This window comes from Prinia subflava, chromosome 1, assembly GCF_021018805.1.
Source record: "Prinia subflava isolate CZ2003 ecotype Zambia chromosome 1, Cam_Psub_1.2, whole genome shotgun sequence".
NCBI lineage: Eukaryota > Metazoa > Chordata > Aves > Passeriformes > Cisticolidae > Prinia > Prinia subflava.
In genome coordinates, this window is record NC_086247.1 from 93,536,870 (window position 1) to 93,608,958 (window position 72,089).

The following is a 72,089-nucleotide window of genomic DNA, read 5'->3' on the forward strand; positions in this document are numbered from 1 at the left end:
TTGTAGTATGTTTAGCCAATCAGAATAGTCCTAATACTGCAATAAAAATAAATATGGTTGATCCCAATTCCCTGTGACACCTAGAGGCTATGAGTGTGATAATAAAACAGTTTCCTAGTAATATGTAAGTCCACAAGAAATAATAAAGTCCAAAAACAATACTGAAATTTACAATTTTATCAGAATTAATATTGCAAAGAGACTTTTGCAATAGATATTATTGCAAAGACTCGAAGTCTTTAATAGAATAAAACCAAGATATTAGTACTTCCATGTCTGAAAAGTCATGGTCTGATTTGGGATTTTAATTTCTTCAGCTTACTGCCAATTCTTCTACAGCTACCAAAACTTTACTACCAAAACTTCTACAGCTTTCAAAAATTATTTAGAGGTGAGATGAAGAGGCAACACAACAAGTACATATTTTACTTTTAACTCCAAGGCCATCCACAGCTGTCAAAAACATCTTAGAAAGAACAAAAATGGATAATATATGGAATGGTCACACCAGTAGCTGCTGACAGTCCCAACTGAAACATTAGTTTGTTCCCATGGGCTGACCAGCCAACTCAAACTGAAAATATCCCCCAAACACAGGCAGAGAGATTATTCATGTAGGGGAGAGTTAGAAGGGTATATATGCAGAAAGGACCAGCAGCAGTCAAGTCATTGACTCAGACGTGCCTATGTGTCTGCTACCTGAGGTGCAGCTAAATGATCCAAAGAAGTAGTTCCAGTTTAAGAGCAGAGCCTAACAAAGATAAGAGACTAGTGTCTACAAGCCAGGAGCAGAAACCAAGTGCAATGGGACTTTTCTCTTCCTCCAACCACTGCAGGCAAGTGAATGTCAGCAGAGTGCACAGCAGTCACCTGAAGCTCTTGCATTCAACACTATTGTGCTGAAATGTCAAACAGGATCTTTGCCACTGGCATAAACAATTTAGAGAAGGTTCAGGGAATACATTACAGTGCTTACATCTCTGCTAGTTCTCATCTTGCAACACAAGAAAGATCCCTCAGAAACAAACACAGACTGTGACTTGTAGCAAAGACTAAGATTTTAGCTGTGAACAGATGAGGTTTGGGAAGGAGGGGAAGAAAGTCAAGGTTTGAGAAATTATAGAAAGGTCAATCAGATGCTTACCTGACACATGCAGTTCTTTCAAAAGAAACCAAGGCCACATGGCACTTTTGAATATATAAATAACAACGTTCCCTCAGCATTTACAGTCTCATATCCAAAGCTGTCAGGGAGTAACAGAAGTTAGATGTATGTAGAAGGGTGTGACACCAAGGCCCAACCCATTTTTAAAAAAGAAGTACTTCTCTGTTGTCTTTGTGCTTATCAGAGTGGTGATCACATTAAATGGCAGAAGACAGCAAAAGGGCACTCCAGGCAAATCCTGTTTCATAGCTTCATGGTCTGTGAGATACTGCTCCCCAAGAAAGCATTCTTTAAAGAACCAGTGCTCTCCCTCCTAACCAAACCCAGTAAACGTTGAGGCACTGTACAATGTCTCATGAAACCTTTGCAGAAGATACAGGTTCCCACAAGTGTGAACAGTAAGAAATTATCAAAGTAATAAATGAACATTCAACACTCATAACCAAGAGGATATCAAAGGGAAAATACCGCAGTAATGATCAGTATTTTTTCCCACTAGGTGAAGCAGTCTTTGATTTAAAAATACTGTGATGTGCAGCTTTATATAGAGACTCTATTCCCACTCCAGCACTTTTCTTAGACAAGCTTTACCAAGAGGGCAAGAGATTACATATATGCAAGCACATGTTTAGAAGGCAGTGTGATGTCCTGAAAAGTTAGCCAGCCTTGTTACTTTTTCATCCCTTGTAAAGAATGCATATAACTGTGGTAGGATTGCAGAGTGTTGTGAGTTATATGGGGCTATATATAAAGCTAATACAAGTTGTGCTCTCACAATTTAAATTAAGTAGAATGGAGTGCACAATGTGGCTAATTGCATTTATTCTTTGCTTTATACTCACAATTTCATTTCATCTTAAGAGCTGTGTTGGAAAAATATAGAGACTATGCTAGTTTGTAATTTGTTGGCATTTATTTTATGAACTGCATTCTCAGAGTACATTTTACTGCTGTCAAGAACCACAAAACCTTAGAGAGAAGCTGCACAGATTTTTTCCCTTATTTTATACTATTGTGGCACTGTAACAAAAAATATTCTAATGGACAAACATTGCTTCTCCATTTAAGGCTTTGTACAATTGTTGCACAGTGAATGACACCCAAATAAATTCCTTTTTCCCCCCTTTAATTCTGGCAGATATAACAGACTGAGACATTGCTAGACAACTACTAGACTGAAGTAATTAAACAGTGTCATGTGCAAACAACACTTTAGAGTCAGCAATTAAATCACTCAAATTAGATGTTTTATTTGCCCAAACATGTCTGTAAATCTCATCGAACAAAAGGCTTCATTTACAAACAATACAGCAGCAGACTTTCAAAGCACAGTGCTAGAGCACTGCAGATCACTGCCTGTAGTCAGTGCCCAAAGAGATCCATCACGCTGATGCACGGGTGAGACTCATCCCAGGGGCAGCCCAGCTCCCCGCATTTAGAGTGGGCACTCAAATGGTGTGTATGGGCTGTGCCGCTACCGGATGGCAACAGAGTTCTGAGGGAGGAAAAGAGAACCCTCAGAAGTACAGGATGATCTGATCAAATGTGTCCACTTATCTTTCGAAACTTGTTTGAATTTTAAATTAGTCTAGTATTTCTGAAACATTCCTGTTCATGGCCTTGAAAGCTGAAATCTTCAAACCTATTCAGAGGCAACACAGAGAAAAAGCAGTGTCCACAATGTGTTTTCTTAATTTTGTGGTTGTTGTTGCAATATACTTGAGAGAACAGCATCATAATGAAAATAACATTACACTGCCTGCTGAGCTTCAGACCTCCTGCAGTGTACTAAAAAGAGGAAAACTGATATTCCTATGAGTCCTCTCTGTAGTCCAGGTCCACTTATTATCTAAAAAATGGTGTAAGTCAATCCACTCATAACACACGGACCTTATAAAAACTGCCACATGACAGACTATAATATCCATTATTTAACACTGAAAAATCCACAGGATTAAATTGTCTGTACAACAGCACAGGAGACACATCTTTTATATTCCACGTGTCTTCAAAGACTTTGTTTCTCTTTCTCTCTCCACAAGTTAAATCTTATGGGATGTATTTTTGATATTTTTGTCATTATGGTTTCTGTGGAGGAGTGGCCACTTTCCAGAGAAAGCCAAAATATTATCTGCGATATCACATAAAAACTTTCAATCCACTCTTTGACGATGCAACAGGAGCAATGCACACCCTGTATCTCAGATGGGTAATCTTTCCCTTAATTAAATAATGTTAAAATCCATTCAGATATATTGTAAATAGTTTATACTAACGCTGACATTAACTACCCAACACACTGTCCATGTAAAACAAACTGAACCTGTGTATTGGTGTAAACACAAGTACCCAGCCAAACAAAAGGGCACAACCCATTCAGAAACAGAATATTGCAGTCTACCACAAAACAACATAAAAAAGTAAATTCTGTGTTGGCCATAAAAATTTTTTATGAAACATTGTCAGAGCATTAACTCGATTACGATATCTCACTATTTACAATTTAACTCCATTCTCCAGTCCCTCCAAATCACTAGTAGTTTTTACACTGATTTCAGTGGGTTTGGAGCTAGATGTTAAAATCCTTGTATTTCAATTTAAATTTATTTTGAATGACCCAAGCTTCTAGGAACCGCAGCAAGAAAAACAGCAGGAATAAATAATGGGACCATTTAGAAATAAGAGTGTTGGAACTGTCTGTAGAAAGAAGTCTGCCTTTATTCTTTCTTTCCTGGGACAGGTAATAGCACTTGCCAAAACAAAGCTTCAAAGAACATCCTTGTAGCAGAGGGCCAGGGGTTTTTTGTGGGAATACTAAATCTGGGAACACCATTGCTAAACCGTAACACACATCCACTAATAAGATCAAGGGCTGTAACATCCTTGCCTGTAACTAGCACAGTCCCAGGCTATTGTGATAATACATTTTATTCAGTGTTCCTATCAAATGACTCTTATATCTCCCAGTGGCTGGAAAATGAGAGGTAGATTCCCTTTTCTGAAGGAAAAGAAACCCACTCACTGAAATCACCAGAGAATTCTCAAAAGATGAACAGAAGGGAGAAGCCAAACTGAAGACAATGGCAGCAAAACCAAAGGAGAAGTCAAGGACCCACCCAGGTCCGAGGAGTGGCCCTGAGTCCTGGGGCCCCAGAAGGCCCTGTGGTCCCTCGGAGGTGCTCGATGGTAAAGGGAGCTGCTGTTCCTCCTGTGGCACAGATCTGCAGTCACTCTGGCACAAATCACAGCCGGCCCTCACTGCTGTTTCTCTCTCCCGCTGCAGCTCGTTTGCTCGTGAGAGGCACTGCCAGTGGCATGATGGTGAGCACATCTGGCCTCTCCAGAAAACCTAGGAAAGAAAACTCTGAAACAGGCATATGACACATGCTCCCAGTTACCACCTTCTCCAGGCTGGTGCAGGAATGTCAATATGATCTCAGCTATATGGGCAGTCAGACTACAGACTGCCAGCATTGGATTGCAGCCCTTGATGCAGAGAGTTTCCATCTTGTGCCATAGGCCTGTACACGGAGACCAGCATCCATTTAACATTTAGCATTTCAGCAATACAAAAGCTCAGCAAAATATAAAGAACTTTCCCCCCCTTTTTTTTTTTTTTTTGTATACATATGCTCTGTTTACTTTTGCTGTCATGCAAATGTCATTAGAGCGAGGGGAGATTGAAGGCATCATTGCATATTATTATCACTTACTGTATCACCTTGCTGCTGATGCTTCCATTTCAGATTCAAGTAAAGAAAATCAAAACTATTAGAAGCAGCTAATAAAAACAAACCAAAGCTACTGGAGTGTGATGAAAGCAAAGGAAGATTATTAATGTGTTGCAGGTACAGGAGAGAGATGCAATTATAAGATTCAAGGGGGAAAAGGCAGACAAAAACATCTACAGTGAAAGTCTAATCCTTTGAAATGAATTCATTTCATAAATACTCCTATCTTTTGAAGTTTAAGATTCACAGCAAATATCACTGCTTGTCAGAAAAGCCTTGACAGAACACACTTTGAAACACTCATCATGCAACTCCAAGGATAAGGTAGGGATTAGAAAGATTGTGTTTTCTTTTTACTTTCTTTTTAAGGTAGCTATATGCATTAAGATCATTATCACCCTTTTAAGGGCACATTTCAAGGAAATAAAAAAAAAATAGTTGTGAGGTTACTTTGTTTCTTTCTTTTTTTTTTCTCTGTTTACAAAAGAATCCTATGATCTTGACCACTAAAGTGCACTGAGCTGTTCGCACTGTGTAAAACGTGTACACTGGGTCTCCTTCTAAATCAGACACAGATCAAATAGCTCCACAAGTGAATGAGAAAAATCAACAGTATCTGCAAAAAATACTGACATGGAGAAATTAACAGGTATGCCAGAAAATGGGAAGGTAAAGTAGCAAGGAGGGCAGATGATCCAGAGCCTGACTGTAGACTCCTGTCTGACATGTGGAATCCCCATCACTGGGCAGCTTTATGAACTGGTTAGTGAGGGATGGGCTAGACTAATGTCTGAAACACATCCAGTCTGGCTTGTCTCTGATTAATATCTCTTGTTTGCATTACAGCAGACTGAGCCAGGAATGAGGACCCCCTCCTATAGCCCTGCACACACAGACCTTTATTCCAATAAGTTTAGAAAGGCTGGAGACCACTCACAAAGTCCACATAATTTATTTTAAATGCTAAAGTTCCATGAACCTCTGCAGTAAGGCTTGATCACAATTGCTTCTAGGTCCTTCCTTTTCCATGTCTGATTTAGCAGGACCTACCCAATTTAGCCTCAAAGCCATGAAAGTAGAGGGCAGCAAGCAGGAGATGGGGCACTGCATACCCAACCTGAGACGTTCACAGGGGGATCAGTGAGCCCCAGCTGCCACGGGATGTGGAGACAACAGCCCCTTCAGCCTCACCTAAAGCCTAGCAAGCTTCTGTAAGTTGCTACCACCTCCTGACCATGAATTCAAGAGCTGGTTTACAGCAACAGCGCTTCCCCACACAGTATGCCTCAGCAGAGCTAGTTCCTGCACAAGAAAAAGACTCACCTATGTGCTGTACAGTCCTCTGAATTAAGTATCATGCCTCAAACTTCATTCAGTTTTTATCTGCTACATAGCAGCAGCAATAATGAAGTCAGAATTTACACCCACAATTCCCTCAGACAAGGAGCCATTTGGGATAATATTCCTCTTAAAATCACAGATAGCTTAAGAGGGTAAAAGAATATTTCCAGAAAGCAAGCTTCAGAAACTATCCTGAATAAATACAGCAACACTGATATTTGCAAGTGATCCTATCTAGATGACAAAACTAATGCATGACCAAATCCCTGTCCAAGCTGCTGTTCAAAGGGCAAAGGCAGTGCACACACATACTCCTATAAAGCTGTGTATGGTTCTCTACAATCCAGCTCACAGGTGTGCATACACCAACTCCCACCTATCCTACTCCCTTAAAACAGGCTGGATCACATCAAAGGAGCCTGTCATCAGGGAGTCAAGGAGCTGCAAAGACTTCCTGTCAGACGGTAAGGAGGACAAGACGGTGACAAGTGTACCATCTGGCAATTTACTTTTCTTCCCAGACTTCAGCATACAGCCCAGATTGAAAAACCTGCAGGAAATCCTTCCTGCACCCACTGCCTCTCAGCTTCTGTCACTCTCCTCCTCAACACAAACAGGGCAAGGTACAGAGACCACAGGACGGCGCAGAGCTGTTGGTATCGCTGCAGCACACCCAGAACTGCCTGTCCAATTTCAGCTTAACTGTGGTGTGCTGTGGCATTCCAGGCTCCAGAGCCTCAGGCAGGCAGGTGGTGCTCTTGGAGGCTGCACAAAAAGCACGTCACCAACAGTGTCATCCCACTGGATTGCAGAAAGAAAAATCTGCTTTGTTCTGCATGCAGTCACTTTAGAAATCAGGTTGTTGTTGTTCTAGGTAAGGCACACACCTCAATGCAAGAAAAAGGAGAGAGAATTAGGCTTCATTCATGAACTGGAGACAAGGACCACAAACATTACCTTCGGCTTCATGGTTGTGAAGCCACAGCCTGTAAACAGCCTAAATCAATGTTTGAAGATTCAGCTTGACAAAATCCACACCTAGAGTCCTAATGATTTCAAGTGTCTAAGCTCCATCTACTTAAAACCTCCACTCATATTAGAAAGACAAGGGAATTGTTTCTGTTTGTGAAACAAATAGATACAGATAGTAGCATATAAAAATATATATTACAAGTCTAGTTAAAGGAGAAGTTTCTGGTATAGGACATGAGAGGTTTATTTAAGAAATGGCTTAAAATATGATAAGAGGTAAAGAACCCAAAAATCAAAACCAAACCAGTTAATGAATAGTATACAATAACTCTCAAAAGATCTTTATTCTGCAAAATTTTCTAAGCACTTTACATTTTTAAAAAAGTTTCAGTGGCCAATAAGAGTTGATATTAGCCAGCTGCATTATTCAGTCACAAGCATTATACAAACAGAAAGAAATGTTACAATTCCAGCAGAATCCAAACATGCAAAAAAATCTTTTGCAGTGAAGCTTCCCCATTCCCCTGTCTTTGTCACAAATAATTAACTGTCCTTTTAATTAAGGCATCATTGCTCAGATATCAGCTTCTTTTTTAAAATACTGTGAGAGAGAAGAGTACCAAAACTCTGACAAATTTGATGTATTACACAATGGTGTGAGTTGCATAGGACTTGGATGATGCACACATCACAATATCCAGCTCAGTTCTATTTGGTAGTTGCATCAAATTAAATACAGAGATTTGTCAGATTTCACTGAAGTTTCTGCTGCTGTAAATATTAAAAAAACTAGAAGAGAGATAGTCATGTAACAAGAACATGTATTAAACCCAATATGATTTCAAGGAAAAGTGGTTGGTGATAGCACTCAGAAAACCCAGCTGATTGCTTAACAAAAAATTATATTTATGGGACAATAAATGCATTCACCCAGCTATCACATAGTAGCACTTTTTGATGGGCTTTAAGCTGTGTCTTTATAAAAAACTTCATTAGGCTACTAAGATCTTTTCACATTATCTTCAGCTGGAAGAGCAGCAATAAATCAGCTCATTGTTTATGATCCTGCTCTGATCCATGACAGCTGAAATTATATATTTAATTAAAAAAAAAAAAAAAAGTAAGTAGTGAATCAAATACAAGCTTTTTCAGCTGTGGAATTACCTCAGAGAATTAAGCTGGTTTGGAATAAGACCATCCTTTTAGCAAATTAGTAAAGAACACAGAAAATATTTAAACTACAGGCCAATCCGAACTCACCTCCCTATATAGAAAACACATTTACATCCCAATACAAATAAATAAGTATAAGGGAGAATTTTACTTCAGTTTTACGATATAATATGCTAATCTCATTACAGTAGATTTTTGACAGGATTTAATAAGTTTGGGGTTTTTTTAACTTAAAAGAGACACAAACTTCCTGCACAGCTTCCATAGATCTTCCCTTGTAATTTGCTCTCAGAATTATCTAGATAAATAGAGGTACATTTATCCATACAGTATTTGCAGACTGTACATTTAGACTAAGTGTACTCTGTGCCAGGTTCATACTGCCTCCAGTACAGAAGCCCCACATCTGTGTTGGATTTATGTTAGGGCAGCACTGTTCTCCAGCTATGTCCCTCTAGTTCTTAGCACAATGTTAACAACATTTAGGCTTGTTTTCTTTCATTAATTCTTTCATTTCCACTTTCTGCAGCTTCATGTGCCTTTCCCAGGTTCACTGAAATGGAAAGGCATTCTTCTGTCTTTTGACTTCTCTACCAAACTACATGGAGAACACTAAACCTATGGGAACCTTCTTTCATATTTATCAGTTTGGACAGATCATGTTTTCTTTTCCATGTTTTGTTTTGTTTTGTTTTTAGAACCCCCAGACCATCTTCAGTAATATCAAGAGGTGGTATACTCCCTTAAAGCATAATTCTGTTTGTTTTTTGAACAAGCAGATGAATTATCTTCCCCACAATAGTATTGGTAGATCTTTCTGTTTTAGAGTTTATCTTGCTTTATTTATTCATTGAAGTATTTTCCCTGTTCACCTCTCTAGTTCTCACTGTACACTCCTTAGATGTAGAAAAGAAGATTTTTGTTACCCTCATTTAAAAGAACTTTTGAGTAATATCTTTTTTGTTTGTTCATTCAGTCTACTTCTCTGCATGTAGTAACTAGATTTCCTGGTTTTGCTTCATTGTTCTTTACAATTCCCTGACTCCTATTTTCAGTTTGCTGTCATATATGATTTGATTTTCAATCTTCAGATGCTCCTTTTTTGTGATACCATTCCCCATCCCAGATGGCCAAAAAATATGTTCATTTGCAATAACTTTGTTGCTTTATTTTTCTTTTCCCTACCTTCACAAACTTTCTAGCACCATTCTCTTTTTTCAGGGTGAAACATGATCAGAAATACTATTATTACCAAACTTCCAAGGTCCTTAGATTTTCCTCTACACAAAGAGCATAAATCTTCTTAGTCAACCAAAATGCAATCATTTAACTTTTATGGGGTCTTGTTTAAAGAGTGTGTCATGATCAGATTTTCCCATCTTCCTCCCCATCTCAAAAATGGAAAGTTTAATTTTTGCCTCTCTTCTTTGTCATTCATAAGTCAAACATTAGTTTAAGATATGGCTTAGAAGGGTGTGCAGGAACCACCAGGAACTGCTTGCAGTGTGCAGGAGGAATTCTGGAGGACATTTGGGAAGGTGACTGTGTCACAGCTTTAGCTGTAACGCAGGCAGCTAACCAGCAATTCTACGTGTTAAAAGGGGTCATGGCACACATGAGTAATGGACATCTGATCTCTAGTCACAGGACATATCAACTGTAAACGGGATTTTGACGTGGTGAAGGGGAATAAATCTAAACAGAAGAAGCATATCTTCATTTACTGGATGGAATCCCACAGTATCTCAGTAAATAATTGAAGCACATGTTAACATGAAAACTTAAACGAGATAAAATTTTAAAAACAGAACCCTAAAAGGAAAGCCTGGATACGAAAAGCTAAATGCTTCCATAATAAATGTGCATTTATTGCCCAAGGGGCACATATAAACTAGCCTAAAAGGGGCCTCCAAGATGTGGGAGATGAATCAACTCTACTAAATTAAGAGGCAGCATCAACAATACTAAATTAAGAGGCAGCATCAACTCTACTAAATTAAGAGGCAGCACCTTACCTTGTTTGCTTCAGTAATATCAAAGTACTGTGTAAATACCAGACATAGTCACTTGTAGCTTCTCTTAATCCTTTGCTAATTGATAACTCTGTTGCTCTTGCTCTACTTTGAGAGAGCAGATATCTGCAAAAACAGTTTATCTAGAACATCTCCTCCTGGCACTACCCTGCAGCCTGAACCTTAGCTAGCCTGCAGTATCCCAGCTGGATAGTGTAGGACAGGGACTGTTGCAATGGACAGCAAGATGAGATAACCCTGGCTGGTTGCAGAAGGGTTTCCCTGCACAGATAAAAAATTATTTAATATGTCACTTTCAGGAAAAGAGTGCAAAATCTAAGCTACTTTATCTATTAACATAGAGTAGCCTGCAATAGCCTGCCATGACAAAGAAGCTATTACCTCTCATCTTTTTCTAAAATCATCACTGATTTTGGTTGCCCTAGTTGCTCTACAATGGTAGGACATTAGGAAAACTAGGAGTATTGACTGGAAACAATTCCCTGACATTTACTCCATTCAGATGAGCTATTCTTTCCTTCTGCTGTCTGGTTAAATCAGAAAGCCTTATACCAAAAACACTCCTGCTCATGGTGTGGGCCATTTCTGAAACCCTGTGCAACAGAAAAGATGAAGGGAAGAGGACAAACAATGGAAAGCAAGCATTTCCATGAATCCAGCCTCTCATTTTGATTCTGTTTTTTTGTTCCTTTTTCCACTCCCCTTCACATGTATGAGTTTGCATTTGCATAAATGCTGAGAAGAAGGGTCCATAAAAATACTCATTCATATGCAAACAAGGGTATTCACTCTTGTTCCAGAAGTGTTTGCCCTCTGTTTACAAGGCTTCAGTAGCAAAATCACACAGCAGAAAAATATCATGAATTCCAGCTGGTCAGTGATATCCCACCAATAATGCTCACTAGCCCAGAGACAATAAAAACAAGAAAACAAAACCACAATGATGTTCACATTGCCTTAATACAACTAGGTAGTGAGAATAAATATACACAAATCAGACTCTGCACACACCATGCCTGTAAAAATACTGCATTTCCTGATAAGCTGGCTGTTTCATACAGACAGAGTCACATCTACCACAGTGGAAAATTCCTGAACACCTAGCTCTGCTTTCTGCTACCACATAGGCAGGCAGATATCAGCTTCAGGGTTTTGTCATTTGTTTCATTCCATGCTCAAGAGCTCAGAAAGAAAGAAGAAACTCCCTAGGGGATGGTTGGGATGCTCACTTGGGAATGGAAGCAGCAGATTTAAGTTACTAGCACCAATGTATATAAAACAAGTATTCAAACTCATTTTTCTATGCTCCTCATAAATTAGTTCACTGTTCTCTTCTGTGGCTGATAGGTCTCACTCACACTCAGCTACTGAAACTGTTAAACTTCTTCCCTCCTTCTCTCCCTTTGGCCAGAAGTGAACCGAGTGCACTTATCGTAGATCCACAGAGTTTAGGATCTACCTCCTCTTCCAGGTCTCTTGGCTTTCTGAAGGGTGTTGAGCATTGCTCTTTATTTCTGAAGTGCGTTCTTACAAACACAGGGTCATGTCCTACACAGGGAGCTCATCCCTCCTTCCTCTGTTGCTCAGATCTCCCCCTGTGGGAGGTATTGGTTTGGGGATGTATCAGCACTTTCTGACAGTAGTTTCAGTCAAAAAAGAAATAATTTTGTCTTACCATCCACATTCTTTAAGAGGAAAAGACCAAATCTGAAGTATGAGATATTCAACCCCCCACAACAAAATGAGAAGCTTTAAGTACAAAATGTTAGTTGCTATGGATATTAATCATAAACTGTGAAGGCAAAGCGTTGTTGCAGGACATTTTTCCCAGTTAATTCTTTGCTCGTAATAATTCTACCAGTGATTTCAGATGTGCCTTTCCTGCTTTCACTTTCATCCTTGAGAAACATTCTGAGAAAAGTAATTTTATTAGATAAGAGGCTATTTTAGAACCATCTTAAATAAACTTATTTTCAAAGAAACAAAGAAAGAAATGCTGGATCACATCTTGGCAGCATTCATGACAGAGCAAACATATTGACACAGATTTTACTACCAAAATTTATATTTTGCATCTGTTGTCTACAAAAAAAAAAAAAAAGAAAAAAAAAAAAAAAAAAGAGGAAAAAGAAAACAAAAGAAAGTCACAATATTATCAAAATTTTTTTTTAAATCTCTTTACAAGAAAAGCTCCATTTAGGAACCAGGATTCCACACCTGGCGTGGTGACCAGGCTGTACCTGCACCTCCCAGGAGCTCTGGCAGCCATGAGCCTGCTCCTCCACCGGTGTCAGAGTGCCAGGAAAATCTGAAAATAGCCCAGGGAATGACTTCAATTTATAACAAAAATGATAGAACACACATTCTCACAGGGACAAACCAATGGTGAATCTAACCAAGAAGGGAAAGTTAAAGTAATCAGCATTCAGAACACGGTTGCAAGTTTTCTTCATAAAGTTGAGTAAGTTCCTTTGATCAAATCAGTAGCGTTAAAGTTTTAAAAATTAAATTTTTTTTTTATTTTTCCTACAAGATTTTCTGTTTACTGGAATCCTGTTTGGTTAAAGTAAACCATTTACTCCCAAGTTTTTTTCTCATTTTCCACAGATTTGCAAAAGGCTACAGCAAGGAGCAGGAAACAGAAAAGCCTTCTATTCTGGTATGGATTTAGAGAGAGACTTGTTTTTCATTCTCTTAATTTACAGTTTGTATTTGTATGGAGTATAAGCTGTGTGAAGAAAGCAATTGATTTACAAAACAGACTACATGCAGCACATACAAACTGACTCCTCTTATCAAATAGGAAAGATATTCTCAATGCAACAGCTTGGTGCAGAAGAGCATGCTGAGCTGAAAAGCAAATACAGCTATCTGATTAATTGATTCTGACCTCATAAATATTATACTTTGGGGGCTCTAATGGAACTTCCTGAGGGTAAATTGCATGGTTCACCTCATTCATTTATATCTCTGGCTGACAGATGTACATTATGAAATGTCACTGAATATGCTGGCAATAAATGAGGTATAACATTAGCATCTTGGTTCTGTTTTCCTGAAGGAACACTTTTGTTAAATGAATCCCACACCAGTAAAAATATTATTCTCCACTATGTACACTTCTTTCTATTTTAATCAGTCTCACAGAAATATATACAGGCCTTCCAAAAACACAGATCCCCAGTAAATTAACAAAACAAGCAGCTCTTTTGTTGTGCATGTTTCCATTGTGAAGCTATATTGTTGGAGAATATTAGGCTGTGACAAGCATTTGATAGTGCAGTAGTTGCACTAATGTTATGGTTATTATCTTTACTACTGCGCAGTGAAACACAGTTAATTAAAATACAGTGAAGAAATTGCTCCCTTCGCCTGCCCACACATAAATGAGATGATAAATTTGTTGTTGTAGTCAGCATAGAGGGTCCCTTGACCTCTCTGCATGTATTTAGGCATTATTCTATTTTATTTCATTTTTTATTCTGTTGCCATTTGAGACTGATAAAACATAAAGGGCTTGGGAATAATGGCAAATAACCATGACATGTGCAGCTTAATGAAATTATATACTGTGGTGCATTGCAATAAAATTCATAGGAATATGTGCCCCACTAGTGTAAGGCATGCAAATTCCAATAAAACATTAATCCTTGCCATGAGCAGGCCATGACTGCAAAGGTAACTTTGCCAAGGAATGGGGTGAGGGGAAAGGGAGAGGAGGAGGGAGGGAGGCTGAGGGAAGGAGAACAGAGCTACTGGCAAGTGTGGTAGTTAGAAGAAATGAACCATCCCTTTGGGATTAAGCCTACCTCCAACTATCCCCTTTCCTCCCACTGTTAAAGCATAATTGTTATAAAGGACAGCACTGGAAAAACATGTAATTTGTCTCTCACTAGTTGCCGACAGCTATTGCCAGCTTAGGAGCCCAAGTGAGGCTGGAAGATATTTCATCTTGTGGTGTTAGCTCCAGGACAGCTCCTGAAGAGCAGCACAGTGGCTACTGCTGCTGCATCTCTGCACAGAGAGCAGTACGAGGGGCAGCCCCTACTTGTACTTGCTTCCCAGACACTGGCCACAGACATGGTCCCCTCTGACAAATCTTTCTCAGCAAGCTCCAAACCCGTCTCTTCAGTTTTTCAGAGAGTAGATGAAGGAGGAAGGCCAATAGGGTTGGGAAAGTGGACCATTACAGGAATTTTCTGCAAACAGAAATTGAAAATAAGTGACAGAATTTGTGCCTGCTCTGCCACTACATGTGTGCTACTACATCTTTATTGATTTACTCTCCAGCACAGACTACAGCTGGACTGTAAAAGGGCCACACAAAATACCTCTGCCTTTGCATAAAACCACAGAAGTCAGCTGTCACTTCAGTACTTTTTTGGCTGAGTTTATGCTTTCAAAAAGGCTAGAAAAACGTGTTAGATACAAAGAGCACCATCTAGCACTAAGAGCAGGAACACAAGGCATTGTTTTTGGAAAATCACCTCTGCTGCACACTGTGAAGGCTCTGCAATTCGGCTCAAGGTGAGAGCAAGGGGAGAGCAGTGTCCTTGGCAAACAAAGATACCTGGGCTCCAGGAACATGGATGCTATGAGAAGAACTCCTTGCTCCAGTGTAGTTTACTTTGCCCAGTCAAAGTCATCAGTCAGGCCTTATCAGAATCATCAGGATTTTTTAAAATTTATTTTGCTGTGCTTTGGATTTTTTGTTTTCTTTGTAATTTAAAATACAACAGTGAGGGTGAGGGTAAGCAAGTTGTAAATTCTGTGACACTGGCTTCTTGTTCAGATTTGTTCTCATCTCTGTTCTGTTAATGACTCTGTGGTTCCTAGTTGCAATGTTTGTGTGTTAGGATGTTTGCTAACATACCTGTATATTAAAACAGGAATGGAGATATGTTAAAGATCAGTAAATAGGACTTCTACACCAGAAAATCTTTAGAAGGTGTATACACTAAGATGTAGACAACTAAATATTTATATGGAAAAACAGAAACACAAATAAGAAGTACAATTATGGTTATATTGAGTTTCTTTCCTGTTTACATTTTTCTATCATTTAAGAATACTTGTGTCTTCTGCTTCTATCTTGCACACAACTGAGAAAAACAAAACACAGAAAAATAAAAATAAAGAAAATAAAAGCATTTTACCAGTTTCTGCCTAAATACCAACACACACACACACCTTGAGTGATACTTAATGTGGAAAAGACAAGAGAACTACCCCACACTGCCTCATAACAGGGGACATTATCCTGTGTATGATTTCCTGGCTGATAAACCGGGGTCCAAATTACACAGTATCCAGTGCCATGAACCTAAACTTTCCAAGGCATTACACTGGTCAGCTCCGAGGTTGCTCAGTGCCTCCCTCTCACAAGGGGCACAGACAGAGTTTTGGCCTGCTCCAAGGTGTTGTACACAATCAGGCTAGTGAATATGACACCAAGCTGAAAACTGATAATCCAGTGCAGCAGGGAGCACTCAGGTGAACCAAGAACACTATCTTAACCGTGGCATGGGGAGCAGATCACTAGCAGCAGAGAAGTCTGCTTCAAAAATATTAACCATATCACACTTGTACTTAATGTACAGTGTCTAGACAGTATTGACTGCTTATGCAGACCACCCTCCCAGGGACAGCTCTCTGAGACCTGAAGCTGTGCTGCTATGATTAAAGCCTAGAGTCTTTTGGAAGTCACTTGGTTTTACACTTAGCAAGGCAGCTCCATGCACTTCCCTAACATAACAGGTGGAAGATGAGGAGAGGGTGAGCCATCTCTAAACAACTCTGAGCAAATTTACCTGTTTTATAAGGCATCATAGCTGATAGAAATTATGCTCTATTCATCTACACAGAGCATAATTTCTTTTTCTCTTAAAGTGTCAAGTATACTGGTTTATAATTTTGGTCCCTAAACATCAACAGTAACCTTTAAGACAAGGACATATCAGTACTTTTTATTTTCATGTCACAGACCATGTTTGCACTATACAGACAAGCAGAGATTTTTCACTCTATAGCTTTACTTTTCATACTGATTTGGTGTTTTATTTTCACCACAAACCACACTTCTATAAATGGCCCAGCCAAAACATCATTAAATTTGCCTCCAGCAACCCACCCTGCTCTAAGATATAAAAGGCAAGGAGCCATTAAGCTGTCTTACTGCCCCAGATTTGTCAGCTTCTCTTTGTTTCCCTCAGAAATCAGCTAGTTGGTGTATCAGGAAGCAAGTCAAGCTGTGCAATAGTTGGTGCCTATTGTGGCACAGGAGGAATAGCCTCACATATGGTATCAGTTTGGCCAGCGGTGCTTCAGGAGCTGAGGGCCACCAACAGTGTCATCCACCTCTTAGTATTGTTGTTGGGCAGCACAGCAGACATATCATTCAAAGGGTGCCCTATTCTCAAGGGACACTTATATTAAAAATAAATTTTAAAAAATCCCCAGGCTGTTCTTTACTTTTAAAATACCTGAAATGTACTGCAGTGTTCTTCCTTTTAGAGCTGGTACCCATACTCTTATGTTACCCTTTCCTCCTTTCATGCTAAGGACCAAGAGGCACTGAGTAGAGGGTATTTGCAGTGTGATCTCTCTCTGCTGTTTGTGATTCTAGAGATGCCCAGATAAGGTCAGAGCACAACAACATCTGGGCAGCTCAACATGAATACCTTTGGAGGGAAGGTCAAGGAGAGCAGAAAAAAAAAAATGAGACCAAATACTTTCCAGAAGATGAGAAGAAGAAAACAAAAATAGTTTGAGAATCTAAGCTGACAGTCTAAAATGCTCAGCAATAATGCTAGCAGTGGTCCCCTCACAAGAGACAAAATAGCATAACCTGGAAACCAGCAATAGGTGTAAACATTGTTTAAAATTAGGGTAAGTATCTATGATGAAGAAACAGAGCCTTTCTGAGATGGTGAAGGAGTGAGCATTTGGCAGACACCAGTCAGTGGTGTACTCCTGTGGTAGCAGAGATTGGCCATGCAAAGCTAACTTACAGGAGCACAGTAAAATTAATAAAAATCAAATTAAAATCTTTGCATGGAAGAACAATTTATTTCCCCTCTCTGACCTTCCAATACCCCTTGAAGAAGTAAACAACAGCATTCCTCTAAACCTCTAATCTTTCCCAAATGAAACCCCATTATCTAGCATCAGTTTTTTTTCAAGAGTAAACCATGGTGAGGCATAGGGTAGTTACAGCAAAAGCAAAACAACAAACCTTAAAAGAATGTAAGAGCCTTTTCTGTAATACTGACTATGAGCTCCAGCTCTCCAAAGAGACTCAAGTGAATTCTACTCAAGCATCTTTGAGCAAGTTAGCCTGGGTTTAAGCTAGAGAAGATCATGTATACTGAAATACCCATAATTAGGCACAGCCATTTCCACTTCGTGTCATGGTCAGCAGAACTGGTCTGACTGTTGCCTTTTCTTCCCCTCTGGACTAGTACAAATGCCATCTTCCTAACCACAAGAAGATAAAGAGAAAAAAATTAAATTGATATATATGCACACACACATATATATATATAACCTCTAAAGCATGAATCTTTGTTAACTCCTTGTGAGGCTACTTATTTTCCCATTGCCTGGGTCAGCATTTGTGATCCGTTATTTTTGAGTAAGACAGACAGACAGACAGATAGATAGATAGATACATAGATGTGTATGTGTATATATATATATATATAAATATATATCTATTTATATAAAACACACACCTATGACAGTAGGTTACATATATCTCTCTCAATAAATCTTCAGTGGAATATAATGCCACAGAGGTTATGACAAGCTATTTTCCTGATCCGGTGTTAAGCTTACTAGCTTGAGCTCTGTCCTAGTTTGTATGCCACCTTCCAACTCATAACCTGATGGGGAGCTTACAGCAAAGCTAAACACAGCTGGGCAGAAGCTGGGTCAGCTTTGGAAGGCAATCAGCCACAAAGCAACTGGATCCAAGGTCAGGGGTTTGGGCCATCTTTGGTAACAGCTTGTAATATACCCAAGGGGATGCTGGAAGCAGAACATAGTGAAGATATTTGTTCCCAAAGCACAGAGAAAGAAAGAAGAGGATCGTCATGCATTCCATATGTGCCAAGAGTGGGAGAGAAGATATCAGTCATTCACATCATTCACAAGGTAAGCCCAAGAGCTGATGGAAATGAACTCAGTTGTTTGTTTGGAGGTCGTGCATAGAGGTGCCTAGGCAAACCACAAAACAAATAAGTTCACTTGCCTTCTGAAGCACGAGCCTAAATACCCAAAAAAAGTATTGGCTCTAATAATAAAGAAAGAGAATGGAGAAAACTCACAAACATTGCTCATCTTCTCAGAGACAGGAGCCAGCTTTCCACTTTAGAATTGATCCCTATAAGTAGAAAAGTACCAAAGGAGGGGAAAAAAAAAAGTCATATCCTTCCTTTGAATACCTCATTTCAATGTATGTATCCTATCTGCCAGGGAATTAAAAGAAGAGAGGCAAATACTGGAGATTTGCATAAGTTACACTGAAGCAGAGATGCATGCTGGTCTTCAAAGTAGCAACCTTCAACGTGACTTCTTCTTCCTTCCCGGCTCACTCTTTTTTTTTTTTTTTTTTTTTTTTTTTTTTTTTTTTTTTTTTTTTTTTTTTTTTCCCCTTTCATGATCCCCTCCCCGCCTGCCTCTCTGCAGAGTTGCACGGAAAAATGCTGCCATCCAGCGGCATTCCCAGAAAGAATTCCAGAGACTGGGAGTTAGGAGGGTCTGGAGAGCAAGACCACAATTTATCTTCCCAGAGCAGAGAAGCAGCAAAGCTGGTTCAGAAGATGCAGTTTTAAGACCTACTGGCACTCTCACTGCCAAACATCATTATCTCAAATCAAAGATATGATGTCTCTAAGGATCCTGCAAAGCACATTGATTATTCATTACTGAATCCAGTTTGCTTACAGGCAAACAGACTTTCTGTAGCTGATGAACTTGAAAAACCCTGATTTTATTTCCCTAAAATATATATTTATATATGTATAAAAAATTGACCAAAAATTCAAATATCTAATTTTATAAATGTAATGAGAAAGAAAAAGCTCTCAAACTATCAAATTTTTAATGAAAAATACTTCATTTTCTTTAATTTAGAGTTATTTTCCCAGTACTCAAAAATTACAAGTTTCTCAGACCGAAAAACTTGCAGTTTGCTCACAAGTTGTAGCAGACTGATTTTTTTTTTCCTTAGGAATATTTAACATTATTCAATAATTTACTTGATGACAAATGTCCACAGTCTATGAATTATAATTTGAGTTATCTAGGTTTTTACAATCCATTAAGGCTTTGGACACCTTTCCATCACTTTGTTAAAAGCTTGAAAATACCTGCTCCATGTCAAGAAACTGTGTGTATAAACAAGTAGTTCCATAGCCAATGTCGCTGCCTGTGGAATGGAAAGAGCAAAACCAATCCAAGCAAAACTTGCAGAGAGGGTCAGCAATATGCAAATTTTAGACAAAAAAGGTGGTTGTTTATTTATCTTAGGGTGAAGGGATTTTGTATAACACTGCAATAACACTCAAAAACACACCTGTGCAAGATGAATGCACCAAGCTGTTTGTGAAAATTTAGCCTGTTTGTGGGCCTTTGTTTTGACTGTGCCCTTAGGAGTACATGCTCATATAGCACATCCTGGTTGTGTCTGCAGCTTGAGTTTTTGTGACCTTCTTGCTCCGTTAATCTCCTCTGCCAGAAATTCCAAACTTGGCATGAATGTCAGTCTGTCATTCAAGACAGGGTTTTAAACTTAAACATCTGCTTCCAGAGATAGGCACAGCTCTCTCTCCCTGCCCTCTGCCCCAAGGAGTGAATTTGGAACACTTTCCATGGCACTCCCAGAGGATAGTGCCTCCCAATGCCCAACACCTAACATCCTGCCCTTGGATTGTCTCCCATGGAACAGTGGAACGGTGACCCTCCCTTTTCTCCCTCCTTTGATTGACAATGCAATCTATCAGGAATAAAACTGGGGCGGGCAGGGGGAGGTGTTTTGGTTACAATCAGTTATTTATATTAATATTCACCATTTTGCAAAGTCTTCTCTCACAAGCTCAACTTTTCAGTCTCTTTATAGACTGAGTGCATAACTGCTCACTGCAGCCCCAGTGCTACACTAATGAACAGCCCCACCACAGGAAGCAAAAGGCTGACTGGATCATCCACACAATTCTCCAGTGCGAGTAGATGCAGTCAGACTGAGGGGCTGGCTGGGTTTCTGTCTGCCATAAAGACTTCTTTCTTAGACTGTCAGCTATGGGGTAAAGCACCAAGTCTAGATTTCCAGGCCACGGAAATCCATTGGTATTCCAACCTTTCATACCATACTGAAGTCCAAAAGCTCCACTGAACCATAGAAAAGACATTTACTTCCACATGTACCCATAAAAAAAGCAAAGATAGAAAACTACTTACCTCACTGTAAATATGCATCTTGGTTTCTGCTTCATGTATTTCATTCCCAGTATAAACCATTTTCCGTAGTCCCATTAAATTAAGCAGCAGGCCTGCGTGTAAATTCAAGATTTTTTTTATTACCGAAGCCTACATTTTCCATTCATGTAAAGCCTATATAAATACTTCCATTTTAAATCAACCATATCACCAACCAAAAGGCTCAGCTTTAAAAGCAAGGTCAATATATCTACATACACAGACCTATGGACCTACATGGACATGCTCACAATAAGTGGTAAAGGAATGTGTATTCCATACATGACAGAAAATGGAATAAAATGGGGTTAAATCTACCGCTGACCACTCCCTATGCCTGTTTGTTCAAATAGTCTCTCTATCATTTTCCCCTCAAAAAAAAATATTCCATCCTTGTCAACAGCTGGCTCCCTGCTGGCTAGATATTTTGCAAAATCCTTTATCATTCCTGTTTACTGTGTGTCTATTCTTTGATTAGACATAACTGTACTCTTCCTAGAGGTGATGTTGTGGTATGTTTTAAAAGAGTGAAGAATTATCAAAATATGAGAAGGCTGTCCTTTGGGCCTATCCAAAGCCATAAAAATCCAGCACAGCTCAAGAAAAGAGAGATTTATATTTCATGAGAGACTCTTTGCCCCTATTTTTACACATCCCTTTACTCATGAGGGTTGCATGAGCCAGTTTCTGCTAATTTAGCAAGAGCTGAGAGACCCAGACTGTTAAAACATTCTGTTTACTGGCCTGCAAAAGGTCATCTCTTTCAATGGCTGTCATTAAGCCCATTACTGCACAATTTAATCATAGATGCTTAGAGAAAACTCTTGAAGCAAAATATCACAATCAACATGTCTAAGTGTATTACATAATAGATAAATAGAATGGAGGCTTCCAATTTTCCGTCAATACTACTGAGTAAATTATTTTCTTGAGTAGACTAATTACTGTGAAATATCTCAACCAAAACCTCTCCTACACTCCATCTATCAGTCATTTACTACATGCATCCTTGTCAGAAGAAATATGCACTTATCTGCTCCATTTAGAATAATGAGACTAATGAGTTTATAATTGTTATTTACCAAAATCCTTTATAAAAAGTAATGAGGGAAATGTAACTGTCACATCAAGTAACCAGAAAAAGACATTCCCATGGGATAGCCTTTGGGAATTGCACTGCCAGCAGTGGAAATCTCACATTTTGGACACAGTCACAGCCAGTAGAAGGAGCATTTTACAGTCTTTCTAACTGATGGAGTAAGAAAGATGTGGGCTCCCTCCTTCCCAGGATGCTTTTGCTGAGTTATGCAGAAACATGCAAAGGCAAATCACCATGAGACTCAGAGCCATTCTGACACCACTAAATCATACCACACATGTAAGCACTCCTGTCACAGGTAGCAGAGCATTTGCACACCACCAACAGTGCCCATGCTTGCCTCTCACTTTCAGTTCATAGCACTTCATTCTTTGAAGCACTTTGCAAACACTAAGGATTTTAAAATAAATAAATAAATAGAACTGGTATAATAGAATGAAGACCAAGTCTGGGGGAGTGCTTTGCCCAGGACTGTAAGCAATAAATCAATGCACTGCAAGATATCAATATAGTCAAACTGAAAACTCAAAAGACATCTCACATCTATGACAGTACCACAGAGGAAACAGTGAAGGCATCAACAGACACCTTTACATTTAAAAACACTTCTATTTAAGATCCTTATTTCAAAGTACTCATTAATTATCAACCAAAAAAAAAAATCCACTTCAACTGAAAGAAAAAGATTTAAAAATCTTAAACCTAAAATCCTAATGGGCTATTCCAAACAGTATTATTGGTTTGGGGATGCATTCCTTCTCAAGACATCAGATACCAGAGCAGAGAGCATGTAACAAGTAGAAATAAATCTGGAACTGGAGCTAAAGTGAGATTCGTAGAATATACCAATGGGTTATCATATACTGCTCCAGTTTATAGATTCTTTCCAAGGCATCCAGCAGTAATTTCTATTGAAAACAGATAATTTGGTCTGAGAAATACTACTGTTTTCCTATTCTGAATTCCTTCTCCCTCGTCTTTATAAGCTCTTTGCAGATGACTAAAAAAGAAGAGATTTGAGATTCCATACTATAAGAATAAAAATATTTTAGAAGAGGCAAAACTATATGTAGGAACTATGATATCTCTTTTTCTTTGACCTTGTGTTATATACAGAGTTAGACAATTTCACTGCATTGTTTATACTACAGAATGAGAATCCCTAAAGAATTATCAAAAGAGATATAACCTAATAAAAATTTCTGTATTTGAAAAGTTGCAACTAATACATCCCATGTGAGACATCAGCTCCACAGATTTGATCATTTTTGGCTCACCCTGAGTCAATTCCTGACTAATCTGAACACTAAATTATGCAGTTTACACTACCACTAAATTGTTCATCAGGAATGGCCACAGGTAGGAAACCCCTTCCAATGACAAAGGTAGCACTTGCAATAGGTTTTTGATCCCAGCTTCACGATGAAAGATTTCCAAGAAAATATGTTGATTTGTTTCTGGTTTCTTTGGCAAGACGCCATCTTTATCAGATGAGAAAAGACTTCTTGTCTCAGGTAGTTACCAACACTGAAGCACCAATAGCACTTGTAAAAATATTTTATTAATATGAATGTTTTCCCATTAAAAAATTGATCTGGTCAAAAACTGCACTTTTTTTTATAACAACGTGCCTACCCAACAAATCCAGGAATGAAACGTCCATTTCTTATATTTAAACCACTGTGGAGATGTTTTGGTTAGGATTATCAATTTATACTCTTTCAAAAGTTAAATATTACCATTAAGGTGGAAAACCTTCTTTATAGAACTGTGTAAATAGGAATTAATTTTATATCATAAGCAGAAATTTGATATGGTTTAAAAAATACTAAAAAAGATGAAAAAATTATACTCAATACCCATCAATTCTAGTGTACATCTGCTTTATGATTGCTGTGCAGGAATTCTGCGAGTCTATCTACAAACAATTCACATAGAAAAACATTCTAGAAATACCCTCATCTCTTTGCAATTTATTTCAAATGCCTTTGTTATGAGGACTTTGGTTAACAAAATAGGATAAGTGTACAATTTGAAGACAAGTGTTATTATCAGAACTTTACTGAGAGTGTCTCAACAACTGACTATAAGAAAAATAACAAAAGACACAGAAATAGGATTTACATTTTCCAGCCCAGTCCTGCCCTTACCTCCTACACCTACAAAAAGTCCTTGACTACTCTAGCTGAAGACACTACCCCATTTGAGGAGCTTCTAGCTTTGAAAATTAAAGAAAAAAAAAATTAAAAAGCAGCCTTTTCTAAGTCTCTCCACCTATGCTTGTGAATTCACCTGAGGTTAGCAAAAAGCCAAAAACATAAAGGTCCTTTTTTGTTTTGCTGCAAGAACACCATATGAGAAGAGTAGCAACATGGAATTGTAGATTCTCCAGGATTTCTTCATCTAAAACCCAAGTGACTAACTTTCCACGTTGCTGCTTCCAAAAACTTTGCCAAGCTCCATCGTAATACTAATTCTATCATTTTTAGAGTCATTAGAAATAATTAATATTTAGCACCTATAATTTTAAAATGGGACAACTGAAAATGATGTTCAAACCTAAATAAGAACATACCCCACATTGGCTTGAATGGCAGGGCTTTAGTTAAAATAATGCAGAGCTTTACTAAACTCTGAGAATATAAGGAAGATATAAGAAATCTCAAAAATGGACAGAGATGTATTTAGCAATTTTAAAAACTAATATTGCAATAAATTAAAGGAAGAGGACCCTTCACAAAAACTGTGAAATATATACCTCAAAGTCTAGATACAAAATACATTGTAGATATGAAATTCCTCTTTTATCTCTAGGCAGTCATGTCTATCTCAGCAACAGTGAGCATAATAATCGTGCTTATGAAGTGGATTCATATTCTTCATGCCTTTTATGAAGCCATTTGTATATCTGAATACTTAAACAAGCATTTCTATAAACAAACAGTGACTATTATATCTCCTCTTATTATTATATCTTCTCTATTCTACAATGTTGCTCCTTAAATTACTCATCACCTGAAGCTTAAAACAATTCAGTGCTACTTTGAAGCTGGCGAAAAACAGGTTCAAATTCTCTTTAAGAACAGAGGATGAAAAAGTAATCCCAAATTTGTCAACAGTGGATTTGATCCAAATTTCAGAAGTTTATGGATGCTGAAAAAAATAAACTGTTACTCATATTCTCATAGATTGTTTTGTTAGGGGAAAAAAATATAGTTTACTACAGGCATAGGATAACCCCCACCTGGAGATTTGAAATTGTCAAAGGTGCTGGTCAGTTGCTTTGGACAGCAATGGGGATCCCAGTGATTGGAGTCTGTTGCAAGTGACATCTCCACCTGGGTCAGGTGAGACTCCCCAGACTGTGGTTCTGCAGATTCCTTCTATCCAGCTGCTCTATGGCCTAAATAACCCCTCCAGTACATGAATGATCCATTGCTATTGTCTTGTTTCATAGAAAACACCTCCTACCCATCTTACCTTAGTAAAAAATACAGTACTTCATGATCACTTCTGAATCTGTAGAAACAGCTTCTACTGATTCACATGCATCTTATAAAGGCACAATTTGGTCTTTTTCCCAGCAGGAACCACCTGGGTGTCACTGGGACACCGAGATTCTTTATTCAGCATATTAATAATGGTATTTAAGCAAAGAAACTGGTCAAAACACAGGAACAGCTACCTAGGGAAAATCTTCAGCGCAGTCTGAAAGGTCCACTTGGAAAGCCCCAAATATTTGGTCAAATATTACTCCATAATAGATGTCCATAAGAGATCTAGTAGTTCAGTCAATGACTAAGTTTCAAATCATTTCAGTGTCCCAGACCTGTGCATTACCTCCTCTGCAGAGGTGACTAACCAAGGAGTTCCAGGACTGCCCAGGCTGTTAGAAGACTGAAGTGCAGGCATGCACACTGGCTACAATTATAACAGAACAAACTTGATTTTTATTTTTATTTATAATTTGAATCCCATAGCTCTTGCAACAAAACCATCACCAACAAAACCGGACAGCTACAGTCAAAACCGCTGCATGGATGACCTGAGAAATCCGTGCTTGCCAGAGAATTCATCCCCTCCACTAAAGACCACCATGGGGCTTGCCCAAAAAGCCAGCATCTCAATTGCAGCACCATTTTGCAGAGGAGGAAGCAGGACCCTGTCTTGCAAAGGAGAAAATTTGTTCTCACAGCTCGATGGTCAGATTACCACATGAGATTCCTTAGAGCTCAACTCTCCTAAATATAAAGATGTACTAAACAGAACACAGGACACTGAAGAAAAATGTCAGTATCCCTAGGAAGTAAATGGCAATGTTGCAAAATTTTGCTTAAAATAAAGACATTTCTCAGAAGGGCCATAGATATGAGTATCATCCAGCCAGCACTGGATTTTGTGAGCTGAGGAAAATATGTCTTACATTTATGAATGGTTGCTATTTAAAGGAAAGGAAACATATGGCAGATCTTATTTCAGGATTAGAGTGTTAAGACAGGTTACAGTAGCACCCACAGTGCCTGACTGCTAACATGACTAAGGACAGCCATATGACAAAGCAAGAGAACTGTGTCAGTCCTTGTTGCCTTTTCCAGTACTTCATATAAATGTACTGGAAAGGTCAAAAACAGACTATATTTGCATTTCACTTATCCTTCTATTCCAGTTTCAGCTCCATGAACTAGGCTGAAGGAGACTTATGAAACATTAGACATTTAAAGCATGGGATAATCATGGTAAGGCACTCAGACACTTGGACAATGTAGAAGTCGTTCTGCCAGAGTCGACAGCTCCCTATATCAGCTCCTGAGAGGCAAGGACATGCATCTCATCTGCACCTGCATAAAATGGAGTAATTGCTACTTCACTATGGTTAACTATATAAATACTGGAGTGATCCCAAAACCGTAAGAATTTCTTAAGCCTTTGGAAATCAGGTGAGTCTTTATCCACTGCTGCCAAGATACCATTCTTCTATTGAAAAATAAGTTTAAATTCTTAATCTTCATTCCAGGCAATACTTTCCAACCACAAAGGGTCATTGCACCAAAAGCAATGCATAGCCTGAGGTTTGTAGGCATCTAACTGGAAAAAGTTAAGAAAATATGGCTTTCCATGATTTAAGAGAAAAATTAATTACTGTATTCTTCCCATCACAAATTATAATCTTCATTTTTCTTCAGATTTAACTACTGCATGAAATAGAAAAATAAACAACCCCAAGCTGTTAGCATAAAAACTGAGTTGTTCTGTCTAGAGAACCGAAGCCTCTGGTTACTGTACCAGAGGGAACCTGACAAACCTTTCCTTTGTCTGGCAGCATCAGATTTATAATCTGTGTAAGGCGCTGGGTCTAGATTATTTCAGATTTCTTTTATTCTCTATGAGCAACAATACACAACAAGAGGATTTTCCAGACAGTGATTTATTTGCCAAACATTTGAACTTTATTTAATGCTTTCAGTAACAACTCAGCAATCTGCTGCCCACTGTTAATCTGACTCCATTTTCTGGAAGTTGTATGATTCCTAGTCTGCCATCTTTGATCCTCCCCTTGGATTTATCCTGCTGCCCATTAGCAGAGCTGCTGGTATTCCCAGCGAACAAAATTATTTAATCTGACTGAGCATACCAACTGAAGCTTCTGCTTAAAGCACAGATTTGGGTACTTAAAAGAGGCAGTAAACAAGAAAGACTTTTGTAGAGCAATGGAATAAAATTATTTTCTGGCTCCTCTGCCAGGAGCTTGCAAGACCTGCTCCCAGGTTTGCTGTGCTGTGGGATTTGGGTCTTTTTGTACCGAAATGAATCTGAGGGACTGATGGTTTAAAACACTACCATGGGCCACGATGCACTCAGTCTAGCTGGCATCATGTCTGGGCAGAAATGTATTTCAGGCTGAAAAATGGTTCAGCTTCCCTTAGGATGACACTTGATACTTTTTCTACTCCATTCTTTTTTTTCCAGCACTCATTTTTGTAGCAACAATTCCCAAGATTTTCCTTCCACCATAACCCACACTGTGGTGAAGAGTGGGCCATGATCTTTTAGGCGTATAATGAAACAGTAAAAGACTTTTCTGCAGTTTGTTCTTGTGAGTCCATTTGCTTTTGATTACAAAGCTGTGGAAGTTATCACTTTAATCCAAATCATTTTCCAGATACTTATGCCTAAATGATGCTCTGTATAATAAATTGCCATATTTTATGTAAACAGTACAAGCTTTATGTGCTACTCTAAAAATTCATCTGTTTAATCTGGCCCTGTCAGGGCACAGGCATTTTGAATCAAGGAATGAACTATATTGTCTTGCTGTTTTCAACTTTGTGGACAAAAGCCACTTGTGAGTTCCTGAATAAGTAATGCCTTATTGCCAACACTGTAGGAAACCCTTCTATTTTTTAACATAGACAGAGGCTAAAATTACTTACAAGGCATTCACTTACATTTTTCTCCCCATAACAAGACTGACTGCAAAAGCAGCATGCCCTTCTTGCTGCTCCAGTACTTACACCAGCAGGACTGCCATGAATTGTAATGGATGGCTAATCATAACTTGTGCATGTTGTACAGCACTCTTTTTGATAGTTCCAGGCATATTTATCTCAGCTTGCAATTTACTTATGTAAGGCTGTATCCCAGCAGCCTCTTCAAAATGTTGTTTTGCTTCCAGAGAAGTGGCAATTTTCCTCCTTCAGTTTTTCTCCAAACTCCACCGAGTTACCTGAAGCCTCTGCACAGCCTTATTGTTAGGTCCTTTTTTGCACCATCCCTGCCTGTAACCCCTCTCCCACCCCTTCTTCTGCCTCCATGGGCAATGCACACACTGACAGGCATTCCCAGGTGTCCGACTCCATGCCCCAGGGATATGCACCATACTGAATATGCAGAGCATCTGATACATGGGGATAATCTTTCCAAGGAAGCTGTGCCAAAGGCACCTTAGATCCAGCTCATTATCAAATGTCACCTGCCAGGAAGGTGTCAGGCACTCACCTTTCAAAACTAATAGGCAAGTGGCATTTTTTTATATTATTTTGTTTTATTGAGAGACCAGATAATGTACTTTCTCTTTCTATGTTTTGTTTTTTAATGGATGAGTTTAAGCACACAATCTGCCTCTTTTTCACCATCTGGCAAACAAGTCAGATAACCCAATTAGTTGGATACAGAGAAAGACTAGAAATTAGGTCTAATCCAAATTTCATCTAAATTTTGTTGGAAAGGGGAAAAAATGTTACACAGACCCTGTTTTTTACTTAACTTTGTGAGGAAAATGTCATTAATTATGTTTTATCTGGCAGCAGTGTATCCCAAACAAAACAGCAGTTCAGATGGAGAAGTTTGATCTTGAGACTCTGCTTGATTATTCAGGTTTTGTGGTTTGAATTCATTTCATGTGTCTTGTCTATAAGACTTTCTATACAGCCCTTTCTGCCTTCAGCCAAATTGTTATGGAAGGTAAAAGCCACAGCTGTCAAGTAAGTATGATTTAACCACTTCAAGCTAGCAAAGAAGATGGCAAAGAAAGGCTCAGTGAAATGGAAAAGCTTTCAAGCATGACCCAAGCCACCACCTTGCTCTGAGGGGGCACCCAGCACACAGAAAATATTTGTCTAACCTGATCCTTAATTTTTTTTGGCATCCAGAAAACACTCCCCATGTAGTCCAAGCGTTTCATCAGGCTAACAGGTAGAAAGTTTTCTTTCATGCTATCAGAACTAAATGGAAGCCTATTAGCTTCCAGTGCATAAACATAAGTTAATTTCTCCCTCTCAAAAGCAGTAAGAAATACTTAGCATTACATCTTGTTATATAGTCTATATAAATAGCTAGAAATAGCTAAGGAGCTGTTAGGTAACAAACCCCATTCTCTTCATCTCTCCTATGAGGCCACAATTTCTTAATATCTTCATATTTTTGTGAGTTTTTTCTCAGTTTCCACATTAGAACAAAACCTTCTTAAACTATTTCACAAAGATTTGTATTTGCCTTGTGCTATCATGCTGTCGTTAGTCCTTACAATAAAGTACTGGAAGATGTCTACAGTAACAGGAGCCTGGAGGAGGCTTCAGAAGTCCCTCTTTAAAGGGCATCTTGCCCAAGGCATCCATATTAAGTGATGTTTCCCTACTCAGTTGCCTCCACCAGGAGTGCTGTTTCTCAGTGAGAGGCATGTCAATTTATGGATTCTCAACAGAGGCATATTTCCCATCCTCAACAATAACTGCCACACCTGGGCCACAACACTTCTGCCATTTGTCCTCTGATTTCTTCACTTGTGGATGCAGCTGTCCCAGAACAAATATCCTTTTAAGCTTACCCCTTTCCCTCCCCCAGCCCCATAGCTTACCTTAGCTACTAATGGTCAGCAGAACACAGAGCAATGCCCATGAAGGATCCTTTCTCATATGCAAGGATAGCAGGAGAGCTGGAGGGAAAAGGAGACAGCAGGTAGTTTCCAGGAGAGCACACCATCATCATTTTCTCTTTACCACAATCCAGAATTACACCACTCTATGCTGTAAGATTTGTTACTTTGCCCATCTTGTGGTGGCTCCAGTGAGGTTAATGCACAGGAAAGAGAGCAAATGAAGAAAGGGAGAGTTGCTTTAAAGGCACACAATTTGCAAATTTTTAATTCAGGAGTCCTCTACAGAAGCCACTGGGATGCAACCAGCTTTCCGGGCTATTTCCTCCCTTTGCTCTCACTGATTTCAGCTCCTTAAATTCTTCTTCACAAGGAAAATTATGACAAGGTCAGTGACTGATCAGAAACAAACTTAAGCCAAAAAAGCACACTGCAAGACAGCAAACTCTCCTGCACTGTCAGATGGACAGTGTGAGACTCTATCAAGCTGCATCCATTTCATGTGATCACAATATTTCTCTCTCTCACATCAAAAACCAAGACCCCTGACATGACAGAAAAGAGACACCAAAGAGGCATCAGCCAAATTATTTTCATTTTGCATCCAGAGGATCTCTACACAAAATGGAAACAAAATGCCAGTATTTCAAGGCAGTCAAAATGCCATCATGGCAGTCTGTCTGTCTGTCAATCTATCCAGTCTCATTGGTCCTTTGTTGTTATTGTTGACCCAGGCAGGTACCTGACAGGTCACAGTCAGCCAGGAACAGGAAGTTATTCTTTTCTGAGGCAGAGAAGACATGCAGAACGTTTCCTTTATATTCTCCACAGCATCATATCTTAATACTGCAAGTGTGAAATAGAGTTACTGATGTCCTGTCCTACTCCTTTTCTCCACACCTTAAGGAAAAGCCTTGCAGATTTAACAAGGAGGTAACTAATCACCTTGCACAGAAATGAAAATTGTCTGTGGAAGTTATCCCTATCACAACATAAACACAAATAACTCCATTGAAGACAATGGAATCTCACTGGGATAAAAGCATTAACCAAGGGTTAAGAACTTTATGCAGAATTCATTCCTTTTAAAAATTTTTGGGGCCTTTCCACAAAAGAGATAAAATCCTCTGCTCACTTTAAAAAAAGGTTACAAAATAACCTTTCATAAAGGTTTCCCACTGAATTTTGAGAACTTTTCCATTAGTACAGAATAATATTGTCTCTGGAAAGTGCCTTGTTCCTGCAATGGTACAGCATCTATACAATGCCTCTTGATCTGAGCAATTCAAGCACACAAAGGTAGTTAGAATGTGAATCCATTTTACAGAGGCTATGTACTGCTTAGAAGAGTGAAGGTAACAAATTCTGTAACTGCCAGCATTTCTTCCCAGTGCAACAAGATACTCATTTGACTTCACAATTTAAACTTAAAACCTGACCAAAAAGCACACATGCTCATCCTGCTAATACAGAGTTGTCTTTGGAATTGAGGCTGTTGCAGCAAAATCCAGGTAGGGAAATTCCTCAACTTTCAGGGCGCAAATGTTTTCAAGCTTTTGTTTAAAACCCTGTGGGAGAAAGAGGGTTCATTATGACAATGGATTTTAAGAGAAAAATCATTTCAGCAGTGGTGTGTTTGACCTCAAGAAGGATTTTTGCATTGCACAGTAAAAAACAGATACATTATTTCTAGCAAGGAAGTAGCTCCAACTGGTAAAACAAAAGACATTGTAGACTGAGAAGTATCTGAGGAACTGACTGTCTTTCATAACAAATGAAATGAAAATTCCACTCCATTTACTGTGCTCCCATGGGAGTAATGCACACAGCTAAGTTTCAACCAAATGGAAAATGCAATAGCAGCACTTAACTTCATTTTCTTGTATCTGTTCTCAATTTTGCAAGGGCTATACTTGAAACATCTTCAATAATTATACTGAAATTGTTTTTAAATTAAATGTCACAGAATATAGTTGAGAAAAAACAGCCTTTAGTACATGAATTACATATTGTTTTATAACAATACATAACAATGATTAACTATCTGCAGGTACATTTAAAGAAAGGATAGTGGAGGAAACCCAGTGGGATGATCTCCTTTCCTCCTTTTCTAACATGTTGCACAAGATTGTCCCTAGAATCCCAGTAAAAGATCCCCCTCTTTCCAATCCCAGCATCTGAAATCACAAATCCTTTGAAGAAATGAGGTACTACTAGTAGCGTTGACATATCAGAAGACTTTCATGATTTTCCACTTGACTCTGAATACTGTGAAGTATAATTCACCTGTTTGAAATTATGTTATAAAAATGGTTTATTTTTTAATGGAATGAGTTGATGTACATTTTTAAATATAGATATAAAGTCTGACTCTGTGTGTATAAGTATAAATGTGCATATGCAGGCATACTCATGCAATATGAGCACCCTTTTGAGACAGAACCCACCAATTCCTCCTTCTCCTTTATTGAGCAGATATTCTGGGAGATGATTTTCTCCTCCTCCTCTGTCTTGAATACCCAGAGCAATGTGGGTATAGTGAAAGCTACATAGACATAGACATAGTGAAAGCTACAGCTGAGATTTGAGTTTATCCAAATGGAAGTGTCAAGTGAGATAAAGAGCACTCAGGCTTACCAAAGTTTCCACCAAATTCCACCTTTTTTTTTTCTCTCTCTTTTTACATAACTTATGCTAACCTGTGGTTAAATCTGACTATTTTTGATTTAAGGTAGGGTCTGTGAAAGAGTCATACAGCTATTCATATTTAAGCTGGTTCTTGTAACAGAGCACAGCCCTCCAAAGATGTAATTAATTGCCATGTGGAACAGGATGACTCACCATCTCTTAATAAGTCACAAGTGCTACAGGCATGAGCAAAACAGGCAAATCACACCAAGTGGTTATCAACATGTCCTTCCCACAACCCCATGTAGGAACGCATTTTGTGTCTACAAACTATAGAAATTTTTTTCCAGAAGTTTATAGATACTTTGGTGAATGTTACTGACATTATTTTGTGCACCCTTCTAGCTCTGAAGTACATTTGCTACAAGTACATACATGGCACTCACAGCTCAGGAACAGTTAACCTGGCTAGTTAAGTCTAGCTAAGAATCAGGACATCCATAAGTAAAAGGGGTTTAAGCCAAGAAAATTAATGGTTTGTTTGGTTGTTTGTTTTTTTTTTTTAAGCAGAACTAAAACCCAAGCAGTATAAATAAGCTGATTTGTTACATAAACACAAATATGATCACTGTCATTCCATTCACCAGTAAAAGTCTTCTGACCCAAATCTTTTCAGGGGAAAACTCCAGACTCCCTGGTTGCCTAAGATGAGTGACCTGCAAACCTAACACGAGTGACCACTGTGTAGTGAGAGGATTTCCCTGTGGCATTCTTAAAATGCTTGACTTCTTTCAGTAGTCATTTTTTCTGTCTTTCTAAATTTGATCCTTTCAATATATTCTAACATGGCATTGTTTAACAGACTTCAAACAGGTTAAAAAAATCTGACAAGAATACTATTTTCTTGTTTGTTGTCTTTTTTTTTTACACAGCCAGTGCAGAATAAATTAATCCTCCATGAACACTTGCTATGAAGCACCACTACATCACTTTCACTTTTTTCTTCACAGAAGCAAATGAGCAGAGAATAAATTTATACACTTAAATAGAGAAAACTAAGCATCTGTTCAAACATCCATAAAAAAAAGAAAAACAGTCACAAAATAAGTTTCTTCTCATGAAGCAACTCAGTTTTTGTTTTTAAGAGTATCAAGAGAAAAATCAGAATCAAAAAATTCATGTCAGATCAAAAGAAGTGGTGGTGGACCTGAAACAAATTGCAATGCACTTGAAATGTTCATTTCTGAAATGTTTTTTCTCTTTTTCAGAACTGCCAACAAACTGAACAACAATCTGTTCCTTACAATCTGTTTTGCTCTTAAATTTTGTTAGAGTAGAACATTAAATTGCAAGTGTATTAATCAATCAAAAGTGACTTCTCAAAGAGTTTATTCCTTGATGATAAGCTTACCTCTACTGAGAACTGGCTAAAGTCCTTTTTATGTCTTTTACATTTGATTTGTTTCACTATAACTTTGTAGTTTAGTTCATTTAACATGGGGCTAACTCCAGCTTACTGTTTTTACATAAAATGACATCAGGAAGAATAACAGATTTAATCAGGACAAAATACTGAGTATTTACTACAAAACCAAGCAAGTCTTCCTGTAGTGGGATGATTCTCTTGTTTATGCATCCCACATCACCACCATATTTGAATGAATCAGCTTTATTTGATATCTCCCAGTCACAGGTCTGCAGCTGAGTATCCTGAAAGACCTTTCTCTTCCCACTCTCAATAAAAATCTAAAATAAAAAAAATCTTACTAGAAACTGTTTAAAAGTATTAAGGCTACAATAAAAGATTTTTTTCCCAAGAACTTGTCATAGATCCCTGTTCCTTGGACTCACATACTTTACAGGTTTTACAAAAACGTTTGACCCTTGAGGATAAATACCATTCTCAGCATGTGTGGATGAGCTCAGTGCTGTTGGAGGGTTTTCCAGACCATTGAAAACTCTTGAATCTAAACATCCTTTTCTAATGAAGTGATTTCTTTGTGGCTGCTTGTAACTCTGTTTTTCTCTGTGCTCTCTGCACACCGGAGGAGTTCCCTCAAGGTGACCTTCACCACAGCCAGTGCCCACGGGAAGAGGTCTCCAGCCATCAGCAGCACCACGTAACTTGCAAATTGCAAGCATCAGGAGGGAAGATGAGGATCAACATTTCCCTTTATCCACTAGAGACTACAACTGCACATGGCTGAAGAGCAGACCTGCTAAGTCAAATTTAGGATCCCTTTCCCTGAATCCTCACCAACCAGATACTAGCTTTCATTCACTTGCTCCCTCCAATCCTCTAAAGCAAAGCTGGTCAAGGTAGCTGGAGCAAGGGAAAAGAAGAACAGTTCTTGCTGTTGTCCCCACATCTTGGCACCTGTCATGTTTGCAAAGCACGGAGCAATGCTGAAACAGACCCCAGTACTCAGGCATAGATCCACAGGGACTCATAATGCCTCTTCTTTTTTCACTTCCTCTGGGTGTAACAGGTTACAATTAAGCCAAAAGGTATTTTACTTTCACTGATACTCTCAGGTATGTTTATACCAAGAGATCAATCACCTTGTGCTCTTAAAATTAACAATCTGTCTAATCACGCTCTAGGGCTTTACAAATCCTTCACGCATACAAGTGGTCCTTAACCATTAGTTTCACTGCCATCAGCATGCTAAAGCTCAGAAGAATTTTATCAGGAATAGATAAGAAATAATATCACTCCAACAAGAGGAAATACCTAGATTTACCAGCTTGGAGCAGTTCTGGAGGCAGGGCTTCAGGTTCCTCATTTTGCCATCGCACAGCTACACAGAGAACAATTACCTTGGTAAAACCAATGCCAAAAAAAGCATGAAATTTCATCCCACCAGAGAAATAGAGGTCTTATTTTTCTCGGGGGTCATTTTACAGTCTCCTAAGAGTCTGAAAACTTCAATCTCTAAGACATGAACAAATCTAAAATAAATATTTTGTTTATATTATCCCTTTTCAGACTGTCCTGCATCTAGGCTGGAGGGCTCAGAAATATTTCCTGACTTTTCACTGGCTGAAGACTAGAAAAGTTCCCCTGATGTTTCAAGGGATACTTTAGTGTCAAATTACTGTAGTATTGGAAGTAAAGCAAAGGCTATGCTGTGCAATGGTATGCTTAGAACAGAGCTAGTAAAAAAAAAAAAAGTGTTCTTACAAATTTATAACTTTTCAGTTTGAAAAAGAAGTTGACCAAGTGTGTCTGAGTGCTGTCCATAGAACCAAAAGGCTGAATCCTTCATCTCATTATCACTGAAATTTTGATATGTAAATCTACAACAATCCCAGAACTACTGAATTATTTGAAGGTTTGATTTAATTCCACATTATATTCTTCAAGCCTACAGGGCTGTGTCAAGTCCAGACTGTCTTTGCACAAGGGAGAAATTATGCTTGTACAGTACAAAAGAGATGTAAGTGCCTGTCATTTTCCATCTCTCTGCTCCAGACCCACACATATCTTCTGTTTCTTCTTTATGGGCTTAAACCAGCTACTAATCACAGATAATTTCCTGGGAAAGATGATGTTAGAAGGACATCAATTAATGCAAAGCCTAAAATCCCAATCCAAAGTAGCAATGAAAAGGGTTCCACAAGGGCTCTGGAGAATATACCACCACAAACATATAGTATCTCATGATGTAACATAAAGATGTGCACCAGCTATAACAACAGGACATGAATTGCCACATTTAAATATTTAATAAAATACTACTCTAATCAATGTCCTAACATCCTACACATAGGAAGTCTTCCCTCATTTCTGTGGTGATGAACTTATGCCATGAAACTGGAAACCTAATTGCACTTGCTTGTCACTGTGATCACTGGATATAATTATAGCTATCACCAGTCAAAACAACTGGACAGCTGTTCTTAAATAAAAAGTCTTCTTACCTGACTGGAGATGCTTGGATAGGAAGGAATTCAGAAATTTAACCATTGGCTTAATCAGAGAGGAAAAAGGAAAAGAAAGGCAGCATTTGCTTAGAATATTGGGGAATATTGCAGAAACATGCATTGAAGAGGAAGTGAAAACATAGAATTTAATTTTTTAATCTAGCATCAGCATTTATATTAGCATTTAGACAATAATTCAGAGGGAAAGCAGAATTATAAAGAATCCTTTTTCAGTTGCATTACTATGTCTGGATGGATAAATCTTAAGAAAACATGAATTTGGCTGGGGACAGTGTGAGACAGTCTAGTGACAACAAAAACAAAAAAAGGAAACATATGGGTGAAAAGAAAGACCAAAAAAAAAACCCCAAACAGTAACAAGAGAAGGCTACTACCCTCCTTGCCTTTTAGTCAGCTCCAAAATACTGTCAGCTCTCCATCCCCAAAAATGTGTTAGACCATTTCCTAGCAAAGCAAAAGGCCATGCTGTATAAGCAGCAGGAACAAGACAACAGCAGAGAGGCAGCAACAGAAGCAGGACAAGAGCCACCAAGGCAGCAGTAGTGGTTTTAGCACCTGCTGCATCTTCTCACCAAACACAAAGCAATAGGGAAAAAAAAAAAAAAACCCAAACATTTATTTTCTTCTTGGCAGATGAATCCTTTAATTCACCACCTGCAGCCCAACTGTAATAGCAGTATACAACATCCATGGATGCATTGCAGGAGGCCAGTGAGGAAACTATGGAGTCTCTGGCACCAGGAGCTTCTGCCTAGCAAAAGGAAGTAATAAGTCCTCCAGTCCTCCACCTCCCCATGGTTTGGAAGCAGCCACTGACAATCTTCTAAACATCATCCCTGACTCAATTAAGACATCAGATTGTGGCATTGCTGGTGATCCAGGCACAGCAACAGCACTTCATTGGGAAGCCGGGGAGGGAAAAGCGAAGAGGTGATCACGGGAGATCAAGGCCTGACCTGTTCCTTCTCCTGTAACTTTGGATATGGGAAGAACAGGGACAGAATTTGTCTAATAGGGAGTGAACAACAGCAGCAAGTCATAGAGTTAAGAAAAGAGAGAGAGAAAACTTGTCTCTTTCCTTGTCTCTCAATTCAGGCAACTTTTGCACCTAAATTTTAATGGTTAGTCCTGGTAGAGTCACTCTAAGCATCAATGTAACACACGGCTTAGAGCAGCTCCCACGCAGGAAGCATTCACAGAAAATGGAAATGACCAGACCCACAGGGCAGACATGAAGCAGCCTCTGGCTGATTCTGTCACTGCCAGCAAAAGGGTCCACAAGAGCAGATGGGAAGGAACCAAAACACACATATGGCATTGTGCCATGATTCCTGAAGGCAGACACCTAAAGCCAAACCATGAAAATAAGAAGAGAATAGCAAAAGAATCAAGTCTGAATACACCAAAATGTCAAATGTGTTCACTGCTTTTAGAAAACTGCATAAAAACTAAAGACACAGATATTGAATGAACCTTACTCAAGAATTTTGAAATACTTACACACATCACTTTCATATAAAAATGATCTTCTTATCAAAAATAGGAAATACAAAACATCTGTAAAAGGCCTTTACCATTCAAATGTCATTTGCTTTTGATATTTTCTAACACATGATTAATTTTTAACACAGTTATACATTAACAAATTATATGCAAGTCAGGAAAATTCGTAAAATTTTCTATGTGGGCACAGTGCTCTGAATATGCCTTTAGTCTCCAAAATACATACCCTTCATCACCTGCAGGGGAGTTATAAACTTGGCTTATAGTTGAGATTTCCTCAACAGTGCTGTTTGTGATCCATTGGAAGAAAATTATTTGTTATATTTAAGCAGCAGCTCTCTTCTTTCCATGAAAGATGTAAAATAACACAATGAGCAGCCAGTAAAATAAGGCCTTTACTCATTTTTAGTTGGTAAACAATGTGATAAAGGTTAGCCCAATTTTCCAGCAAACTTAGGTACAAACAAACTCAGGTTTGGGAGGGACAGTGTGTGTTTTAAGTGACATCTTTCCTGTCAGGATACAGCTGCTACAGTAGGAAGAGTAGCTCAGCAGCACCGTAGTTCTCTTTCACCCTGCCTGTTCCATGCACTGAATGAGGCAGTAGGCCTCAGAATACAAGGTACATGACCATGTAACTTTGTCACTGCAAACACACTAGTAAGAAAAGTTTTGAAATTTAGGCTAAACTGCTTTAAATACAACTCCTGTTGTATTTAAGGTTTCATAACCTAAAAATTTTTCCTTGTGTATACGCATTATATGTATATGCTTTCTGACTGTTCTCCACTTCTTTGGAAATGAAACCCTCTGCAGAGGATGTGAGATATGGTGATGGTGCATTACCCATTCTCTCCTCTCTTCCCACTAAGCAATTGGTTTAATTACTACCAAACTGTGAGGAAGAGGGAAAAGGGGTATTTTCCAGCCCTGTCAGTAAGTCAAATTAAGTCAGCAAAGGATCCAGGGCACACAGGGGCTGCTGCAGGAAGGATGGGGGTAAATTGCACATCCTCAAAAGTAGATAGACAAATTAGAAGATGTCATAAACCATCAAAACCTCCAAAGTGTACCCAGATTCATTTTGGGCCTTCCCACCGGAGGACTGTGCATGAGTCACAGTGTTGCAACAGTGTATAACACATGCACCCCTCCCAGAGGAGGTACCTGGGCATTCCCACCTGAACCTGGATCTACACTGACTGATTGAATTCCGTGTTTCATGGGCCTCCCTCACCCGAGAGAGATCAAGACTGCAACCATCAGTTCGACCAGCAGACCTCAAAATCACAGCCATCATCTCATCCCTTGATCCAACAGCTGGTGATATTTTTCCTCTCTGCTATCTCCTTTTTCCTTCCTTTCTCTTTCTTTCCCATATACATATATATATATATATATATATATATGTGTGTGTGTGTATATATATATACACAAACACTGATGATTCAGTGTCATTTGATTCTAATCTGCCCCTCAAGGGATCTATTAACAACAACCTCAGTTACCCTCGCCTTCAGGAGTGAGTGGTATCTTGATCTCTGCACTACTTTATTTCGAAGCTGGGAAAAACTCCTGTTCCTAGGCCAAGCAAGAGACATGGTGCATGCCATGTCACCAGTCTCACTCTGAGAGGCAGACTCTGAGGCATATTCCTGCCACAGAGTCTAGACATAGCCAGGGAAACAGCTTGATTAGAGTAATTGAGCAGTAAAATGCTTCATGAAAGTCGAAGGTCTCTGAAAGCATGCAGGACAACAGAAACAGATTGAGAGCAGTGCTGTGTCCTTAAGCAGGAAGAAAAACAAAATCAAGATAAATTAATTTCTGATACTAGCTGCTGCATAAAGCTTGCTCTGTCTTGTTTATCTTAATAGCTTTTAAAGTCAGGCAGGAGGTAAAATCATGCAGCAGAATTACAGGAATTTGAGGAGTACTGCATGCTACTGGAAAACAAATCATTTTGGAGGAGACACAAAGCAGATAAGAGCAAAACAGACACAAAGTGTTACAGAGCTTAGAAGCTTATCTCACAAATGCAAAAAGAGCGAGGAAAAGGGATGAGCATGCTCAGGGGAAACCCCATCATGGCAGACCTGGCAGGCGGATCACTCCTGAGCTCCAACTTGAACACATGACCACACAACACGTAACAGAAGCCACAAAGTCTGTACTGAAGCTGGAGAAGGACTCCAAAAAGGCATCCTATTTGACCTGGGCATGACAAGGCAAGTCAAACAAGCTTATATCATATCTGGTACAAGAAAGAAAAAGAATGAAGCCTGAATTATTCCACTAGCTCCATCAGCATACATAGTGTGTGCAGAGAATATGCCAGATTGAAGAAATTTTTCACTGGAAGTGGCTTGTGGAAAAACCTTAAAGTAAAACAAAAGGTTTTAGTTAATCACAAATATATGGACAAGTACCACCAGCAGTAGCACTGACACTTAAAGGGAAGACAAGGAGAGGGGAAAGAAAAGCTGGAGGCCAGTGTGGTGCTCTGATAAGAAGTTCTCCCATATGACAGAGTCTGTCTCTGCAGACATCTATCATTTCATATATGCTCAAATATACCCTAACAATATGCAGCCTCTCTCTAATATTAAAGGGTGAGATAAATGGTCTGAGTAAGAAAGAGGAATGAGGCCACAGGAAAGAACAGAACAGAGAATTGCAGAATAGAAAAAGTAAAATATGGGGAAAAATAAAATTACAAAAAAGAGTCACAAGAAGTACACTCAGGCATGAGAACAAAATTAGTTCTCTATTTATGCAGCAATTCAAGTTGCTGTTTTTTCAGGCTTGGCCTCTGCAGAAACTCAATCCCTAGAGCAATAACACATAGTTTTCAAAATCTGAGAAACAAAAGTGATTAAACTTTAGTTCCACCCTCACCACACAAGGGAAGCAGCTTTTTGGGACAAAGATGGGGGAGGCAGCCATGAACACACAGATCCATCCCAAGCAACACCTGAAGAACGAGCACACCCCTTACAGCAAAGGAAAGGCTGGGCTTTCTCTGCCATGGTAACCCTTACATTCTTTCCATCTCCTAAACAAAAGAGTTATACAGCACATAGGGAAGTTACAAGAGTAGATGCTTTAAATTAAAAGCATATTCTGGATGCCCCCAGTGAAAACAAATGCCTGAAGTCACTTACAAACAGAGATCAAATAAAAAACTATGTGAACTTGTATAATAACATCTTTTGGGCATAAAAATGTACTTTAAAGAGTTTTCTGCAGTACTTTAAATAACAGAAATCAGCATTTGGATTGCTCAAAGACAAAGCCCTCAATGAAAGTCACAGACTGCAATACTTCTAAACACCAATGTCCTCTACAGGAGGGTGAGCCAAAGGAGCTTCTTCCTGAATGCCTGCAGCCTTCTTGCCACCTCTCGTCCTCTGTGCATTTAGTAAGGAAAAAGAAAAAGAACTGCAAAGTCAAGGCTAAAAGCTCCCTTGAAATTGAATTCCGACTATTTTTTCAGTATGTGAATACGTGTTAGGAACAAAGAGACCTTGTTGGGGGTTAGATTTGTTTTTTTTTTTCTTCTCACAGAATTTTTTCCCATAAGTTTCCAAGAAGCCTTGATGACTACTTAGTCAGAACAAAAAGAGTGCTTGAGGGATATAGCAGCACGAAGCTACACCTATTGTTTATGAGTCCCTGGGAGTGTCCCTCAGAGGGGAGAGATGATGAGCTTTGGGAAAGGCAAAAAGACAGATCTGGGGGAGGGGGAGGCACTCTTGCTCTCAGCGCCGAGGAGGACGGTCAGGCTGCCCTCTGCCTCTGTCTCATCCTGGGAAATCTACCGCCATCTGCTCGTGTACCCGGGAATCCTGAACTCGCTTTCTCCAGCCTCCCCCCACCGCCGCTGCTTCTTCGGAGCTTTGAGGTTCCCCTGCTACTCTGTAGCCCTGCACTGCCCAGCCCTGCCGGGACACCCCTGCTGCTCCAGCTGCCAGCGCAGAGCTCCTCATCTCATCCACCAGCCCGGGACTTTCCTTCCTTCCAGTTCGGCCTCTCGGAGTCCTGCAGGGGCGCCGAGATCAAACTGCTCTGGGCTTTTGTAAAAGAAAGCCCTCAAGGTTCTTGGTTCTGTTTGTTATTGATGCTGTAGTTGTTGTTTGTTTGTCGTTTTGTCACATATACTAGTAAAGAACTGTTATTCCTACCCCCATACCTCTGTCTGAAAGCTCCTTTAATTTTTTTTTTAATTGGAATAATTTGGAGGGAGGGGATTTGAATTCTCCATCTCTGGGGAGGTCCTGCCCCCTTCCTAGCAGATATCTGTCTTTCAAACCAAGACAGACCTTCAACAAACTACCAACCAGTCATACTGCCACAAAGCAATTCCTGGCCCAGAGCTGCCATGGATTTTGGTTAATATTAAGCTCCTACTGTTAAACAACAGTCTACAACAGCAGTCGCCATTTTCTACCATGCCTCCCCAGTCATCTTGTAAATTTTTGACAGGCAGAAGATTTTCTTCAAATTCCTTTGTGAACCAAGCTGGGTGCAATATACTAGAACAAGGAACATAATTTCATTTGGAAAGGTTATCAGCTCCCTAATTTCTATTCTGAAAGCAGATCAGGTTTCCATCTACCTTTAACCAGACATGTCACTATTGGGTTGGTGTTTTTCTCCCTTCCTTTCCTTTTTATTTTTCTTTTTAATAATGACTTAGTGTTGACCTGGTTAAAAATCAATCATCTTTCCTTTAGTACTTTTGAATATATATCAGGAATATTGTGCAAGGAACAGTATTATTATGAAGAATAGGTATCTGTGGATGCCACAGAAAAGGTAGAAGCCCATTCAGTCACAACTCACCCATTCTCTTCTTCAGAGTTTCTGAGGTTAAGATTTTTTTTAAAGCACACAGAATTAACACAACTTCTCTTGTACAATTTATATATGTAGTCACATAGGAAATGTTAGTATTTATGCAGAGGTTTAATTGCTTCTGCCCTCTTATGAGTATAGAAGTCAAAGTTATTAATGTAAACAGACTAATGTGAATTCTATAAGCTATGGTATTTCAATAGCTGAGTCACCAGTTTTAATTAACACCAGACTGAGGTCAATTATGTGTATGTGGATTGTGTTCTTTGCCTGTTATTTATTTGCAGTCTAGAAGGAGCATGCATCAAGTTAAGACAGTCAAGAAAACTTTAGCACTTCATAACCTTAGCTTTAAAAAGAGAGAACATTATACAGAAGTGACTGACATCCACTAATTAAAAGACTGAGGCTTGATTTGCCCTATCCCAAATCTCATTCTACTTTTCTGGGAACTTCATACTTTTTCATACAGAAGAAAATAAAACTAAAGAGGAAGGAATAAAGTAACAGCACCAGATGAAGATAATATGCACATTGAATTTGAATATATGTATATCTATCACATATATATACATATAAGTGCACTCCTAGTTGACTTGTCCATGTTTGCAGGTCTTACTGCCTAAGAAAAGGTTAAATTGACTGATTTCTGACATTTGCACTAAGAGCAGCTGCCTTCCAGGAACAGAGCACTTTAATCTTGTCAAGCATTGTATTCAGCACCCGTATGAATCCAATAAGCAGTTACACACACTTGGTTCTTGCTTCAGTGTTGTCAGCATGGAGATAAAACCCTTGCCTGCCCTGTCCAACTCAGCAGGATCAGTTGGGCATATCAGTCACCACTGAATTCAGTTTTGCCTCGCTGAATTCCCAATAACAAGCAGAGGGCCAAGCTCTCTGTCATGTGTGCCATCATTCAAGTTAACACCAGAGAATATTTGTGAGCTTAGTGAGTGAAATGAAGGCAGCTGCCAGGCTGCACCTTCCCCAGCCAGCAGCACGTACCCCATGCATCCAGCTACACCCCTCACACCCGGGGCGCTGATGGAGTGCTGACAGCTGACAGCAAACCAAAGATTATCTTCTCCCTTCAGATGCTTATGATGAGCATTTTTGGTTTGGAAAGTATTCAAACATATGAATAACATATAAGTGCCTTTTTAACCCTGAGCTCCATCACAAGAGTTACTCAGTGAATAAATGCTGTGGGGAGTGTTGAGCCTAGGATATGAAAGGGTTTGCCTTCACAGAACACTTTGAGTTGGGAGAAGTTAAAATAGCTTCTGGATAGAATACAATGCCAAAAGAACAAACCATGAACTGAGACAGAAGGATCTGATAACAACACTAACTAGCTAATATCATGCAGAATACTAATGCTTTTTAGATTAATCTTAAATTTTATTCCAATACTTGGAGTACAGTGCTGTTGAAAATGGTCTATAGTGGATTCAGTCTTGCATGACCTATCAGGTACTTAGGAATTTCAGGTTAGCACTAGATGTGCAGGCCAAAGGTAAAGCACTTGAAGTTTCCAAGTTTTAGCCAGTAAAATCACCAGCTTCCCTGAAGCCACACCCACTAGGCATTTTAAAGCTGTTTAAAAATCCAGTTTTTCATTGCTAATGTTAACATAATTTTCCATTTTTTATGCTAGCCTAATATCTTAATCTCACAGAGAAAAATGTCTGCAGCAAGAAAACTTATCCCCATTAAAAAACCTCACACTTATCAAAGACAGAACATCATGGAGATAACTTTTTTTTTTGTCCATCAAAAAAAAAAGCTTAATTTCCTAGTATTTTGTCCAGCTTTGTAAAGCTTTTTTTGTCCATCAGTTAAATGATTAACAGTATGACACTGGATGTAGAAATTAAATAAAATATTATGCCACCCTAAACTATTTACTAAGTTTACTCCATTAGAGGAGGATATTACCTAACACTATTTCACCTTCTTGGGATTATTTCTTCTTTTTTTGGTTGATGATGGCAGAAAAAGAAAACTCAAAAGAGTCTTTCATTTTAGGGTAGGAAACACTGTGAAACTGAAAAGGTCAGGAGTGTATGGCAAGAAGAAAAAATTCTCATGGTCTCCCTGCAAAGAGGGGGCTACAGTCTCAGATAGCTCACCCTGAGATGGGCTGCCTTGCCACCATCTTAACTTGGACAGGGGAGCAAATACCAAGCAAGCCAAGAAACCTTGTCAGACACACCTGCCAAAGACTTGTGGCACTGTGCCAGTGAGGCTACCTCACCCTACATGGGCAGAAGCATTAGGCATGATTTGAACAAATGTAGTACAGATCTAGAGAAAAAAACTTTCCCTAGATGACCTGGGAGACATCCTCTAAATCACTTCATTCATGTAACAAATGTGTTGTTTATGAGATGTCCAAGATTTGTTTTTCCACTTTTACATAATAGATACTTCTATATTATACATAAATGGCTTCACCCAAGCACAAAATAATAGGATGCAAGGATCAAAAGCATTCACAGTTGCAGCACTGCAATTCCGTGTAGGGAGGCAAAGATTGAGAAAAAGGCAAAGCAGGGATATCTTTTACTGGCTATCAGTACAATTAGCTAAATAGATTAAAGGCTTCTGGATTACATTATAAGATGGAAACCATGATGCATCACTGGAAAAGTTAGCTAGACATTTAGTGTAGGCTTGACTTTATTAAGAATCAAAATACTGAAAGCTCAGGTTAGACTGAGCATTAGCAACTTCTAAGAACTGAGCCTATAAACAGAATGACCTTTTGAGAAAGCAGAAGAAAATGCAGACATGAGAAAGGCTTTACAATAATTTGAAGATAATTCACACAGCAGAACAGAACACTGACAGATTTATATAAGCAAATACTAGGAAATTAAGAAATCTGATGAGGAAAGGTTTATGGCAAAAAGTATTTATTAATGAATAAGGGAAAATACTGTGTAGTGCCAGAAAAAGTTGCATAATATAATGAAGACCTCTTAGAAGGATGTCTCTATGACAGGCTGACAACTGACCCAGAGATTGTGTGTGCACCTGACCTGACAGGAGGTTAAGGTCCTGCCAGCACTAGACATTACATGTGTAGGTTGTACACACATACATATGATTTTTTAAAAGTGTGAGGAAAAATTCTGGTTCTCCGGGCAGTCCAGGAGGGACTAGATAGCCTGTAGCATTGCTGTGTGCGCAATCTTTGTAGCTCAAGCAGGTACAGTGAAGATTGAAAGGCAGGAAAACTGCAGCCAAGCTGCGACTGCGGAGCAGATCGCCAGGTGGAGTGACAAGCGCAGCACAGAGCAGAGCTGCCCAGAGAAGCTCGGTGTTACCAAGGTTGTCCTGGTACAGGTTCATTCAGCATGGCAAACACTCTCTAGAGGCTGCAGTTGCATTCTTACAACAGACTGGCAGACCCCCCACTCTGAGCTGAAAACAGGGAAGAACAGTTCTGCTTACAGTAACTATCCTACAAGTTCATCCTGAGTATCTGTTAAACTACAGAGAAGAAGAAAAGCATAAAACCAAGCTTCAAATCAAAACCATCTGCAGTGAATTGAAACAGAGTTGTAAGGGGCATCAATATGCAAACAATTTTGTCATATTTCAGGAACACCTGTGTCTATACCAGACTCCCTATCATTTTTCAAGATCCCAAACTTGCCAGCTGCTAGGAGAAGCTGATTCCCTTCTTTCTCCTCAAGTAGAAAAGAATACATTTCCCTAGCCTGTCCCATCACAAAGCATCTCTCTCACTTCTCCAGGTATGGCCTAAAACTTACCTAGACATGCCTCTCACATATTCATCTTCCCAGACAAGAAATCATTTCCTGAAAACATTCCCCCCTTTCCCCTCCAGCAAATAAATCCTGTTTATTTTAGCCAGCTCTACAGAGTGATAATATAGTGGTGTCTCCATATCTATACTAGTGCAAGTTCCCATGTCACTTGCCAACCCTCCCTCTCCTTTGCTTCAGTACAAGTTTTCTCATCTTTCCCTGGCCAGGGAAAAGGATATAAAAACCCAGTTGCCACCCTTGCAGGTGTGCTTGATACATGTTGACTGGTAACAGCTGTAGGTTTTGGCTCCCTTCAAACCCAGGGGAGCTGTTCCTCTTCTGACTCAGTTGTCACAGTCACAATTCCACTTTCTTGAGTAAGTCTGATATTTAAAGAGTCTGGAAGTTACCAACTCCTCTCCTCCCACTGATAGTGAATTAATGTAACCCCAGATAACTGCTGGGTCTGTGTAACTGCATTTGGTGCTAATTTCCCAAATGAAAGTTTTTTCAAAAGAATAGCCATAAAGTCCAAACACTATTGTCCAGAAAGTTGGAAAAAAATTCCAAGAGACAACCAAGACCTCTTTTGCATTTCACATGTACCAGTGTCCCTGACTTTATATTTCCAGGTAGTTTCTGTGATCAGACATTATTAAAAAATTAATGTAATTGTGCTGCCTATCCAAATTACTGCACAGAAACATCTTGTGTTGGCATAAAGAATGCATTTGACAATCTTGACACGAAAATGCCCTTTCCCAAATATACTATTGTCTACCTAAGTGACTAGTATGATTGGAAAATGCATTGAGCTGTAAGGAAGAAGTGGATGAAGGGTGAATTGAAGAATACCATGAAGAGTTATCATTGCAGACTCATAAGACAGGAGTTGTAGAAAAGCATACTCTAGAATTATACAGAATAGCTGAATCCTATGTGATATTATTGTTCAGATATATATAATATCTGAAGAAATTATTTGAGACTATTTAAACAAAAATAAAATGTCATATATATATATATATAATTTTAAGTCTAAATTTCCAAACACAAATCTCTAGTTTGAGGGTAAAAATAAAAACCAACCTATACCAAACCAACCAAAGAAAACCACCAAAACAAAGCAGCCCAAGGGAAAAAACAAATCACCATGCCCAAGGTCTTACCCAAAATATTTACTATCATCTTTCTAGTTCAGTCCCAGTCTAAAGCTCAGTCTAAGTATTTGAGGTTGAGCTGACAAGAAAACAAATTTCTAATGAAGAAAGAACAATATCAGAGTCCAGGACATCCCTCTGGTTGCCCTGGAGGGTTTGGAGACCCGACAGGGGGGTCTGGGATCTGTACAAGGGTGTCAGCCAGCCTCACACAGAGCCCAGGAGGACACTGCCTCTGATCCCTGGCCATGGGAATGAATGCCCATGTTGTATGAAGAATCATAAGCTGAGAGAATTCAAAATAAGTAGTACCTAGTTTATCACAGAGGGTAAATGTAGAATCTAGGATTTTTAGTATATGGGTTTGAAGAGGCAAGATGGAGGAATTGGGGAGTGGTCCTCTCCTCCTTGTTCTTGTTCTCGTCCCCCATTTTCTGCTGAGTTGTATCACAAGGATTGGTTTAGAGCAGAAATGACATGTTAACATAGGTAGTAAGTATTGGTAAGATTCTGTAAATAAAAAGGACGTTGTGGACGGTGGTTGGACCAGGGAAATGGTACATAAGGTCCAGGACCCTCTGATCTGCCCCAGTCTGCTGTGTGTCCTGCTCTGCTGGGGACGCCTGGCAGAGCTGAGAAAGAACTGAGAGATAGTGAAAGAATAAACAACCTTGGAAACATGGACTGGCAGACTCAGTTTGTCTTCTCTGACTCTGGCACTGGACCTTTCGGGCAAGAAAAGCTCGAAAAGCCTACATACCTCAGGGAACAGCAACCCTGAGGTGAATCTCAGGGAAAAGAAACCCTGAGAGAACAATATCTGGAAATACATCACCCTGAAAGAGATGTCTTAAATCATGCAAAATCATACTCAAGTCTTGTTTGGATATGAAATTCAAAATACCAGATTAGAGGAGAGAGGCATGTGGAAGAGGAGAGAGGAAGTAAGGAAAAAAGTCAGAAGACTTTAACAAACATTGCTTAGTTTCTAGCTGATCCAGAGAGCAGCAACAGCAGAATATTTTTAAGATACTGTCTCAGACTGTTCATCTCCTGCTGTCCACTAACTGCTTCATGTCCTACTGGCAACTGGCTTCTGTCTTCATTAAGACATAATTGCATCTGAATTTGACTTTCTGCTTGAAATTCTGTGCACCCAGCCTTGCTTCCTGACACCAACCCACTATTTGCACTATGAAAGAAGTTCCACAGTGATCACAAAAGCTACAGTTGCTATGCCATATTTTTCCACCTTTGATATCTTTATTTGAACTATATTCAAAGATTCAGACAGACAGAAGGGCAGCCACAGGAATAAGAGATTATCTGTCTTTTCCTCTAATTTGTACCCTAAATTAATCATGTCTTGTTTTCTCTGCTTCTCTCACTTGAAACCACTTGCAGAGATCTACTCAGCTGTCTTGCAAGGGTTTGGGAATGTTTGCAGCCATCATATTGAAGACAACACAGCAGAAGTCAAAGCAGTGCAGCACTTGATGATTTAAAATCTGTCAAATGGAGAGTAGTAGTTGAGGTTAGAGTAGTAAAGGAAATTTTTTGAGGTGCTGGGAGTACAGTGCTGATCTTCTTTCAATAACAATGGCTTTGCTGTAATCTAAACAGAAAAGGCATTATACATTGACCCCCTTAGAAAAAGTCTGGCTTTTGCCCTGATTGACAATTAATTAAATGTTGAAAAGCACCTTGACTGCCCTCACAGCAGGAACCTCTTCTGCACAAGAGGCAGCAGCACTTGAGCAGCAGCATTCAAGACCATGTGTAGTAAGAAACCCAAGTGGAGATATGGTTAGTCTGCTACCAAGCTAAATGGAAGGTTCTTGCATGAAAACAAAACTACAAAGTAAGCTGACAAAACCCCAAAGTGTTCCTATTATGTGAAATGACACCCTCATAAAATCTAGAAGGCCATCCAGAATGCAGCTTTATGGGCAGCCTCTCCACCTCCATCAGGAAACATTATGGGCAGTTACTTCTGTCATGTTCAATCACTTACATGCAGCAGAATATGAACAATGCAGTCTCACATATTAAAACTGACATTCTTATGACCCTCACAGAGACCAAAGGATTTCTTGGCAATATTTACTCCTCAAAGGGAAATATTTGGATTAGTTCAGTTTGTTAAAGCAGGTGCTAAGGTTGTGGGCTTAATCCCTATATTCACTTCAGAATTGCATTTGATGATCCTTGTGAATTCATTCCAGCCCTGAGGATTTTGTGAACACTTCCCTTTTTAAATGGCTTTCAACTACTTCAATCCTAACTCCAGAGTCCTTTGAAAGCTGTTTCCCCGTAACATCGCATTTCACCCTTCTGTCACTTGTCTCGACACTTCTCCTCCTTTGTCCCAAACCAGCAGTTATCCCTACACTGTAAGAGCCACCATCACTCACTGTACCTCAGCACAGGGCTCAGCTAAAACCTCACAGTAGATCAAGGATGGGTCACTGTGGTGAAGGGAAGTTCATTATGATCACAGAAAATGAATCATGTGGAAATTAGTATCAGAAGAGACATCAGGAGGTCTCCAACCAGTTTACATCCTTTTTTATTCTGCTTCTATGACTCACAAAAGATCCTGTGTCCATTCTCTTGATAAGCTTCTCAGATGTATTGACAGTCTGCTATGAGGTCCTTGTGAAGTCCTCTCTGTAACAGGCTACACGCACAAGTGCTCCAACATCTTAAGGGCCACCTGCTAAACTTGCTCCAGTTCATCAATATCTTTCTTACATTTGAGGTGCAGAAGGAAAACAGGACTGTTTTGCCTAACAAATGTTGATAGAGAAGGGTAATCATTTCCCTCAATCCACTGGCAGTGCTTGCCTCTCTGGCTGGCTCAGTCTCAGGTGACTTCAGTACTTTCTGAGATGTGACTTTCTGCTCTCCATTAGCTAGTAGGACATGAGAACCACCTTGCACTTGCAGACCTGTAGCTGAAGAACCAGCCACTCTCCTGGTGCAAAGAAAAGGATTAAGCTTCCCATCCTCTCCACCAAACCAAACGGTTTCTGGCTGTCTCTCCTCTGTGCGGTTGGGAGTTCAGACTCTCATCTCCAGAGGGTCTCTGAAGATCCTCTCAATTACGTTTTTCTTCTTGCCCAGTGGTGCACATTAGCTGACCTCCTCCAGACTGACCTCAGTGTAGTGACACAGGTCTTCCATCAGCGCACACCTTGTGCAGGCAGGGACAGGATCTCCCTCCGGCCTAAATTCATCAAGAGGCCCTGGGCAGTTCTCTGTCCCCAGACCTATAGGGTGTCTCCTTCCTTTGGAGCCCCCTCAGGCTCCATGCCCTAGATGAGGGGCCGTGCTCCAGCAAACACTGGAGACTTTACCCTGTGACACTCCTTGTCTGTAGGAGTGCTTGACACCATGCTGAGTCCCATGATGTCGAGCAGACTCAAACCACCAGATCTAGTTAAGCAACTGCAAACTGGAACCAACAGTAAACATCAGGCAGTTTTTCTTTTTTTCCAGTATCCTTGTTCTTACTCTGATTTTTACTATAGAGATATTAAATCTCTGAGATTTAATATCTCTATAGTAATTTTGTCATATTTTGTCGATTTATATAATCTGTAGGTATACTGTACCAGAACTCCACATGAAGAACTGTGTGTTCCTTCCCCCTTGAGTAGCTTGTACTCTAGACAAAAGCGAGATAAATACTAAGAAGATAAGACCATAACTGAAGATACACTGAGAAACGTTATCTTGAGTGTGTATGAACTAGACACTTAGGCACATAAACTCTCCATATGTGCTATTCCATCCTATTGGTAACAACATTAAAAGGGTGCAAATACAAGAAGGATGATGAGAAAGTTATCAAGCAGCCACAAAATTTCAATTTCTAGTATTCAAGACAACTGAATGCATTTGTTAGGCATGATTTCCACTAAATAAATATCTAAGATAAAATATACACTTGCTTTTCAAGTAGTAGATGCATTGCAATGTCTCTGAAAGAAAGCACAACTTCCCACTATTGTTACTGGACTTCAAGTATATCTATTCTCCTATAATTAATAATTATTAACATCATATTTAATTGGTATTCTTATTTTGCCAATGGCCTACTGAAGACTTACCATATTAATTAGTAGTAACAAGACAGTTCTAATCACCCACTGTCATTAATTTCTTAAATATGTACAATAAGATGCACACTAATTGTGACAGGTAATTGGTACCTGCCCACATTCTGCCTCTTTTGAAATTGCTCTGAAGTAGATCTAAGAATTAATCATCATAAAACTGTACTTTTTAAACTGATTAAAAAACAGCCCTTTCAAACAGCATATTTCAGAATTTAAGCTGAAAGTTTTTCTTTTATGAGAAGACAAAATTTGTGTGTAGACTTACAGATCTAGTTAGTTATCCATCCAGAAAGGCTGGCGGATTCCATCCAGCTACACTTTTTGCTGAAACCCACTGAAGGCTTCAGCCAAAACCAAAAGTCTACTGTCTTCTCCTGGATTTAAAGGAGCTTTGGGTCAAAATATCATATCAGGTATGAGAGGCAGTCCTACATACAGTTGCTACACCTTGTGTGGTAACACAGAGGAGAAACACCAATAAGCATTGGGATAAAGATATTTACCAAATAAGGAAATTCAAGCCCCTTAACCCACAAGATAAATACAACAGGATTAAACTTCAGCATTTCCACCATAGAAAACTGTTCTCTGTATCTGTCCAAAGTCAGGCAGAAAGTGTCTTTCTTTCATTCTTGTCTGTTGGAGCTTCTTCCCTTATTATTTGGCTATGCACAGATAAAAGGAAGAATAAATCCGGAATGGGACATACATACAATATTAGGGTTAAAACTCTTGCTCTCATTCTTTCTTTGTGTAAATATTGATTTATTCATACATTTCACTTATGCTGCAAATATTTTAAAATAGCAAAAGCTCTCCATGCCCCTTTGACTGTCATTGCAGCTCTCCATTGATAAGCAGTGGGGGTGAGTCAGCACAGCAGGGATGGCCGTGTTACAGATACTCACTGTGGCCTCATGATTCCTCACGGAACCGTGAAGGAAATTCATCTGGCAGACGCAGGCTGCGTCCCACATTGCCACAGCAAACACAGCCTAATAAAAGCAGGCAGCTAAATGCAGTGACTGAGAGATGCACACGGGAAACGGCATCCTCTGCACTCATCCATGGTCAGTAAGAAGACACATAATACTAGAACGACTGTAAATCCTGCAGTGGGAAGGGGTTGGAGAGGGGGAAAGTAAAAAAGAAAGGAAAGCACCTAACACATAACTAGCCCCTACCAGTAATCAGGTACAACTTTCTGTATATCCTCAGTCCATTTCCTTTCACAAGCAACTCATTTTTGATGTAAAGTGTTCTGTGCTTTATCTATTTTTAGGCAGTTGCAGATGGGAACAAGGTGATCCATGGCAAAAGGAAGCCCTGTGTAAAAGACACGTTCTTCATTTGTGCAAGAGGAAAATTGGTTTTTATGTGTAAGATGACTGTCAGAAGAATGGTCATTCCAGTATGCAACATCCTATCAACATATGGTTTGAAATTACACCCTACCTCCTAGTTTGCAGGGTTAAAATATGGATCTTGAGTCTACAACTGTATGATTGCATAACCAAGCACCTTCCTCTCCTCCCAAAGAACCTTTGGAAGCATATAGCCCATTCAAGTGAAATATTCACACGAGGCTTGCAACATCATAGGTCCTTGCTTGATATAAGGGCCATGGAAAACAAGTTACAAACCACCGGGCAAACTCTGAGTAAAGAATTTCCCCCCCTCGTTAGATCTGCCAGCTAACAAAAGTTCACAGTTGCAGCACACTCTTTTGTCCCTGACTGTCATTTTCAGCAACTCCATTCACACATACAACACACAAGTAAAGTTCAAGCCTGTCTGAATGAAGATATCATCAAGCACTAAACAAGAAATAAACAAATACACAAAACTTTCTAGATGGTCTCCAACGTCCCTTCCAACACAAATCATCCTCTGATTCAATGTCTGAGTTTTCAAGTCTTACATAGGCCTCCGTAAGACAAAAAGGCAGCTCTAAGAAAACACTTCCAAAATACAACTCATCTATTCTGACCCACAAGATGTTGGGGTCTAATGAGTCACTCCTTTGCATTCATACTTATGGTAGTCACGGGTATTTGTCAGCCTGACAAAGACATTTTAAAAAGTTAACCACACTGAGGAAGCTGCCTTTTTTTAAATTTGTTTGTTTGTTTGTTTTCCACTAGTAGGGTTCAAACAGTCTGGATAAAAGCAAGTTGAAGATTTTGCCCACTCCTCTTCCAAAACACACAAGGAAATGTTGCTTATGACCACTTTCACATGCTATCTTGGAGACTTGTTTTTTGTTTAAACAGGTAGTTACACTCAAGAACACCACAGTCCAGATGCAAAGGCTAAGAAAGGGAGCAGCTGTTGACTTCAGTAGCATTTCCACTGATCCCTGTCCAAAGGCTGCCAGGTGAATCTCATAGCTGAATATAAAATGTCACAGGTACTTGGTGCTATCCTTTGCCTTCAACTCTGGCCATCAGGCAAGAAATTCTTATTTTTTTTGAGGGGAACAGATGCAGATGCATAAAGATCAAATACAAGCAGCCCAGCCTCTGCCCAATGACTTGCATTTAAATAATCTTGTGAATTTGGAGTTTCCACTGTCTAAATGCTCAGGGTGTGGGAGTATGAGGGAGGTCTCAGGCATCACGGTAAGGCTATGCATGTATTTTTCTTCCCTCTTCCCTTCATTAACCTTATTTAGCTGTAGCTAAAGGACCTTAAAGGTCTTAAGGACCATGCTTCTGCACAGGCTCTCCTCCACAATAATTCCTCTACCCTGGAAGGAGCTTACTCTTCTCCCTGGTCCATTGTCTGAGGGAAGCAGGAGAGGGATGATAAAGAACAAACTCTGGAACTGTTTCTGGCCATCAGGACTGGCATGGAGAGCTGCAGCCATGGCTTTTGCCACCACTGGGAGATAGTGGGTATGATTAATGCTACTTCAGGGGTGGCTGCCTCCATAAGAACAAAAGCCTTTCTCCCACACGCTCTTACATCTTTTTTGCCTCTGTGAAGATGAACTGAGCTATGTTTGAAAAAAAAAAAAAAGTCATGTATAGCTAACACACAGTTAATAACCCCCAAAATTCAACCCCTGATGATTCTGTCTCTCTTCAATCCAAATAAGTCAGAAGGACAAAGAAATAAGATCTGACTAAGCTGAAATATACAGTATACAATAAAAAGTATCACTATAATGCCTTAAGCAGAACACTTGAATTAATTTTTTAAATCATGCTTTTTTGATTAGGTCCAGTAAGCCCTGTTTATGGAAGATGACATATCTCTGAAGAGAACTTTTGTAACTAAGAAATGTAGTCTGTTACTCTTAGCTAAGTGATATTCTCATTCATTTGCTAAGATTTATTTTAAAAGCTACACAAAACTAATAGAAATCTCTTTTGAATTTTAGCATAAAATTATTTTAAAAGTCAGGAAACCTAGTGCAGTAATAGCATTATCCCAGGCTACAGTCAAACTAGATTTGGAAATGAACATTTCTAATTTTGAACTCAGCACACAAGGGAGTATCCTCTTCAGTTAACACCTTTTCCAGGCTCCATTTTGATTCCATATTGCTGAAGCAACACATAACTGCTTATACAAGATTCTATATATGGTTTTCAAAATTTCTTTTCAGGCACAGACCCTATGGATATGTGGCCATGAATTTCCACAGATGCACAGGGATTCTGAGTGCTTGCAGACCAAGACTCTTCAGCCTGAGGGATTTGAAGAAGCAGTTAACAAAAAGCACTGAGCATCTGCACTCGACAACTGAGGCCAGGCTTTCTTCTGAGAAACTCTGGGCCTCTCTAAGAGCCTGTGTGTGCCCATAAACACACACAGTCATGTGTGGACTTGCACAATACACACCTATAAACTCACAAGTATCTTTTTCAGGAAGAAATTGCTATTCACAAAATTTTAATGGAGAGAGATGTCTTACAATATATTGTTAAGTTTCATAGTAATATAGCAGGTACTTGTTATCAACATTTTATCACACACACTCATATCTATCCATATATATCTTCCATATAGATATTTTATTCTCCTGGAGCTGTCAAAATCAATTATTTTCCCTAAAGGCCATAAGAAGGGATTAACAAAGCAGTTGGAATAAACTCCAGTCTCTCACTTGTCCAGCAAAGCCTGCAGGGTTTCTGTTATGCTGTGAGAACAGGCTGGTTTGGGTTTTTGCATACAGTTTCAACACCAGACCCAAAACAGGTAAAATTCACCCAAGGAGAACTTCTTTTTGCACCTTTGAAGGAGAAATTTTGGGTTTCAAGAATGTGGGAATTGACCACCAGAGCTGTTTGTTGAGCATTGTGACAAAGAGTTTGGCATGAAACTCTACCTCTGGAAATGAGGGAAGAAGTTACTCTTCCACTCTCACTGTATAATGTTCTTCATTTCCTGCTAGACTTCTACTTCACCGAGTTTCTTGTTCTCTTCTCCCCTGACCTTTATGCAGGAAAATGCAGGATAAGACAGGTAGAACAACGCTGAGGAATCACAGGTTCAATTAGTGGGCATGCTGAAGTGCCATAAGCCAATCCACCACTGCAACGTGATGACAGAACAGTATTTTCTGTAACAAGTATTTAGAGGAAAAAAAAAAAAAAAAAAGGAAGCATTTTAGTATAGAGGATAGGAAACTGGGAAACTGGAGGTTTTGTTTGTCTCTTGTTTTAAAACTATTTCAAAAAATTCCTGGACCATGTTCTGGAAAGAACTCTTCTTCAAAATCCATTTTTTCTTAGAAACCTAAAATGACTTCAGCAAAGAACTAGTCAGCAAAACACACCTATGTGCTATTGACTGAAAGGACAGTACATTATTAACTGATGAGTGAAGGAAGGAGTCTGAAAGGGCTTAGAGAGTTGTCTCCTATGGCAAAAACATACTGCAAATGTGTAGGAAGGTGTCCATTCTTTGAACCTGGTGCCTGACAGCAAAAAGCCGAAATTCAAGGTGATGACCACTGATTTCAAAATGCTATTGCTGCCTCAGCTCAAATTACCTTGAAGTCAGCTTATTCTGTTCTGACAAATTATGAACTGCAGTTGCTCAGTAGTTCAGCTAATCATCCAAGCATTAAAGTTAATTCACAGCCTCAGCACTGCTTTTACCAGAGGGGACAACAACCCCCATGCAAAGATCCAAGGCACCTTCTTGAGGAGTTTCTTCTGACTCTCAAATTCAATCCATGGCCAAACCCATCCTGTACCCTTCCAGCTGCAGGGGGGAAGGCTCCATAATAAACTTTTTGTCACCAGATGGCACTAGCACAGAAACCAGACAACCACATTACCCCTCTGTGGCATAACATAAAACCATACCATGCTTTATCTGTAAATATTTATTTGAAAACCATAACCTGAGTTAATTAATGTGCTGAAATACTTGTTAGAGGAATTTTCAATGGTTTCTAAAATTTAAATAAATACAGAGGAGAAATTAGACAGGCACCCACCATGAAATTTGATGTTTTCTTTTAACCATGCAAAACAGGGTATACAGTCTCTTACTGTACCTGAAAGTGTTCCACCCGAGGACAGCAGCTACGGACTGTTACAGTCAATTTTTTAAAAATCCACATTGCTTTTAATTCTGGCATGCTACTTTATGATGAAGAAAAGAACATTCCTACAACAAAGGTGACTGCAAATCTGAGGAGAAAATTAGAACTGAGGGATGCATCCCTCCCTCTCCCCATCTCCTCTTTTTTTAGATGCATGATGACACATGGATACTCTGCTCAACAATTCTACCCTTGAGATATTGTGAACTCTGAAAACAGCCAATGTATCTCAACTAAACTCTCACAGTACCTTCATCCTCAGGTTTTTATAGCACTCTGAAGGTAGGCTTATGTTTTTCCATATAACATTGCCACCAGCTGGAGAGTGGATTGCCTGAGTCAGTTTGCAGACTCAAATACATTAATTCAGCATTATTTGTTGGGATTCAATCCCAGAGGTGTCAATTTGGGACCCATTTTTTCTGGTGTACTAATTTGTCCTTCAAGTTCAAAAGTCAAATTGTCCTTCCCATATACGGGACCCATATAACACACAGACCTTTTTTTTAACCAAAATACCTACTTTAAAGCCCTCCTCCCAAAGGACTGAATATAAATACAGATTAAAGATGCTTGTGTTATTTGGGTATAGGCAGCTTGAGACATTGCCAGGACACACATTAGGCTACTGACTGAAGGCAAATCTAACATCCTCTGCCTAGCTTGCAATTGGCCAGAAACACACTTTTTATCTCTTACAATTGAACTTGTTTCTACACAAATTCTCTTTAGAGTATAGAGTCCAACACTAAAAAACACACACACTCCACAAACACATAAAGGAGAAAAATATGGCTTTCTAAATATCAATAGAAAACAGACACGGTACAGTGCAAAAAAAATGGCATTACAAGATTCAAGGAAGCATGAAGAATAAGCTTGCTGAAATATAATAATTGTGTATCTCTTATTTTTTCAAGGTGAAAAGTTGTGCAATTTGTCTATAAAAAGGGTGAAATATATCAATGAAGTCAAGAGTTAGAAGATTTCAGATAAGTTATATAACTATTTAAGCCTAATTGGAATTCAGAAAACTGCATTCAGTAGCAGGGGAAAAGTACAGAAATTATCATATTATTCAGGCATGAGTGAACCTCTGAAAAAAATCCAGAAATAATTCAGATCACTCTGTCTCATAATTGGCTACATTTAATTCCACTAAAGCATCAAGTTTTTCAGAAATAACATAATCTGAGCCTTTACCGCAGTATTTATGTTCACATATCCCCACCTCTCTCTAGCAGAGCTCTCAAAGCAAAAGAAGAATTATACATGGTCATGCAGAATGAGAGCAGCAAGGGTCAGCATTTATATTGGCAATAATCGCTTAGAAGGCAACAACTGCAAAGAGAGAAAAATCAACAGCTTGCCAATTGGCCAGCACATGCAAGCTGGCATCGCATGGCTCCACAGCTTATAAATTCCTTTAGAGAGCTTTGCAGCTTTCTTCTTAATCTACATAACATTAAGTATTTTAAAAGAAAAAAAAATGGAAGGCTTGCTCAGACTATAAAAAGCTGCTGACTGAAGCAGCACCAAGAAGTCCAGTAGGTTAAGACAGAAAAATACAACAGAACAAAACAAAACACAACAGGGTGGGGAGAGGAGCTGAACAAGAGGAAAACAAATGAAGCAACTGTGGCCTTCAGATTGATTGCAGGAGACATCTTCTGCTTTACTATTATTACTGGAAGTAGAAGGGTACTGCCCAGCACCGAAGAGAAACAAAGACACCCAGCTACCCAAAAACAAAACAAAAAAAATCACTAAAAATATTGTCCCTATAAACAAAGCTTGGACATATAGGTCCAGAAATATTTTGTTCTACTCATACAGTACAAGAGGAGTAAGAGTACTTCTGCGTCGGATCAAGCTTGAAAAGACGTTATCCCAGAGTAAAAAAAAAAAAAAAAAAGAATATGATTTCACAGAGAAAGGTGGGCTCATTTTTTCCCATTCCTCTATGTATTTGGTCCACTGAGAGGAAAGCAAAATGTACTTCAATAGTTCAAAGAGATAAGCGAGAAATAATAATGGAGGATGGAACAGGAAATAGAAAATGAAAGGTAACAATTCATTTCCTACTGGATTTTGGTGAGGGTGTTTAATGTACTTTTTAAGATTACATGGAAAAAAAAATACTTGGCACAATTGAATTCCCTTTGAGTTTGTAAACCTCAGGAAAGTACCCAATTCCCAAACTGATTATAATGGGAAATTGACTGGTTTGTGCCAGGAGTTTTTCTTGTTTGTTTTTTATACCCATTCTGAGGGATGGAGAAGCAGATTTTACATGAAAGCCTAACACATATTTTAAGCTAGTGAAAAGATGTAATCCTTGTTAATCATTTTCCTTTGTGCACTGCTGAATGTTGTTTACATACACTGTGCTATTAAAGGTAATGTAAGGCTGTAAAGTAATACCCTGGATTTAAGAAAAAAAAAAAAAGGTTTTTCAGCTAGCTTAAGCTCCTGAATTAATCAAAGCATATTACTAAGATTTGTCTGAATATCACCCCTCCCCCCCAGCTCATTAAGCCTGCCCTTTTGAAATGCTGCAGCAGCTGAAGCAAGAGGCAACACAGAGAAGATAAAATGCAGCCACTCTCCAGGAGGCTCCAGGCTGCCCAGTCAGCTCCTCTGGCAGCATCTGCCTCAGGCAGCAGGGTCAGGCACCAAGGATCAGATACAGGGAGCTTTGGACACTGAAGGCAAAGCCATTTTACTTGGGCATTTATATACACGGCCTGGATTTCAGAAAGATTTGGGGGTTGTGTATGGTTTCTTTGAACACACAGGTGTTGCTTTACATTTGTAAGGGTGTCAGATTTGGAAAGGTACAAGGTACCTCCCTCTGTATCACTTGTTTACTGATTGTCTGAGGTGGGAAAACTTGCAGAAGAACAACTGTGGTGCAGAATTCTCCCCAAAACAGCTGCCATGCTTGGATTAGCTAGAAATACCATCTTTGCTACTCTTATTTGCTCTCAGTATGAAGCAGCTGTCAAAGATGATGAAAATTAAAAATGTCAGTCTGCTGCTTTCCCCTCTCATGGTTTCCACTCTCCCTTCACAGCCCTGTTTCTCCGCCACACTACAGCATTTATAGAAAATTACATTCTTTAAATACATAGCACTGCAAAAAGCTTGACAACATTGGAGATCATGGCTAACATGCCACTGTACAAGAACACAGGTCTCTGAGGGCCAGTTTAAGCACAAAAGGACAAAGAAAATACGACAGGGAATCCCAGCAAAACCACATAAAAATCAGTTTTGTACATGCCAGACCAACAAACCATTATCATAGTTTGTCCCCCCTATATTCTTCCTTGAGGTTCCTTGACCTTCTGGATAGGTTACATTTAGGGTTGAGGTTTTCTTTTTTCTAATGAGAGAAAAGCTAATAATGAATTGTGTAATAGGGTAAGTCCTATATATAATCAAGCAAATTGTGACTTAAATGGGGAGACCTTGAAAGCACATACGTGATACAGTCTGCTGAAATTACTTTGATTTTAAATATGACATTGGGAGCATTATGGCAAGTAATGACAGGGAGTATTTTCTAAGTTGCTGAAGAGATAGTTTGTTTTGCTAATAAGTGATCCTTTTGTGACTTATCAGCAACAACCTATGCATGTGGGCCACGATATGAAACATCAATCTTACAGCAGTGTAAAAGTATTAATGGTCAGCTTCTCCCTACATATCAGTTTAAGAGGACCAGGTCTGGGATCTTTCTCTACCCTCCTGGATGGTCAGTGATGCACAGTGAAAGGATAAGTTATGACAACATAAGCACCTTCATGGTAGACAGTAATGCCTTGGAAGATGTAAGAGAGGGGAAGCAGAAGTCACACAAGGTGGTATTCCATTTTCTGCAATTCCACATCATGTTTCTGTCCTGCCACATGCCTATCCATAGAAATCAGTAGGCATAGTGTTTTCAGCAAGTGGCCCAAGAATAATTTTTTACTTTGACATTTCATGGCATTTGATGATTCATTGGAAGTGCTTGATTATGCACATTTTGATGAGCTTTTTCCACTTTGTAGGCTTGGGAAAAAAGCGCACACACAGAAAGTAAATACCTCCTCTTGTTCTGACATTGTTCTAACCTTCACAAGTCACTCCATTCATTTTAGGATCATCAGTCTTTTATTACTGTCTTTCAGCTTCTGCCAAATATGAACTGCTTTTAGGTTCAGTAGTGTAAGTTAAGGAGGGAGGGAAAAGGGGGTGGTGAACAGTGAGATTTATTCTATATGAAAAAGCCTCACAGTATCCAAGACCAAATTTGGAAAGTTAAACACTCAATGTCAAAATTTAGAGGTAAGGTTAAAATCCCTTATAACATTCACCAACCTAAGACAATACCAAGATGCATCCCTGGCAAAACCTGACTGAAGCTATAAAGTTGATGAAGAGCACAGAGCCTTCTCCTTTAGCAGCAGACTAGGAGTACATGAGAGATCACTCCAGGCATTAGCATTACCAGTTTATAGCTCAGATATCTTCATATTTCAAATCCATCAGTCACATATCCCTATTTAGACACTTCTCAGGGTACTAAAAAATCCTCTAGACAGCTTCTTTTTTACAAACAACCACAAGTAGCATGCACAAAGTATCATTTTAATGCTACATAATGGGAACTGAACTGGGTCCCAAGCACAGTGTCAAAATTAATAAAATACATCTTGACAGCTGAGTTATCAACTACTCATCTTGGATATACTCGAAAATAAGCCAGATCCCAAATTTAGGAATTTGTTTTTAATATTTATTTGCCTTTTGTTCATATGGTGATGTTACTTAAGCACGGCTTTAGATTCTGTACCTAAATCAGAGAATCCAGAAACCATGAGAATAATTTTTGGGTACTGTTGTATTTTTGCCTACTACATTGTAAGTTTTATTGACGAACTAAAATCTTTGGTAGGAGTGCAAGAACTAATGTTAAAACAGTTCTGTGAAGGACTGCAGACAATGTTTCTGAAGACCTAGCTGTAATGCCAAGATCTGGCACAGAGCACTAAATCACTAAATCACAGATCCATCACTAAATAGATTTGTCACCATTTAATTACAGTAACATGAAATTTCTACCTGTATTTGCACACAAGATTCTCTGTTAAAAGTGCAAGTATGTAGAAAAAGAGCTGCACATAAGAACACAAGGACAGGTGTTACATATACTTCCTGCACGTATGGATTTCACTTTAGAGGATCTAGGCTTGAACGAATTTTCTCAGTGAAAGAAAACTCTCTGTATCTACTAACATCTACATCGTGGCTTTTCTGGATGCAGTAGAAGGACTCACTGCACCCAGAAAAGAGTATTAGTTTCTGCAACTGCATCAGTTAGTTAAATGAAAGTGTAACACTTTTGCAAACCTCTACTCAAACACATCACAGCTGCAACTGCAAAATCTCTACCAAAATTGAAAAAAAAAATCATCTCTTAAAAACTGCAAATCACAACAGTGCCTAGACCAGAGGATAGAAGAGAAAATGCCCCATTTTATGTCAATTAAGTTCAAAATGACACGTGAGCAGATATCCAGTGAGTCATAGCTGAGTAACATGATTTTGTGCAACAGTGGGGAAGAATTATTAAGGAAACCAAGCCTCCGTAATACACAACACAAAAATTTACATGTGGATGAATTTAGGTCTTTCCAACTGCGACATCAAGAATTGCTGTTTGGCTGGGTAAGGACAGAGAAAGAACACAGAATATTAAATTAGGAATAGCCCCCTAAATGCTCAGATTGCAATTGCTCTAGAGGAGCATCCTTGTTTACAGCCTTTGCTTGAAATTTTTAGTGATGTTGCAAGAGAGTGAGGCACCATCTCTCTCCAGTAATTTTTTTATCCAGACATTAATGATCTCCACAGACCAGCAATGCAGGAAACTTAGAAATAAATAATTGATAATTTTACACAGTCTGAGCTGGCTGAGTCATCTCCAATAGGCTATTAAAACAGCATCATGAGCTCAGCTGGTATAAAATGCCTAGAAACCCCCAGCTCTTTCTGCAACTGGAGCCTTTGTTTCCATTCTGACAGAAGACAATGAGAAAAACAAACAATTCAAGGAAAATCTGAGGAGAAGTTGGGGAGGGGCTTTGAGCTTTTTACCCCTCTCTTCAGACATCTCCCCTTTTTCCTTCTCTAGTTTGCACAGTTCTAGTCACAACTTTCTCTGCACATCTATAGTTCACATGTAGGAGAGGGAAACAAATTGCTGTTCCAAAAAGAAAGGCCAGCTCCCAGACCAGGACCATAAAGTCAATAGCATTGCTCCTGGGATACTCTCAGGGATACAGAACAACTGCAGATCTTGGCATTGTAGCAAATCGAGTTCCCTTCCCTGATTGTGAACATAAATACTATAGCTCTGTATTCACATTTTGGGGGGGTGGGACTTTACCCCCATACTGGATACACCAAAAGGTTTTTGCTGGTTGAACCATAAAAGAAACTAAGTCAACTTCTCCTTCTCCCCGAAGTGAGGGGCTGGTCATTGCTGAGCTGTGCAGAGTCACTGCTCAACAGCCCCACTGCAGAGCATTTCTGAGAAAGCCTTTCTATCACCACCAGGGAATGGTGGAAATCAGATTTTTTTTTAAGACATTAAGGCTCTGGTTAAGAGCTGAGAGTTTCCTGACTCCAAGCTGTGCTACAGAATCATAGAATCATGATTCTGATGGTTTGGGCTCGAAAGGAGAAAGCTGACCCTCAGATCAACTCAACTGGTCAGAGCATAGTGCTAATAAGACCAAGAACACAGGTTTGATCCCCATATGGGCCATTCATGTAAGAGATGGACTTGATAATCCTTATGTGTCCCTTCCAACTCAGAACATTCTATGATTCTGTGAACAGAAAGAAGTCTACCAGCCAACCTTTTCTAGTATAACTCTGGTCTTAAGTGACACTAGGTATGGCAATTTAAGACAACTTAGTAGATCAGGCAAGTTTATGTAGGTATTTGCAGAAAAATGATATCCTGTCCTGGTTCCAGCCAGGACCACTAGTTTTTGCATTAGCCAGGAGGATGCATGGCTAAGAACCAGTGGTTTTGAGCACTGCCATCATTTTCTGGGAGCACAGGTGGAGGTACATGGAAGCAGTCAGGAATTGTTGGGTTCTGCATGGTATTATGATGAGCACTTACATTTTGTACACTTTGGTCATTAATATTGTCGCTGTTTCTGTTCATTTTCTTATCTCATTGCTGCTTCCAGTAAATTGTTCTTGCAGCAACTCATGATTTTTACCTTTTATGCCTTCAATTCTCCTCTCCAGAGAGAGGAGGGAAAGGAAGTGGAGAGTGAATGACTGGTGTGAAATTTGGAATAGTTTCAGTGGGAACACTAAATTAGGCAATACCATTCCTTAACCACAACATATCCACATGTGTATTGTAACTCTCCTTGACGAAGTTTGCTACCAGGAAGACAACCACCATGTAATCCCATAGCCTGTACTTTATCATACTGTTCTGATACACACACCCCTCAATCATGCAAGAATCATATGAGGATAAAATTGACATCATCAAAATAATAAAAAAAATAATTAAAAATACCCAAACAACAAAGCCCTGCTCTAAGGCTGATTCTTCAATTTGTGACCTTCTTGGAGCACTATGTGTCATAGCTGCTAAGAGACAGAGAATGGAGAAAGCACCAAGATAAGAAGTCAAGCTGCAATTTTACATCTACCTGACAGTTTAGTAGAAATAATCCATGAAAAGGGGCCTTGCTCTCCCATCCTCCCACCTCAGCCACAGATTCTCGTTATCTCCTCTATACAGGCTGGAAGCTAAATGGCAGATACTGCTCATGCATACAAATCTAAGTTTCCTCTGGTTTAGCAGGCTTACTGCAGCAAGTTTGGTGAAAAAAAACAAAAAACAAAAACAAAAACAAAACAAAACAAAACAAACCCCACAACAACACCACCAAGAAATTTTTTTTTTTATTAATTGCATTCAGATGCTGGATTAATTTTGCTGCACAACCAAGCCCTGTCTTTGGGGATACTCTGGGAGCAAGTTGTTCTATAAGACCCAGCAGAGCAAGGGGCAGAATTTCTAGCTCAGGTCACAAAAGCAGGTTAGTAGATGCTCAGCACCAAGCTGTGCATGTCTCTTAAGTCTGAAGCACAGAGATGTCCTATCAGCAGTACCAATTTTACTTTCATGACAGATCACAGCCACCCTGATGCAGATAACTGAACAGAATGTTCCCAGCACAATAAAAATAAGGTACCAAGGATGATCTTGCACTATCATTGCTTGTTCTCAAACCCTGGTTTCTCATTTCTTCCCAGTTTCTTAGTTTAACACCAAAAAAGTTAGAACTATGAAAATCTGGGTTAGTAAATAAAATATCCTGAGTTTCTTCAGTGGAACTCTGGTTTTGAATAATTAACTGTTTCCATGCCAGAAGCCTAAAAATACTTATTAAGAGTAGCACCCCAGCCCATGACATTTTTAGTCTCCTAGCTGGAAAGGGCAGAATCTTTGGAAGATTATGTCCCAAGGACAAAATTGACCAAATAAAAACAAAAGCAAAACAACCACACACCAAAAAACAACAACTACAACAAAAAACCCACACCAAAAGAACCAAAACAACAACACCAACAAAAACCAAAAACACACATACACAAAAAAAACAAAACAAAACAAAACCACAAACATTTCACATTTGAACAGAAAGGATTCTAATAAGACATCCAAAATCCAGAGAGTAAAACAAGAATCGTGACGTTGTGAACCAAACATGTAGAGATCTGATTTAAGCCAAGATACACCTCTTCAGTGGTATCCTCTATCCATGCAGGGTCTCCCACACATCACAGTTATCACTGTATTTATGATGCTGCTACACTTATGCTACTATCTTTGTGCTGCCATTTACTAAATGGGCATGAGAATATTATATCCATTATCCCATAGAAATAGTAACTAAAATTAATTATGTTTTTTAGTGTAATGATGGTCATAGATTAGGATGGGGCCAAACGTTTGGGACAAATGGGTACATTTAATAGAAGTCAGTTCTGGCTAATATGTTTGAAAAGATACCACCCAAAGAATAGATAAAGAAGAAAATCCTGAAGTCTGTTTATGGCAACTAATTCTCATCAAATTACTACTTACTAATGATTCAAAACAAGTTAGAACATTCAGATCCCATTTTATTGGGCAACATTATGAGATTCTCTCTTTTTCCCTGATTCATCTGAAGACAGGGCTTAATGAAATTACTTTTCCTTCTCCAGCCTCTCAAAAAACGCAAAAAACCCACCAACCAACCAACCATCAAAAACCAAGCAAAAAAATCCTAAAAGAAAAAAATCTAGCATGCAAGCCCTCTAAGACAGGGAGAAGAGTTGGGGTCTTGACAAAAAATGAATCACTTTTGGAAACCTAAATATCAAAAATACATTAAAAACAGCAACTTTCTGACTGAGAACTATGTCTAAAGCAGCACTAGCAGAAAACACCAAAGCAGAGAAAGAAAAAGGAAATAAAATGGTTAAGAAAAAAATCTGGTTTCTGGAGGTATTATTACAAGCGCCTAAGGGAAAAATACTACATTTTTTAAAATTAGGTACCATTTTCCAAACAATCTTCTCCTATATCCTGACAGTTTCTCAGTGCAAGATGTGCACTGCCAGAACTATCCTATTTTCCAGGGCTTCTGATGGGAAAAGATATTATGCTATAATGAATCTAACAATCTTATATCCTCTATTTATAATGGACCCAGAATGCTCCAAAAATAATTGGAATAGTTTCTTGACTTCAAGTCTTCTACTATTACCAGTGCTTAGCAGCAAAGAGAATTGAACACTTCACTAAGTAACAACATGAAACTCAAAGAAAAACTTTCTAACATACTGTCAAGTTTTATCAGGTGTTGAGTGATTAAAGTTCAGTTAAGACTGTGTTTAGATGAGGCAGTCTTCTGGGCCTGATTTATCAGAGGTTGGGGGGGTTACCCATTATATGTTAAAATACTGCATTTAAACAAAGCCTGGTGGAATGCAGAAAGACTGAAAAGAGCTAAAAAATCTCATCAAGGGCATCAGAATTTACATATCCTCCAAATATCACTTTTAGATCAAACCTTTCCTTGGAAATTAGTGAAGACTTATTTTTAACATAATACTTAACTTGATGCAGAAAAACAGATCAGCAACACTACCCAAAATCCTAATGTTGCAATAAGACCTAAGTAAGTATTTGTGCATCTTTATGGTACAAAAGAAAAACAATTCGTCCATCTACTTTACCATTAATTAATCTCTAATTAGCCCTGATACAAAGCCATGGCAGATTTCCATTTTGCTTCCTTTCCCATAGGCAGGGTCACCTTCTTCTCCCAAGTTCTGGTCTCCCTTTAAATAACACTCTCTTGAATAGGATCTCCATACCATGGACCCTATCTGAGCAACCACAAAATCTGCTTGAACATCTTCATTTGCAAGACAATTAATTTAAGTCTAATGTATTTAATATTACATACAAGCAGCACTTTCAGGTCAATTTGCTGGTTTCTTAAACATCCATAGGCATTTCAGGTTTGCATTTTCTCAGCGCTCCTGCATAAACAATCTGAAATGGCTGTGATTTTGTGTCACATTTACATTGTTTGTTGTGGCTTTATAAAAGCACCGATTAAATTCTTATTATAAATATGTTTGATCTGATTTCTTTAAGTCCCTAACAGCTCTAGTAGACAAGATTCTTAACTCTCAGCTACTCTAACTACATTTCTCTGTAGCTGTATTTCCTAAAAGACTGTTCACCTGTAAATGATTTCAACAGATACAGTTCACAGACATAATGTTGTGAGTGTACTTAATTCTAACATCTCTAAAGAAATAAGGGCTTAGGTCTGTCAAGATTTCTGATGGAAACAGGACTCCTCCTTCATATTATTTGTTTATGACTACCTAGTATTTAAAATTCCAATTTCTGTGTATTGTAATATCATTTGCTCCAATTCTTGTAGGCTTAAAGATATAAAACAAACAAACAAAAAACCACCCAACCACAAACAGGAAACACACAAATAAATAAAAACAAAACCCCCACAAATATATAGGAGATCAAGATTCTGTTTATTCTGACACAAAGTAAAATTTTTCCTAAAAGAATATATAGGGGCATATTTTGCACCATGAAGAAAGACCAAAACCCAACCCCAAACAAACAATTAGAGAGGGTTTTTTCTGCCTTTTTTCTTTTTTTTATTTTAGCCTCAGGAGGTGCAATTTGCTGTTCCTTTCTGAAATAAAGTACAAATCCATTGACTACAACATGAAAATTTCCAAGAACTCATTTGTTCAAGAACACATTTTGAGTGTTTACTAGATGCTTGAGCTAATGGAAAAATAAGTTTGGAACAGCGAAATTCAATTTTGCAATTAATGACCTATCATATCTATTCCTTGAAAAATGTTTATGCCTCAGCAGAACTGATATACTTAGGGAAGTAAGGCAATTGAAACACATCTAATGTGAGGCACAATTTCACTGCAGAGTTTTTTAGCAGCCTATGTGTTATCCTATTTCTTTCATTAGTAGATATTAACATCACAAAAGAGATCAGTCCTCTTAACATCAACTTCCAGGTGGGGAAGGAGATTCACATTGAAATACAGTTTTGTCCAACAGGATATGGTTTGGCTGTCCCATACACTAAGGTACTTCCTATACAACCTATCACATTGTATTCTTAATTGTTTAGCTTTCCTGGCTACAAACTTGATGTCAAATGCACAAATAGAGGTAATGCATGCAGGAACTAAATCGAAGCCAACTGTAACTCAAATTCGTGGTGCGGTGGAATCAGAGCCTTTAGGAACTGAGTTTTCTAAGTTTCACAGAAATAAAATAAAGTCATAATTAAAGTATAAAGTATAATATCAAGAATATACTAGAAGGTAACACAAGAGTACACATCATTTCCCACATCTCTCACCAAAAAAAAAAAGAAAATCTGACTTTATCATATCAGAAGTGTCTTCATTCTTCCTGCTCAGGTGTTGTGTCTAATGCCATGAGGAAATGTACAGTGAGGGTGTCATGTTTGTGCATGCCTGTGACAATGCATTGTCAGATAGTCCTCAGGAGACACCTTTGCCTCTTGGGTGCCACAGATGTACAGGCAAAAAAACAAAAGGCAACAGATGTTGTTATTCAAAGGGTGCACTTATGCAACTGCTGGTAATGTAAGGTTTTACACTTTTGAAAAATGCTCTGATATTGACTTGAGGTTAGACAATTAATTAAACACTAAAAAAAGCAATTGCTGAGAGGTGTCTTTCTTCTAAAAGTGTGTATTACTCTCAGAGAAAGTTTCATCTTAGGTTCTGTTGCGGAGAAAGTTAATGAAGTCATTAAAAAAACGTTACTCTGTTAACCAAAAAACATCTATGTACATTAGCCAGTTCAATTGCCAGTCTTTACAGCCACAACAAATACAACCTGCTTTAGAAAGGTGGGGAGATTAAACAGTGTTTGTGATACTTGTCAAGTATTTCTTGAAAAAATACTTCATTATGATGATAATTTGTGGTAGAACAAAAAGGCAGACCCCATCATTACATTAGCTAAAACACACTGTATATCAGCAGCTGCAGCTCTGAGAGCCATCAGCCACTCCATTTATTTCAGAAAGGACTGTTAGCAACCTCTTTTGGAAAATGCCTCATTTCCTTCACAGTACTCTGCAAACCAAATCCCTGATGTTCACAAGCATGAATGAACTCTGATATAGCCTAAGTAAGAACATTTCATTCTCAGGCTATTCCTGAATATAAGTACCTATCTTCTTCTAAGAAGGGAGCAGGAACTTCCTGCAGAAAGGTCAGCACTCTGGTAAACTCACAAAACACTGACAGTCTCTGTGGCTTGCTGAGACCACAGGCACTTCCACATCACCACATCATGACTGTGCTATGGTTATTAGCAATCCAAACTTAAAATACTTACTCTGAAAAGGGATCATTTTGCTGTTTCATGCTGTCAAATGAACCTGTAGGTGGGCAATGATATTTCACTGGGGGCTGAAGGTGAATGAAAACGGAATTAAGCTGAATGCTAAATTCAGCAGTATCGTAGGAAACCAGGGTCTCTGGCACCAAAACAGATGAATTTTGCAATGACTAAGTATTGGATTAGCAGCCTGAATGCTTCACCAATTTTATCTTTTGTGCCAGTATTATATAAGGAAAGTCTCCCTGTTCATTTCCTGCCAGTCAAATAGGTGCTGAGTAATCAACTCCAGACCAGGCTGGTGGTGTATAGATAGCAATGAAATCACCTTATTGATATGGCATGCAGATTCCAAGGGAACAAATATTAATTTAAAGTATCCTTTTTTCTCTTTAGCAGAAGGCTACCTAGCTTGCAGTATATGGGGCATCACCCAATTTTAACTTTCCTGTTGCAGTGATAGGAGGGCAATTTGCCACTGCCACTTCTACTAACCTCTCTCCAAATCAGAAATGAATTAACGACAGAGCTGCAAGGATAGAGTTAGTAGAACCTTCACTAGTCATTTCCGTGAGATTAATTGACAAGGTATTTTAAAACCCATTTTGACAGCAAGACAATTTGAAACAAGGGACTGTCCTGGCTCTGTTTTCTCTGTGCTTGTAAAGGTGCCAGCTATCATATTCCACAGGGAGGAAGGAGGCAGAGGAGATGAAGAGTTGCTCCTTCCCCAAGCACATCAGGGTCGTATGTAGAAATCTTTACCCAGGCTCAGGATGAATAGAAAGGAAGCCATGAAAGCTAAAAGCAGACACATCCCAGCAAATTACTCTCTTACTACAAGACAGCCACTCCTGGAGAGCACAGGAGCAAGAAGCTATGCCTGCTGGTACCTGGGCATAGCTCATTCACCTGGGAGGAGAACATGTGTCAGGCTCTTAACAGTAGGAATGCAATGACTCCCATTTTTGCCAGGCAATGGCTTCCTAATAGAGAAAGAAAAAGGGGTTCTTTCTTGTTCTTTTTAAATGCACTCCACTTTTTTTCACTTTTTTTAAAAAAATGTTTTATAGATGAACATAGGGGATATCTTACAAGAAAAGAGCTGTTTGCAGGATCATTGCTCTTCTCTT

The 72,089-nt window shown here is 39.0% G+C and overlaps 1 long non-coding RNA gene across 1 annotated transcript; it reads right to left on the reverse strand.

The window, feature by feature from the left end:
* Positions 1-4,144: 4,144 nt before the first annotated feature.
* Positions 4,145-30,439, reverse strand: LOC134562695 (uncharacterized). Its single transcript, XR_010083244.1, has 4 exons — positions 30,344-30,439; positions 20,874-20,965; positions 18,743-18,798; positions 4,145-4,514 (listed from the first exon to the last, which is right to left on the reverse strand). It is a non-coding gene; the product is annotated as an uncharacterized LOC134562695 (long non-coding RNA).
* Positions 30,440-72,089: the final 41,650 nt, after the last annotated feature.